Source organism: Rutidosis leptorrhynchoides, chromosome 3 (genome assembly GCF_046630445.1).
Source record: "Rutidosis leptorrhynchoides isolate AG116_Rl617_1_P2 chromosome 3, CSIRO_AGI_Rlap_v1, whole genome shotgun sequence".
Lineage (NCBI taxonomy): Eukaryota > Viridiplantae > Streptophyta > Magnoliopsida > Asterales > Asteraceae > Rutidosis > Rutidosis leptorrhynchoides.
This window is the reverse complement of record NC_092335.1, coordinates 197,407,076-197,479,164: the sequence shown is the minus strand read 5'-3', so window position 1 is coordinate 197,479,164 and position 72,089 is coordinate 197,407,076.

The following is a 72,089-nucleotide window of genomic DNA, read 5'->3' as shown; positions in this document are numbered from 1 at the left end:
CGAAGACAGGACATTGTGCCAGACCGAAAAATTATAGGGTGATCTTTACTATTGCTCCTACAAAGGATAGTAATTGCATCCGACACGTTTTTGACCATAATTATATGCATGTCATGGGACATTGCCTTAACAGTTACTTGTTCATCGCTTTCTTTTACAACCGGATGGTAGTTTACCGAAAGGTAATATACGGAGCAAGTATACTGGACGTGTGCTTTTCTAATACAAGTTTAGCAAGTGGGTAACACAAAACCATAAGTTTTGAGCTAAAATTTTAAAATCTGAAACCCACAAAACCCACAAAAACATTTTGCAAACACTGGTGAAGGGTTATTCCGGAAAACTTATCTAGGGTAAAATCTAGCTTAAATTTTCAAAAGATCAAATGTTTTCATAAAGATCCAATTTCCTTAAGGATCTAAATTTTCATAGTCACGTGGAACTTTAAACCGCCTTTCAAATGTGCATTTTGCTTTGGAAACCGAAAGTAAATTGACTATTTGATTGCAAGTGTCGTTGACCTGAACCCGATGCAACTGTGGATGGCACACCCACCTTTAACCATGGTTCTATCATTACTATCATTGTTTATACCGCCGTATCAAAATCACTGATGTATAAAGTGTGAAAATAAAAAAAGTGATTCGAGTGAAGTGTGATTTTATTTCAAGTTCTGTATTGCTTGAGGACAAGCAACGTTCAAGTGTGGGGATATTTGATAGTACTCCAAATTAACATATATTTAGTCACAATATCCTTCCAATATGTAAAGTTTTTAGTTGCAATTGTTCTATTTTCAAGTAATATTCGTTTAAATAAATAAGTGCGAAGACAAAAGAAAGAAAATGACAATTTGAAGAAGCAAATGACCAAAAAGCTCAAATGTACAAGTTACACTCCAAATGATACTATTTATTGATGATTAACGTCTAAATATTGATAAGAGTACAAGTCGCGGAACGCAAAGTACAAGATATCTAAGCATACGAAAAGACGTTCGAAAATCCGGAACCGAGACATGCAACAACTATCAAAGTACAACTCAATGGAGCTAAAATTACAAGTCAACTATGCACAAGAATATAATATAATATATAAATAACTATATATATTATATATTATAATATTCACAGCAGCCCACGTTTTGTTTAAGAAATGAGCAGGAATCAGGACCTCCACGATCGCGGAGCGGCAAAGGGTAAAACCTCCACGATCGCGGAGCAGTCAGTCTCAAGAATTGCCTATAAAAGCCAACAAATTCAGAAGATGAAATACACACCTTTTTCCAATCTCTCAATCTCTATATGTAATATATTTATATTTATATTATAATTATAATTTTAATTTAAGATTAATAATAAATTATGGTTTAGTTGGGTTATTGTAAGAAATGTTTTACGGGTTTTAAAGTCGGAACTCTGTCCGTGTAACGCTACGCGATAAATAATCACTGTAAGCTATGTTCTTGCTTTTTTAATTAATGTATCATAACTAAGTTATTATTATGCTTATTTGAGCCAAAGTAATCGTGATGTTGGGCTAAATATTAAGACGGGGTTATTGGATTTTGTACCATAATTCGGGTTTGGACAAAAGACCGACACTTGTGGACATTGGACTATGACTATTAATAGGTGGGGGTATTGTCTAATTGAATGACAACTCATTGGAATCTGTCGAACCTATCTTCAAATTAGTTAATCTAATAATTATTAAATGATTATGCATGTCCTATTTAGTGACGTTTATACGACATCTTTTATGATCATTTAATTAATCAATTGGGTTTGGGTAATTGATTATTCATTTTAGCCAAGTGGATAAATTAAAATATCATGGACTAATTAAAACAGGGGTGTATTACAAACAAGGGTAATTGGTGTAATTGTTAACAAAGTATTAAAACCTTAGATTACAAAAACCTTAGATTACACGCAGTCGATAACCTGGTGTAATTATTAATAAAGTATTAAAACCTTGTTACAGTTTGAATCCCTAATTAGTTGGAATATTTGACTTTGGGAATAAGGTTAATTTGTAGAGCATTTTATAATTATGACCGATGGACTATTATGGACAAAAACCAGATAGGTTTCAAATAAATCCAGGACAAAGGACAATTAACCCAGAGTAATGAATTAAAATCAAAACATCAAACATCATGGTTACGGAAGTTTAAATAAGCATAATACTTTTATTTCATATTTCATCGTACCTTTATTTACTGTTATTTTAATTACTGCAATTTACGTTATCGCAATTTAAATTCTGTCATTTATATTATTGTCATTTATCTTTACGCTTAAAATATAAAATCGACAAACCGGTCATTAAACGGTAAAACCCCCTTTTAAATATAATATTACTATATATAATTATATATATTTTATATAAATATATTTATTAAAAATATAGTACGTAATCACTAGCTCCCTGTGAAACGAACCGGACTTACTAAAAACTACACTACTCTACGATTAGGTACACTGCCTATAGTGTTGTAGCAAGGTTTAGGTATATCCCATTCTATAAATAAATAAATAACTTGTGTAAATTGTATCGTATTTAATAGTATTTCGTAATAAAATATAATCTATTTCGTACCCCTCCGCTTTAACATCAAGTTTTTGGCGCCGCTGCCGGGGACTCGGTGAGAAACGCTATATTTTTATCTCTAATTTTGTACAAATATTTCGTATTATTAATAAGTGATAAAAAAAATTAAAAATAATAAAAGAAAAAAATATATATATATTTTATGAATTTATCTATAAAAGTATTTTTATTAAGTTTTTAAAATATAAATTTATTTTTATTTTCTAACCATTATTTTATAAAACTAAAAAAATCAAATGAATATAATAAAAAAAAAATTCGAACTGGGCCAGTTAAATTTCAAAGCCCGATTCAGTCTTTAATTAAATTAAACTGGGCTGAGTCTGTTTTTAGCCCAACAGCCGAACCCAACACCATTAAACTCCGCAGTCGCGGAGCCATTTTGGCATAAACGAACCGCAGTCGCGGAGCCGTCTGACAGGCTGAACCTTGTACGCATTAATTACTGATTAGGGTTTTAATAAATTAATTATTATTATTAACCTAATTAGGTTTTGATTTATTTAATTAGTATTTAGTTTTAGTTTTATTTAGTAATATTAAGTTTATTAATTATAATTAAATATATAAAATTAATACTTTTATAAAATAATATAAAAATAATATTTTTATATAAAATAAGTAATTTTATCATTTCTTGTTTCTTTTTATAAATTGTATATTTTAATCATATAATTCGTAATTTGTTTATTTGTTGTTTGTAATTAGTTTTAAACTTAGTTTTTGCCGTAGTTATTTTATATTTCTAGATCTTTAAAGCTTTGCCGTAAAATCCCTTGAGTGTTTTTTCTTTAGATTAAGATTTAGGTGCTTTAGAATTTTGCGACGCCGTTTTAAGATTTAAGTGCTTAATTAAGTTATTGCCATTTTGAATATAGAATTCATTTTAAGCTTTAATACTTTTAGACGCAAGTTTTAATTTTTAGTTTTTAGACTTTTAAGTTTCGACGCTATACTTTCTTATTATTATTTTTCGGCGATTTATTTTTGACCTCATGTTTTTCGAGGCACTCTTTTTCTTTCTCGTTTCTACGCTCTAGTTTTTAGGACATAAAGTTTTCTTTATTTTCTTTAAATTTCGACGAAAAATTATTTTAAGCGGTTAAATTGATAGACATCCAAAATTTTCTGGTTCGTAGTAATAGTTGGATTTGTTAGTGGCGATTTGTGAGCTTCCGATTTAAAGGGTCCTGGCTACCCGCTGCATCTATTGGCTATTCGAAATGTGGGCAAAATCAGAAAAGTCTATTAATTTGATAACTTATATAATTTTTTTATTTTTATAACTAATAGGATATTCAGTGAATGCACCGAGCAAAACGTTCACCACCTTTCATACGTTCACCACCTGTAACTCGATCAAGACATCTAGCCAACATTGTCGCCGTTGATTTTTTCTTAGAATCATCTTCAAGTCGACCAAGTACTCCAATTCAATTTTTCGATAATCAATTTTTTGAACCCGACCTCACAATTGAGAACCCGGAGGATATTCAAGGACAATTCAGAGATCCTGAACCACTAATCGTTCCTCCTGAACCACAAATTACTCATCCAGAGATTGTCGAGGAAGAAACCATTAAATCAGAATTCCCTAGTGATTCAGATTCAACAAATTCAATCATGGAAAATCAGGAACCTCTAAGTATGGAAGATCGAATGAGAGCTACACGTACTGGCCAAGGTCATGCCATTACTCAACCGGATATTAATGCGCCAGATTATGAAATCAAAGGACAAATCCTACACATGGTAACTAATCAATGCCAATTTAGTGGTACGCCAAAAGAAGATCCAACCGAACATCTTCGAACCTTTAATAGGATCTGTACTCTATTCAAAATCAGAGAAGTTGAGGATGAATAGATCTATCTCATGTTGTTTCCCTGGACTTTAAAGGGAGAAGCTAAAGATTGGTTAGAATCGTTACCAGAAGGAGCGATTGACACATGGGATGTCTTAGTTGAAAAATTTCTTAAAAGATTCTTTTCGGCATTTAAAGTCGTGAGACTTCAAGGAGAAATTGTTACGTTCACACAAAAGCCAAATGAAACATTATATGAGGCGTGGACAAGATTAGGAAAGTTGTTGAGAGGATGTCCTCAGCACGGTTTAGACACTTATCAAATAGTGCAAATATTCTACCAAGGTGTCGACGTTGCTACACGAAAATACATCGATACAGCAGCTGGTGGTTCCATTATGAAGAAAACCGCAACTGAAGCTCACAAAATCATTGATAATACAGCTTCCCACTCACATGAGTGGCATCAGGAAAAAGATATTTTTCGTTCATCTAAAGCGGCTAGAGCCGATTCTAGCCATGACTTTGATTCCGTTTCCACAAAAATAGATGCTTTCGAAAGAAGAATGGAAAAGATGACTAAAGATATTCACGCAATAAGAATCAGTTGTGAGCAATTTGGTGGACCACACTTAACGAAAGATTGTCACATTGAGCAAACCATGGAACAATGAGAGAATGTTTCCTACATGAACCAAAGGCAGGGAAATAATTATCAAAATAATTATCAACCGCCAAGGCCAAATTTCAATCGAAATCAAAACATTCTTTACAATCCAAATGGACCCAACAATAACTCGTACAACCAACAAGGTCCGAATAACCAACCAACTCAAAACAAAACTTTCAATCAATAAAGACCTGGCTTATATAAACCACCACAACAAACCGAAGAGAAAAAGCCAAATCTGGAAGAAATGAAGACAAAGCTAATGGAATCTCAAACACAATTTATTAAATCTCAAACCCAAACAAATGAGAGGTTTGATCAGTCATTAAGAACTCAACAAGCTTCCATTCTGAATCTAGAAAAATACGTAGATACTCTTGCTAGCATGATGAGTAAGAGGGAACAAGGAAAGCTACTTAGTGATACTGAAGTAAATCCTCGGAATGAGAATGTTAATATGGTATCAACGAATTCTGAAAAACCAGCATCAGATGATGGGAAGGTTTTCGATGTGAGTAACAATGAAGAAGTTACAACACCACCACCATCACCCGAGTATGTAAAGCCAGTGGTGGCACCATACAGACCACCCATCTCGTTTCCAAGAAAAGGAGTTGAGTATGAGCAAGTAATAGGTAATAAAGTTTGTGATACCTTTGGAAAGAAGAAGAAAAATAAGAAAGTACAAGAAAAAAAAACCGTAAAAGTAAACCAGGTGAAGACAGTTCCACCGAAACCTTCACCCAGGTTGGGTGATCCGGGTCAATTTATTGTTCCTTGTCTACTTAGTGATTGTGTCATGTATGATGCACTAGCAGATGTAGGTGCGAGTGTGAGTGTTATGCCTTTTTCATTATATAAGAGATTATGAGTAGGTGAGTTAAGTCCAACAAAAATGAGTGTTAGACTCTTTGATCAAACCATTAAGCACCCAATTGGAATTGCTGACAACCTACCCGTTCAAGTAGGTAATTTAACCTTTCTAGTCGAATTTATTGTCATTGACATAGAAAAGGACTCAAACATTCCTATAATTTTAGGTCGACCATTCTTAGCGTCCACCGAGGCGTTCATTAATGTAAGAGAGGGTAGAATGACACTTAGTGATGGTGACAAATTGATCACCTTTGTGATTCAAAAGTCTAAATCTCCACCAACCAAAACCGTTGAACCAATAAAAACGATCGATAAGAACCATATTGTTTTACCAACTCCAACGGTAGTGCTTAACAATAATAAAATGCCTAAGTGTGGGGAAGATGAAGTAACAACTAATGATGCCCTGATAACAAACAACCCCGTTGTTGATGCGAAATTAAATGACCCCGTTATTAACAGTTCAATAAAGAAACTTATTAAACGGATTCACGATGCTAGAACCAAGGGGAACTTTAAGTTATGTGACCGGTTAATATCCAATCTATCGCCTAAAGAAAAGGCAAAACTAATTGAATTTGTGGATATTACACAGGAATCCGACCAATGGCTTAAAGCAAAAGTCACAGATATACAAGTTGATTATGGTCCAAGAGAAATTGATGATGAAGTTAATCACAATTTCGACACCACAGCTACCTAAGTGTGGGGAGATTCAAATGTTCTAAAAAGAAAATGCTGTCTAGAGTTAGTTGTTATGTTCTCGTGTAGTTCCGAGAATGGAATTCGATTGGTCTTGTCCACTAGCAGACACTAAAGAACTAGTTTTCTCCCTCCATTCTGATTTTTTTTTTGTTTTATAGGTTTTATATTAAATTAATATGCATTTTTTAAATTTATGTTTTGTGTGAATTTACAAAACAAAAATTTGCTTTATTTCATTAAGTTTTAAAAAAATAATTTCTAAAATTCGTCGTAAGTTAAAGACTAGGTCATGGAACCGAAATTTCTTTACCCGTGGGCGGGGCGAAAAATTTTGTTATCATTATTTTAATATTTATTGATTTAAAGTATGCCAAAAATATTATATGAATGTGGGGTTATATACCAAACTCCAAAAATATGTATATATACGTTTGTATTTTATGTAATATACAAAACAGGGTAAAACATCGCACTTTCAAAGACTGGCATTAAGTTCAGTAAAAGTTACTATTTTTCACGACAAGACGTAAAATAGCAAATGTGATATAAAACAATAGGTTTGCAAACTCGGTATTTTTAATCATTTTTCTACACTAATCACCCTCATGAATTTAAATTTTTACTGATTTCTTGCAAATGAGGGCATTGCAAGATCTCAAGTGTGGGGAAGAGTTATAAATTCTCTCAGGTTTACACTTAGTTTAATTGCCAAATTTTGTGAAAATTTGAAAAATTTTCAATTAAATGAATTCAAAATCATGTTTATACATATTTATGAACGATAAAACTAGGTGATAATACCGAAATTATTTTTACCTCGGAAAGGACATAAATTGAGAAACAACCCAAAACATTAGAATTCATTTAAAATGGAATAGAAGAGAATAAAATGGCAAAGAAAGAAACAAAATAAAAGCTAAGTGTCGGAAGAATGCACCAAGTTCTTTAAAACAGATATCACATATTTTTGTACAAGATTATTGCAGGTACTTTTGCTTTGGACTAAACTAATCAGTTTTACCCAATTTACTGTAATATATTTGAAAGAAAGATGGATCTACATGATGAATTCCATCATTAAAAGGAAGTAAAGTCTTCCGAAAAAGACACGCGCTTCTTGATTTACGTCAGGAAGTTGTCGTCCAGACTAGCTGTAGGTTGACGAAAAATCTAGAAAAGTCATCTCTAAAATCAGCAGGAAATCCACGGACCTCAGCATCAAACAGGGTCGCCAAGTGGTCAGACTTATCCTAACCATGAGAGGATCTGTCTCCTAAAATGGGGAGGGCACCGTGCAAATTAGCTTGATAAGACTAATGAATCAGACCTCCAGAAAGGATAATCTCCTTAAAGATTAAAAATTAGCTTTTAAGCATGATATTACTCATTCCTTGAGATTGACCTTAAAGATTGAGAATTACAAACTCATGGAATTCGATGATATCTAAACTCGAGCTTGAACGAGAAAATATTTTGATCAAATTAAAACCTATTTGTTTTCTGAAAACCTATTTTCAATGCGTTCATTACCATTGAGCGTAAAATAATGAAAATTCACCGGAATTCATTAGGTCACCTGAACCAAATCGGGTATCAACCGTAAGAACGGTGGTTGCATAGCATGGTCGAAGACAGGACCTTGTGCCAGACCAAAAAATTATAGGGTGATCTTTACTATTGCTCCTACAAAGGATAGTAATTGCATCCGACACGTTTTTGACCATAATTATATGCATGTCATGGGACATTGCCTTAACAGTTGCTTGTTCATCGCTTTCTTTTACAACCGGACGGTAGTTTACCGAAAGGTAATATACGGAGCAAGTATACTGGACGTGTGATTTCCTAATACAAGATTAGAAAGTGGGTAACACAAAACCATAAGTTTTTAGTTAAAATTTTAAAATCTGAAACCCACAAAACCCACAAAACCCACAAAAATATTTTGCAAACACCGGTGAAGGGTTATTCCGGAAAACTTATCTAGGGTGAAATCTAGCTTAAATTTTCAAAAGATCAAATGTTTTCACAAAGATCCAATTTCCTTATGGATCTAAATTTTCATAGTCACGTGGGACTTTAAACCGCCTTTCAAATGTGCACTTTGCTTTGGAAACCGAAAGTAAATTGGCTATTTGATTGCAAGTGTCGTTGACCTGAACCCGAGGTAACTGTGGATGGCACACCCACCTTTAACCATGGTTCTATCGTTACTATCATTGTTTATACCGCCGTATCAAAATCACTGATGTATAAAGTGTGAAAATAAAAAAAGTGATTCGAGTGAAGTGTGATTTTATTTCAAGTTCTGTATTGCTTGAGGACAAGCAACGTTCAAGTGTGGGGATATTTGATAGTGCTCCAAATGAACATATATTTAGTCGCAATATCCTTCCAATATGTAAAGCTTTTAGTTGCAATTGTTCTATTTTCAAGTAATATTCGTTTAAATAAATAAGTGCGAAGACAAAAGAAGAAAACGACGATTTGAAGAAGCAAATGACTAAAAAGCTCAAATGTACAAGTTACACTCCAAATGATACTATTTATTGATGATTAACGTCTAAATATTGATAAGAGTACAAGTCACGGAACGCAAAGTACAAGATATCTAAGCATACGAAAAAACGTTCGAACATCCGGAACTGAGACATGAAACAACTATCAAAGTACAACTCAATGGAGCTAAAATTACAAGTCAACTATGCACAAGAATATAATATATATATATATATATATATATATATATATATATATATATATATATATATATATTATATATTCTAATATTCACAGCAGCCCACGTTTTGTCTAAGAAATGAGCTGGAATCAGGACCTCCGCGATCGCGGAGCTGCAAAGGGTAAAACCTCCACGATCACGAAGCAGTCAGTCTCAAGAATTGCCTATAAAAGCCAACGAATTCAGAAGATGAAATACACACCTTTTTCCAATCTCTCAATCTCTATATGTAATATATTTATATTTATATTATAATTATAATTTTCATTTAAGATTAATAATAAATTATGGTTTAGTTGGGTTATTGTAAGAAATGTTTTACGGGTTTTAAACTCGGAACTCTATCTGTGTAACGCTACGCGATAAATAATCACTGTAAGCTATGTTCTTTCTTTTTCAATTAATGTATCATAACTAAGTGATTATTATTCTTATTTGAGCCTAAGTAATCATGATGTTGGGCTAAATATTAAGACGGGGTTATTGGATTTTGTACCATAATTCGGGTTTGGATAAAAGACCGACACTTGTGGACATTGGACTATGACTATTAATAGGTGGGGGGTATTGTCTAATTGAATGACAACTCATTGGAATCTGTTGAACCTATCTTCAAATTAGTTAATCTAATAATTATTAAATGATTATGCATGTCCTATTTAGTGACGTTTATACGATATCTTTTACGATCATTTAATTAGTCAATTGGGTTTGGGTAATTGATTATTCATTTTAGCTAAGTGGATAAATTAATATATCATGGACTAATTAAAACATGGGTGGATTACATACAAGGGTAATTGGTGTAATTGTTAACAAAGTATTAAAATCTTGGATTACACGCAGTCGATAACCTGGTGTAATTATTAACAAAGTATTAAAACCTTGTTACAGTTCGAATCCCTAATTAGTTGGATATTTGACTTTGGGAATAAGGTTAATTTGTCGAGCATTTTATAATTATGACCGATGTACTATTATGGACAAAAACTAGATAGGTTTCAAATAAATCCAGGACAAAGGACAATTAACCCAGAGTAATGAATTAAAATCAAAACGTCAAACATCATGGTTACGGAAGTTTAAATAAGCATAATACTTTTATTTCATATTTCATCGTACCTTTATTTACTGTCATTTTAATTACTGCAATTTACTTTATCGCAATTTAAATTCTATCATTTATATTATCGTCATTTATTTTTACGCTTAAAATATAAAATCAACAAACCGACCATTAAACGGTAAAACCCCCTTTTATATATAATATTACTATATATAATTATATAATTATATATATTTTATATAAATATAGTTATTAAAAATATAGTACGTAATCACTAGCTCCCTGTGGAACGAACCGGACTTACTATAAACTACACTACTCTACGATTAGGTACACTGCCTATAGTATTGTAACAAGGTTTAGGTGTGACGCCCCGTACTAAATCATCATGTACGGACCATCAACAACAGGATCATTACAAGGTTAAGTACTATATGCGTTTTCAAAACAGAGTTTGTATTCATTAATAAAAGTGACGTCATAACATACGTCAATTGTTTTACAAATCAAAGTATGCTTCACTAAGTAGAAGCATTAAATAAGTGTACGTGACCATAATGGTCGTTACATAACATAAATTCGTAAGCAAAAAGTTTGAATGCAACATAAGTAGTCATGCGATAACAACTCTAGGCAGCGGGTTCTACAGCACGACTAGTAAGATAGCGGAAGCGACTTCAAGCACCTGAGAAAATACATGCTTAAAAAGGTCAACACAAAGGTTGGTGAGCTATAGTTTAAGTATAACAGTAATGTAAGTAGGCCACGAGATTTCAGTGCTACAACGAGCGTTTCAAAAGTATGTAAAAGTATATGCTTAACCGTGGGCACCCGGTAACTAACTTAACGTTTAATGTACCCCCTTAAAGTGCACTTGGCAAGTGCGTATAACCTCGAAGTATTAAACACTCGTTAAATGCTAGCGCTACTAGCCCGAGTGGGGATGTCAAACCCTATGGATCCATATCTAAGATTCGCGTTCACGGTTCAAAAACCAATGATTAAACGTTACCGAGCTAAAGGGAATGTTTCTGCCGTTATATAACCCACACATATATAAAGTTTAAGTACTCGTGCCTAGTATGTAAAACATAAAATCCGCATGTATTCTCAGTTCCCAAAATAAGTTAAAGTAAAAAGGGAATGCTATAACTCACAATGATTAGTAGTAATGGTAAGGTAGTAGTCGGAAAGTGGTGTGCAAGTAACGGTCCAAACGTCCTCAACCTAAGTCAAATAGCACTAAGTCAATAAGTCGTCTCAAAAGGTTTACAAGTACGTAATTAAGGTCATAAGGGTCATCATCAATCATCATTAAACAAAAGGTAACAAGTAAGACTCGTTTATGAAAGTCGTTTAAAACAAAGGCTGACTTCGGTCAGTCACCACGGCCTCTACCCTTACTGAATTAAGGTGAGACCAGTGGCCATGGCTCCGTCTATGAGTCCCTTAAGTGTGGTAAAATTTACAGAAGCAAACTCGTCTTGGTTTGACCGTGGCGACGGTCTAAGTGCGAGTAGGTCAGAAATTTCTGCACAACGTTAAAGGACATGGTAACGATCGGAGGGCCATAAATCCTAAACCGTAACTCGGATTAAGACGAGTCCTATATGAAAAGTTATCTACTCGAAAAGTTCTATCTAAAAATCAAGGTTAGAACAGCCCAGGTCTACTGGTCTGTTCCAGAAGCAGTAGGTCAGAAACATTTGGACAGAAACAGTAAGTTTTGAAGAGTTCCGGTTGTCTCGGTGCTTGATGTTCATCACGGTTCTCATCCTTGATGCGTATAGCTTCAAGTGTACAACTCGTTGATGTGTTAACATCATTTTGACCAAGGTTTGTCCATCATAACTCAAGTGCAAGTGTTGTAAGTGTTTGATGAACCAAGGTTCCATGTAAGTTTATGAACAAGTTCATGAACACTAAGAAAGATCACAACCAAGTGTTGGATCCATGATACTTGCACCAAAGTGTAAGTTCTTGTTGGTTTCATGTTCTTGTTCAAATGTGTAGTAAGCAACTAACAATAAGAAATAAAGAAAATGAATGATAAACCTAAACCAACCATGAAGGTGGTATTCTAGTAACATACAACAAACAAGAACACAAGTAACAATTATAAAGATTATAAACTTTAAATCTTTTGAAACAAAATATGTAGAACATAACTAGATAGATTATGTTCTTGGATGTTCTTGATAATACAAGATATTATGAAGAATCAAAACTAAGAAGTTTGATCTTGTAACATGAAAGTAAGTAAGTAAACAACTTAGTATCTTACAAGTAATTTACTTTAAACAAGAACAAGTAACAAAAGTTTTAACAACAAAGATTGATGATGATTATGTGATGTAGAAATCAGTTTTTACCAACAAAGAAAAGAAGAAAAGAAGTTGTTACTTACAAGAAAGAAAGAAGAACTTTGAGAGAAAGATAAGAGAAAAGATGAAGCAAGTAAAGTGAGTGTGTTTGAGAAATGAGTGAGCAAGTAATATGTGAATGAAAAATGAAATTAAAATGCCCATCAAATGGCCTAAGGGCCACGAAATTCTGCAGCAAAAAGGAGGGAAGAAGAGGTCTTATGGTTACTTGTATGTAAAGCTTGAAAAAGTTGGGTAAAAGGGTGGTGTTCATGGGGATTATGTGCAACAAGATTCCAAATGGAAGTTAACTATCTAGTTCCATTCACAAGTAATACTTACAAGCTTAAGTGGGCTAATTAATCCACTTTAAAAGGTAGGGTGGGCTCTTAAGCCCAAGTTCAAAAGTCCATTACACTAATTAAGGTCCAAGTTGCAAGTAGTTAACTAGTAATCCAATAAAAGTCCAAGTTAAGCCCAAGTAACTAACTAATAGCTTAAGTTAATAAAAATGATTAATAATATTAATCATGGATGTAAATAATATCTTAAAATATTATTCGTGCAAGTTCCGGGTGTCACAAAGACGTTTCGGGCATTTAAAGTTCAAGTACGGGCAATTAAAGCAACATGTAAATGTAATAACATACATTCGTTTAATCAAGCGTATTAATAATAATAATTATTAATAAATAACGTTGGAAAAACCAGGGTCGTTACATTACCCACCTGTTAAAGAAAATTTCGTCCCGAAATTTAAGCTGAAGTAGACGAAGGAGTCGGGAAAAGATGAGGATATTTCCGCATCATTTGATCCTCTCGTTCCCAAGTAAACTCAGGTCCTCGTTTGGCATTCCATCGTACTCGTACAATCGGAATCTTGTTGCGTTTCAAAGTTTTGATCTCACGATCCATAATCTCAACAGGTTCCTCCACAAAGTGGAGTTTGTCATCAATAGTAAGTTCTTCCAAAGGTATGATGAGTTCGGGTGCAGCAAGACACTTCTTCAAGTTTGACACATGGAAGGTAGGATGAACTGAGCTCAATTGTGCTGGTAGATCCAAACGGTATGCAACTGGTCCAACACGTTCCAAGATCTCGAATGGACCAATGTATCGTGGGTTCAACTTTCCACGTTTTCCAAAACGGATCACACCTTTCCAAGGTGCAACCTTCAACATTACACGATCACCAACATTAAATTCAAAGTCTTTTCGTTTAAGATCGGCATAGCTCTTTTGGCGATCACGGGCAGTCTTAAGTCTAGCTTGGATCTGAGCAATCTTCTCCGTGGTTTCGTGAACTACCTCGGGTCCGGTGATTTGCTTTTCGCCTACTTCGGCCCAACAAATAGGAGATCGGCACTTACGACCATACAATGCTTCAAAAGGTGCAGCATTAATGCTTGAGTGATAACTGTTATTGTACGAGAATTCGGCGAGTGGCAAATGCCTTTCCCAGGCCTTTCCAAAATCAATGACACATGCACGCAGCATGTCCTCCAAGGTCTGAATCGTTCGTTCACTTTGCCCGTCAGTCTGAGGATGATAAGCAGTACTCATGTCAAGACGAGTTCCCATGGCTTCTTGCAAAGAACGCCAAAATCTGGAAGCAAAACGGGGATCGCGATCGGAGATGATTGATAAAGGTACACCATGACGAGATACAACCTCTTTGATGTACAGCTGAGCAAGTCTTTCCATTGTATCAGTTTCCTTCATCGCTAGGAAGTGTGCAGATTTGGTGAGGCGGTCAACAATAACCCAAATAGTATCGCATCCGCCCACCGTCTTCGGCAGCTTAGTAATGAAATCCATTGTGATCCTTTCCCACTTCCATTGTGGGATTTCCGGCTGTTGAAGTAACCCAGAAGGTCTCTGATGCTCGGCTTTAACCTTCGAGCAAGTCAAACACTTACCAACATAAGTCGCAACGTCCTTCTTAAGATTCGGCCACCAATACTGTTCTTTAAGGTCGTGGTACATCTTACATGCACCGGGGTGAATCGAATATCTCGATTTGTGTGCTTCATCAAGTATCAGGCTTCGTAGATCTCCATAGTAAGGTACCCAAATCCTTCCGGCATAACATCGGAGTCCAGACTCTCTAACCTCGAATCGAGAGACAAGTATGTTCAAATGCTCGTGAGATATGTTCTCCTCCTTGAGAGCCTCAACTTGGGCTACTCTGATCTGGTTGTTGAGGTTCGAATGGATGGTGATGTTCAGAGCCCTAACACGGAGAGGTGCCGTCCTCTCCTTTCGGCTTAAAGCGTCAGCTACAACATTGGCCTTGCCAGGGTGATAACGGAGTTCACAATCGTAGTCGTTGAGCGTCTCGATCCATCGACGCTGTCTCATATTCAATTGCTTCTGATCGAAGATGTGCTGGAGACTCTTGTGATCGGTGAAGATAGTGCTCTTAGTTCCATACAAATAATGTCTCCACAATTTGAGTGCAAAGACAACGGCTCCAAGTTCAAGATCATGTGTAGTGTAGTTCCGCTCGTGAATCTTCAATTGGCGGGAGGCATAGGCAATAACCTTTGATCGTTGCATCAGTACACAACCAAAACCACTCTTCGATGCATCGCAATAAACAACAAAGTCGTCACTGCCTTCAGGAAGTGATAGGATAGGTGCGGAGGTTAACTTCTTCTTCAAAGTTTGGAATGCTGATTCGTGTGTGGGTTCCCAAATGAACTTCTTGCCCTTGTGAGTCAGTGCGGTCAAAGGACGCGCAATCAGAGAAAATCCTTCGATAAACCTTCGATAATAACCGGCGAGACCTAGAAATTGGCGAATATGCGTTGGAGTAGTGGGGGTCTCCCACTTGCTGATGGCTTCAATCTTGGCGGGATCAACTTTGATACCCTGGTCGCTCACAACATGACCCAAAAACTGTACTTCCTTCAACCAAAATTCGCACTTGGAGAATTTGGCGTAAAGTTGCTCTTGTCTTAAGAGTTCAAGCACTAGCCGAAGGTGTTGCTCATGTTCTTCTTGCTCTTAGAGTAGATGAGGATATCATCTATGAAGACGATAACAAACTTATCCAAGTAAGGCTTGCAGACACGATTCATGAGATCCATGAACACGGCAGGTGCATTTGTCAAACCGAATGGCATCACGAGGAACTCATAATGACCATAACGGGTCCTGAATGCAGTTTTCATCACGTCACTTTCCTTCACCCTCAGCTGGTGATATCCGGATCGCAAATCGATCTTTGAATAAACGCTCGATCCTTGTAGTTGATCAAAAAGATCATCAATTCGTGGAAGAGGATATCGATTCTTGATAGTCAATTTGTTGAGTTCACGGTAGTCGATGCACATACGGAAGGATCCATCCTTCTTCTTTACAAACAACACAGGTGCGCCCCAAGGTGAGAAGCTTGGTTGGATAAACCCTCGATCTAATAGCTCTTGTAGTTGACTCTGTAATTCTTGCATCTCGGAAGGTGCGAGTCTATAAGGTGCGCGAGCTACAGGTGCAGCTCCTGGCACTAAGTCAATCTGAAACTCTACTGCTCTCTGCGGCGGTAATCCAGGAAATTCCTCTGGGAAGACATCAGAAAATTCATTCACAATTCGAACGTCGTTCACGCTCTTCACTTCAGTTTCTACCGCTTTCACATGTGCTAGGACAGCAAAGCGTCCCTTCTTCATAATCTTTTGCGCTTTCACGCAACTAATGAGGTTCAACTTCGAGGTACATCTCTCTCCATAGATAACCAGTGGTTCGCCATCTCCTTGTGGTATGCGAAGTGCTTTATCTCCACAGATAACATCGGCCTTTATCTTGCTCAACCAATCCATACCGACGATCGCGTCAAAACTTCCCAGTTTGATAGGTATCAAATCAATTTCGAAATCTGCACCAGCTATGTTGATAATAGCTCCACGACTAATATGGTCAACCTTTTCAAGTTTTCCATTGGCGACCTCGACAAGCATACTTTCCTTCAAAGGAACTAACGACCAATCTAACTTATCACAAAAATGTCTACACACATAGCTCCTATCGGCACCAGTATCAAATAGGACAGAAGCTAAAAGATTGTTGATCTTGAATATACCTGTCACCAAGTCGGGGTTGTCGCGAGCGTCTCTTGCATTAACATTGAAGGCTCTAGCACGTGGTGGTCCGCCATCCTTACGCTTGTTAGGACACTCGTTTCTGAAATGGCCCGTCTTTCCACATTCATAACACTTCTTGGGCCCATTGTTGTTGTGGTTTGGCTTCACATTCAAAGTGGTAACCTTGCAATCCTTGCCAACATGTCCAGATCGTTGGCACTTCTCACAGATAACATTGCAATACCCAGTGTGGTGCTTGTAGCACCTATTGCATTGTGGTAAGGTTCCTTTGTAGTTCGGATTGGTGCGGTTGTTGTTGTTGGGGTTGGTGTTGTTGTTGTGCATGTTGTTGTTTTGCCTAAACCCTTCTTGTCGCTTTGCCGGGTTTTGATCATAGTTCCTACCCCTGTTGTTGTTGTGGTTGTTGTCCCATTTCCTCTTTTCGCCACTAACAGTTTCAAACTTAGCCTTCTCCGGCTCGTCCAGGATGATTTGATTCAAGAGAGTATGCGCCATGCGCATTGCTTCGGGAACGCTTGGTGGCTTGGATGAGGTAACATTACCCTTGATGGACTTAGGAAGTCCCGAGAAGTATTTCTCCAAACGCTTAAATTCGGGGGTGACCATGGTTGGACACATAAGAGCCAATTCCAAAAACCTACGGTTGTAGCTGTTAAGGTCGTTTCCTACGGTTTTCAATTGCATAAATTCGATTTCCATCTTTTGAATCTCGGTTCTCGGACAGTATTCCTCGATCATAGCACATTTAAATTCTTCCCAAGGCGTAGCATACGCCTCATCAATTCCTTTCGCTTGGGCCATGGTATTCCACCATGTGAGCGCGCCATCAGACAGCGTGCAAGATGCAAATTTCGTTTTGTTAGCCTCAGAACAATTGCTAACCCTGAATACCGATTCCAACTTTTCGAACCATCTGGTGAGACCGACGGGTCCCTCAGTGCCACTGAAGTAGTGTGGCTTGCAGTTTTGAAATTCCTTGTAAGTACACCCATCTCGGACGACAGGTGGATTGACAGGCGGTGGTGGTGGAACTTGGGGTTGTCTTTCAGCTAGTGCAGCAGCGACACGTTCGTTAATCATGTCCTCAATCTGGGCGGCGGTAGGTGTGGTTCTTCCGTTGGCCATGACGTTCTATACAAACATTTTGACTCAAGTCAAAATCCATTATGCAAATAATAATAATATAGTATATAACAACCAACATGAAAACAGCACAACACATGTTGATTAAGTAATGCAAGCATATATAAGTACCACAAAACCATGATATGATAACGTGAATAGAACACTTGCGCACAAAGTAACAACACAAATTCCATTCATTAATGATAATAAGTTCATACATTACAATAAGTTCGTACATTGCATAAGTGAAATATGAAATTACAAAAGAGATTACAATACAGAATCTAGTACAAAGTCCTACGGCGATGGTGGGTACAAGATGTCCAAAACATGAGCCAACTGCTCCTCGAGCTCAGTAACTCGAGTCTGGAGAATCTCAATCTCCCGCCTCATTTCCTCATTAGAGGAAGATGATGGGGCAGGTGGTGCTGGCGGTGCAGGTGGAGCCGGTGGTGCTGAAGTGGATGGTCTGTCTCTGGGTGGAGACGGTAATATCAGTGGGTCGGCGGGGTACGGCACCAGCCGTTTACGAGCAGTGATCCTACGACGCCGACCATAAGCGTCAGTGACAGTACGACCAGGAATTATGCCAGCGAAGCGATACCGCTTCTTCGGCGGGGTAGAAGGTGCCTGAATCGGTCGGTCAGCGGGATCCTCCTCATCACTGGAGTCGTCAGATGAGGTGTCGTCTGAAGAAGCATCGGTGGAAGAACCGTCGTCTGAATCATGCGGTGGTGGTGCGGGTGGCTCAACATATCCGAAAGCGGCCAACATCTGTCGGTGTCGGCCTGGCGTGATCACGGCTAAGCGGCCGTCGGCAGTGCGTCGGCAAGGTGTGCCCCAGTGATTGCGGAAGGGACCTTCCCCGAACTCCGCGGGGATCTCCATGCCACCAATGCGAGCCAGTTGCCTCAGGGGTCTGGAAGAAGACGCCGGGATAGGCACACTGGAGCTAGCTCCAGAACTAGAGGCGCCGGGGTCGCCAGTGGGTGTCGGGGCCGGAATGTCAGCAGCAGCAGCAGCAGCAACAGGTGCAGCAGTGGGTGGAACAACGGGGCCTGAGCCGCTCGGGATATCAGTAGGTGGAACGTCCGACATCTGAACAAGGAAAAATAAATTTTCCATGTCAGTATGTCATAAAGCAAGCAAATAATAGGCCAACAGTTTATATCATGTATAACAATAAGTAGCATGGCAATATCAGTAATCGTATGAAACTAGCATGCAATCGAAGGCAAGTAATAGCATGCAGTAGTGAAATCATGTAGTAGCATACGGCATATAGCAGTAACAGTAAGCAGCAGCATGCAGTAAGTTCAGCGGAAACAAGTAAACTAACAAGTTGTAGATTAGCCCTATTAGTGAATCCTACTCGGGTCGGTCTTAGACTCACTAATGCATCCTAATTCCCTACAACCAATGCTCTGATACCAAATGTGACGCCCCGTACTAAATCATCATGTACGGACCATCAACAACAGGATCATTACAAGGTTAAGTACTATATGCGTTTTCAAAACAGAGTTTGTATTCATTAATAAAAGTGACGTCATAACATACGTCAATTGTTTTACAAATCAAAGTATGCTTCACTAAGTAGAAGCATTAAATAAGTGTACGTGACCATAATGGTCGTTACATAACATAAATTCGTAAGCAAAAAGTTTGAATGCAACATAAGTAGTCATGCGATAACAACTCTAGGCAGCGGGTTCTACAGCACGACTAGTAAGATAGCGGAAGCGACTTCAAGCACCTGAGAAAATACATGCTTAAAAAGGTCAACACAAAGGTTGGTGAGCTATAGTTTAAGTATAACAGTAATGTAAGTAGGCCACGAGATTTCAGTGCTACAACGAGCGTTTCAAAAGTATGTAAAAGTATATGCTTAACCGTGGGCACCCGGTAACTAACTTAACGTTTAATGTACCCCCTTAAAGTGCACTTGGCAAGTGCGTATAACCTCGAAGTATTAAACACTCGTTAAATGCTAGCGCTACTAGCCCGAGTGGGGATGTCAAACCCTATGGATCCATATCTAAGATTCGCGTTCACGGTTCAAAAACCAATGATTAAACGTTACCGAGCTAAAGGGAATGTTTCTGCCGTTATATAACCCACACATATATAAAGTTTAAGTACTCGTGCCTAGTATGTAAAACATAAAATCCGCATGTATTCTCAGTTCCCAAAATAAGTTAAAGTAAAAAGGGAATGCTATAACTCACAATGATTAGTAGTAATGGTAAGGTAGTAGTCGGAAAGTGGTGTGCAAGTAACGGTCCAAACGTCCTCAACCTAAGTCAAATAGCACTAAGTCAATAAGTCGTCTCAAAAGGTTTACAAGTACGTAATTAAGGTCATAAGGGTCATCATCAATCATCATTAAACAAAAGGTAACAAGTAAGACTCGTTTATGAAAGTCGTTTAAAACAAAGGCTGACTTCGGTCAGTCACCACGGCCTCTACCCTTACTGAATTAAGGTGAGACCAGTGGCCATGGCTCCGTCTATGAGTCCCTTAAGTGTGGTAAAATTTACAGAAGCAAACTCGTCTTGGTTTGACCGTGGCGACGGTCTAAGTGCGAGTAGGTCAGAAATTTCTGCACAACGTTAAAGGACATGGTAACGATCGGAGGGCCATAAATCCTAAACCGTAACTCGGATTAAGACGAGTCCTATATGAAAAGTTATCTACTCGAAAAGTTCTATCTAAAAATCAAGGTTAGAACAGCCCAGGTCTACTGGTCTGTTCCAGAAGCAGTAGGTCAGAAACATTTGGACAGAAACAGTAAGTTTTGAAGAGTTCCGGTTGTCTCGGTGCTTGATGTTCATCACGGTTCTCATCCTTGATGCGTATAGCTTCAAGTGTACAACTCGTTGATGTGTTAACATCATTTTGACCAAGGTTTGTCCATCATAACTCAAGTGCAAGTGTTGTAAGTGTTTGATGAACCAAGGTTCCATGTAAGTTTATGAACAAGTTCATGAACACTAAGAAAGATCACAACCAAGTGTTGGATCCATGATACTTGCACCAAAGTGTAAGTTCTTGTTGGTTTCATGTTCTTGTTCAAATGTGTAGTAAGCAACTAACAATAAGAAATAAAGAAAATGAATGATAAACCTAAACCAACCATGAAGGTGGTATTCTAGTAACATACAACAAACAAGAACACAAGTAACAATTATAAAGATTATAAACTTTAAATCTTTTGAAACAAAATATGTAGAACATAACTAGATAGATTATGTTCTTGGATGTTCTTGATAATACAAGATATTATGAAGAATCAAAACTAAGAAGTTTGATCTTGTAACATGAAAGTAAGTAAGTAAACAACTTAGTATCTTACAAGTAATTTACTTTAAACAAGAACAAGTAACAAAAGTTTTAACAACAAAGATTGATGATGATTATGTGATGTAGAAATCAGTTTTTACCAACAAAGAAAAGAAGAAAAGAAGTTGTTACTTACAAGAAAGAAAGAAGAACTTTGAGAGAAAGATAAGAGAAAAGATGAAGCAAGTAAAGTGAGTGTGTTTGAGAAATGAGTGAGCAAGTAATATGTGAATGAAAAATGAAATTAAAATGCCCATCAAATGGCCTAAGGGCCACGAAATTCTGCAGCAAAAAGGAGGGAAGAAGAGGTCTTATGGTTACTTGTATGTAAAGCTTGAAAAAGTTGGGTAAAAGGGTGGTGTTCATGGGGATTATGTGCAACAAGATTCCAAATGGAAGTTAACTATCTAGTTCCATTCACAAGTAATACTTACAAGCTTAAGTGGGCTAATTAATCCACTTTAAAAGGTAGGGTGGGCTCTTAAGCCCAAGTTCAAAAGTCCATTACACTAATTAAGGTCCAAGTTGCAAGTAGTTAACTAGTAATCCAATAAAAGTCCAAGTTAAGCCCAAGTAACTAACTAATAGCTTAAGTTAATAAAAATGATTAATAATATTAATCATGGATGTAAATAATATCTTAAAATATTATTCGTGCAAGTTCCGGGTGTCACAAAGACGTTTCGGGCATTTAAAGTTCAAGTACGGGCAATTAAAGCAACATGTAAATGTAATAACATACATTCGTTTAATCAAGCGTATTAATAATAATAATTATTAATAAATAACGTTGGAAAAACCAGGGTCGTTACATTAGGTATATCCCATTCTATAAATAAATAAATAACTTGTGTAAATTGTATCGTATTTAATAGTATTTCGTAATAAAATATAATCTATTTCGTACCCCTCCACTTTAACATCAAGTTTTTGGCGCCGCTGCCGGGGACTCGGTGAGAAACGCTATATTTTTATCTCTAATTTTGTAAAAATATTTTGTATTATTAATATGTGTTAAAAAAAATTTAAAAATAAGAAAAGAAAAAAATATATATTTTAAGAATTTATCTATAAAAGTATTTTTATTATGTTTTTAAAATATAAATTTATTTTTATTTTCTAACCATTATTTTGTAAAACTAGAAAAATTAAATAAATATAATAAAAAAAATTTCGAACTGGGCCAGTTAAATTTCAAAGCCCGATTCAGTTTTTAATTAAATTAAACTGGGCTGAGTTTGTTTTTGGCCCAACAGCCGAACCCAACACCATTAAACTCCGCAGTAGCGGAGCCATTTTGGTATAAACGAACCGCAGTCGCGGAGCCGTCTGACAGGCTGAACCTTGTACGCATTAATTACTTATTAGGGTTTTAATAAATTAATTATTATTATTAACCTAATTAGGTTTTGATTTATTTAATTATTATTTAGTTTTAGTTTTAGTTTTATTTAGTAATATTAAGTTTATTAATTATTATTAAATATATAAAATTAATACTTTTATAAAATAATATAAAAATAATATTTTTATATAAAATAAGTAATTTTATTATTTCTTGTTTCTTTTTATAAATTGTATATTTTAATCATATAATTCGTAATTTGTTTATTTGTCGTTTGTAATTAGTTTTAAACTTAGTTTTTACCGTAGTTATTTTATATTTCTAGATCTTTAAAGCTTTGCCGTAAAATCCATTAAGTGTTTTTTCTTTAGATTAAGATTTAGGTGCTTTAGAATTTTGCGACGCCGTTTTAAGATTTAAGTGCCTAATTAAGTTATTGCAGTTTTGGATATAGAATTCCTTTTAAGCTTTAATACTTTTAGACGCAAGTTTTAATTTTTAGTTTTTAGACTTTTAAGTTTCGACGCTCTATTATAAATAAATAAATAACTTGTGTAAATTGTATCATATTTAATAGTATTTCGTAATAAAATATAATCTATTTCGTACCCCTCCGCTTTAACATCACACTAGAAGATTTAGGAGTAAGTATCAACCTAATTCCCTATTCTCTCTACAAGAGATTAAAGCTAGGAGACTTATCACCGACCAAAATGACAATCCAACTTGCCAATCACACAATTCCATATCCTAAGGGCATAGTTGAGAACGTCTTGGTGAAAGTCAACAAATTCTTGTATCCTACAGATTTCGTAGTGATGGCATACATACGCCGAGAGTATTAGGAGGAACTTTCATGAACACGGCTATGACTGTCATTGATGTGTACAATCAAACCTTGATCTTTTGATCACATGGGGAGAGCGTTACCTTAAAAATTGACCGACCTACCGATCTTTCTGGACAGGCAGAGATGTTTGCTATTTCTACCGGAGGGATCACTTCCGATGATGAGTCCCCACCACCAGCCAATGATGGAAATGGGCATCGAATCACAGTCTGCTGACGACCCACAAATGGAAGAAGAGGATCCCAACGAAGAAATAGAGGAAGAGGAAGAATCTGAGGAGGAAGAAGAAATGGGAGACGTAGCAAAAACTGCGATAGTACCCTCTCTAAGCTTATAAGCAAATCACAATCGTCATGAATAATTAATGAGGCTAGAGACGCAGGATCACAGTTTAATTATTCAATTCAAAAAGAAACTGCTAAAGTTGAAGTTAAAGATATAGAGATTGACCCCCTCCAGTATTGAAGTGAAGCACCAGAATACTGAAGAAGCCCGTTCATCAAAAGAATCTACTGATGATGACGAGGAAGAAGAGCAAAATGAAGACATTCTAGATGATTCATATTCTCCACCCGCACTAGATCAAGAGGAGCTGGACTCTTCTTCAGATCACTAAGAGATACCGGTCATATCTAACCACACCGACATGATAACCTTCATCAATGACACCGATGGAATTTGAAGATATTCTCAAAGCCATCCGTAAATTAATAATTGTTTTCACACCTCATTTAAAGGAGCGGACCAAGGATATCGAAGATGAATACAACTTCTATCTACCATGAGAAGATGATAATGCTAAAATCTTAGAAGGGCGCATTCAAGACTTTATCAATACTCTTCAGGATCATATCTACCATGAAGAAAGGCAACGAGAGCATAATTAAGTGATTCGCACTATTCTAGAGACCAGATTTTGTCAAGATCAGAAGATCATTTACTCTAAGGTTTACAACGCCTTAGCTGGATCTGCACTTCCGTTCTCAGCAAACCAACGAGCACTACTGACTCTCATCCGGAAGCATATGGATCTTTCCACCAGACGTCCGACTTATCACTCTGACTCGGAAATAATCGAAGATATTCACAACCTCTTCGTTCTCTTGGAAATAGATAATTTCGAGAGCACACCAGACAGACTAGTGATTTACGTGACGATTGATCACTATGCTCATATGATTATCAAGGAATTACAAGATGTAGTAGCAGAAGAAGGAAGACGCAGAAATCTGTTCTCACATATGGAACCAAACCGAGTCAACATTGCCACCTTTGTTATGAAGCAGGTAGCACATATCTTCCACGAATCCACAGATCCTAGTTTCACATTCAAAGATGGATGTCAGGAGATATATTTCAAGACGGTGACATTAATGCTTGGGTCAGGATTGCTTTTCACTTCTTTCCATCTTCGCCTCTTAACAAATTTGTGCAAAGCTACAGACTCCTACTGTGGAGACCACCGTTCAGAAGATTTTGAGATACTGGAAATACAATTTTTGACACTATTCGAAGACCTCCGAAATGAACATCCCGTTAGAGAAATAATCACCACCAGCATGGCCTCGATGATTGACATTCATAGATCAATCAGCAAAGCCGTAGACCATGTTCTCATCGAACTTCAAGATTTGTCACGAGCTGAAACTGCACATTATCTCTCCTTCAGAAGATCCTCAAGAGAAATACCGAATCTTTTACCACTCTTGGTCCGGAATTTTCTCGGAATCTATCCACCAAGACTCTGTTCCCTCAAGAAAACTACGGTTACAACTACCAGAGGTGAATGTATGCTTTTTAAGCATTATTATCGTCGAGCCAACGACCCTAAGAAAAAGCACTTCTTGGGAGGCAACCCGTGCAATAAAGTAGAGTAGAAGAATAAAGGATGAAAATGAGCCGATCAATAAAGGGCGTAACTTCCAAGATTGCTGAAAAAACCTGTCTTCACAAGCCAGCCAGTTTCTTCACAAGCAACCACGATAATCCGCTGGGGAGTACTCGTTCCTTTCCAATCGTTACTAGCTCAAATTTAAATTATCCTAGCTTATCACTAAGTGTGGGATTCCAACCCAAATAAACAAATATTCCCAAAAATCTTTAACTAAAACTCCTAAGTGTGGGATACACTAGGAACATTAGGGATAATGTTCGTCTAAGTGTAAGATGTTTGTATAATCCTTTTTATGCCGTACTAAAATAACCTCATTACAAAGATTCCTAGTTCTTAAGCCCAATTTCAAAAAAAAAAAAATAATAACAAAAGAAAGTGTGATGACCCGTCCAAATTCATTTGGATGAATACATCATTCATCGATTTCACAGTGAGGTACTGACCTCTACATGATACGTTTTGTAAACATTGCATTCTTTTGAGAAGGCACACCATAAATGAATATCTAATTCTAAGGTTTTTGACATCTGATGATTTCTACATATAGACAATCACCGTAAATAATAGTTTACAATACTACATCCGTTGACAATGCAGTCAAAATAAGATACATGATGATGATTTTGTGAATGCAAAGTTTTCTCGAATAAAGCATGTATGACTTCATGCACATAGCTTGTATAACGTATAAGCAAACAACGGAAGACTTCTAGGAACCTGAGAATAAACATGCTTAAAAGTGTCAACACAAAGGTTGGTGAGTTCATAGTTTTAATGTTGCGCATAATCTGTATATAAAGGTGGATCACAAGATTTCAGTTATTTCATCCAGAAACGTTTATCAAAATATTCTACAAGATTGAGCAACCTGGTAACTAAACTTAACGTATATATAATAAGTACCCCTGTTTTAACATACATGCAACCAACATGTACAATACACGCAAACCAACGTCTACTAAATCAAATAGCATACGTTTGTTTTATAGTTCAGGCTAGGGTTTCTATACTGGAACAGACGGGGATGTCAAGCCCTATGGATCCATGTATAACTACTCGCGCCCACCAGTTCTTATAACCGGTAGTTTCTAGTTACCAAAGCTAAGGGATTTTCGGTTCAAACTCGGTGTAGAATTTAGTATGTACTTGTATCCATTTTGTTTAAAATAAAGTGCATGTATTCTCAGCCCAAAAATATAGATTGCAAAAGCAATTAAAAAGGGAGCAGATGAAACTCACCTTAGCAGCACATAAATTCATTCAACGAAATGTGACCGAAACTCGGAATGCAAAGTAACCATAGATCTCAACCTAGAGAACATATGTTGGTCAATAAATGTCTAACAAGCTAGGTCGGGTCATAGTGTATCATAATCCTAATGCTCGAGACCGACATGCAAAAGTTAACAAAAGTCATCTCAAAAGTCAATCTGACCCAATATGATCTTTAAATCTATACATGTTTATTATATTAACATAGTATAAGTCTTGATAATTGAACGAATTTATAATTTATCAAACTCAAAATCTTATTTATTTCAGGAGCTATATTATATTTGAATTATCATGGTAATCGAAAATATTTTATTATTTCACATAGTTTTCCAATACTTGTAAAATCAGATTATAGTGTTAATAAAGTTTTAAAACATGATAAGACGGTCAACTTTGACAATTGTTCAACAAAACGAGACGTGCCTTATATAGAAATTCATTTACTCGATTAGTAATATCTAAAAATCCAATTTATCAATCTCATAGACAAGTTGTTTAAATATTAATTTACAGTTTCAAACACAATTTCAATTAACGTCAAACATAATTCAGTTGACCATATCTTTTAATCCGTTTATTGAAATCACACTATTTATAAATGAAAAGTTATTAAATTTTCGATAGCTTTCCAACGACATGCATATCATATACTTTATATCAGTAGCATATGTATCAAATTCGTGATTCATCATAAACTATCTAACGAAAAAATTAAAGCATACAAGCATGCATAAACATATATACTCGAGCACTAGACATGGATACACTATTAATATATAAAAGATAAGATATGAATGCTCACATATCAATATTGTGATTCAATATTGCAGGAAAGTAGGTAGACGCAACGGAGATGATAAACACTAGGTTTGACTTGCGAACAATACCCACGAACATTACCCATAACCTCCATAGCTATAACCCATAATTTCCTTAGCTTTGACTTATTTGAAAACTCGGTTTGAAATCATTTGATCAGAACTTTGTCGTAGTATTTTATGTATAATACTACTAATAATAATACTCCTAACTATAACCCATAGTTACGTAGCTATAACCCATAGTTTACGTAGCTATAACTCATAGTTACGTTGTTGTACCTTGTGCTTTACAACTTGTACATCTTTGATTTAACTTTGTGTCTTCTTAAAAACTAAAAAAAATACATCATAAAAATAAAACGATTATATACGTAAACTTTTTAATTCGAAACTGCATCATTCAATAGTAAATTTTTATCATTTCGTATATAAATATTATTCGCATGTTTCCGTATATATATATATATATATATATATACACACACACAATTATATAATTATCATAAGTTACGATGTTCGTGAATCGTCGGACAAACAGGGTGGTCAACCGTTATATAAAAACTAATTTTCAAAAGTTTTAAAACTTGTCATAATTCATTACATATCATGTCGGAAACATTTATAGTTTTGGTTCAAAATAAGTTGAAATTTTCTGGGTAGTCACAGAAAGCCTTTCCGAAAAAGTACTTTCGAAAACCAAAAAAGTCTGTAAATAAAAAAGGCTTAAGTAAGGTAGAAATATCTAATAGAGCATTGCATGACTAGGCATTATCGAGCTAAATTGATTATGGTGAGACACCCAAATAAGACCATATAAGAATTCATATTTAATACTTCACTATTTTCCTTTGAGAGTGCCGATGTCTGTGCTCAGAATTAGAACTTGCTCTAGATCTGCTTTTTCGAGAAATGAAATGTGATATAGGTATAATCAGAAGAGCTAGCCATTTATCAAAGAAACCCTTCACACCTTACACCACCTCTTCCACATCAAACCATCATTCACATCATCTTTACTATCACCCGAAAAACCCAGAAAATGAGATTCCTTCCGTAAAACCGATGTTATAAACTTCTTAAATAACACGACAAAGGTCTTGCAAAAAGTTTACCGGCAGAAAGTTTCTCGAGATGAAATCTCCAAATATGTATGTATGTATGTATGTATGTATGTATATATATACACACACACACACACATATTGTTTCAAAGTTCTAAGAAAAGGAACAGAACTTATAAAGAAAAACGCCGAGAAAGAACTTGACCGAAGAAAGCCTACCAAAAGGAGAAAAGTTTGAAAGTGCTTCTAAAAAATATCGGCACTCCTATCTATCTTTCGTTCCCAAAATTCAGAATAAAAGTCTTTAAAAAGACTATTTCACCCCTGTTACACCCCTTAAAACAACTTCACCACCACTCCAAAATTCCTGCTCATCCTCCAAATTGAGAAATGAACTAGAAACTATGGTTATTACCGTTTTCACATTAGTGGCAAGGATTTGAGTATTTATAAAGCCTATGAAGATAGGTGCAATATGACTGGATATGAGTGAATTCATTTTTTAGATCTATAGGGAACCCTAAACACTTGTGTGATTTGAGTGACCCGTTAAAGCTAACCTAAGTCATGTAACCTCCCCGTATGCTTGCAGAGATAATTTCAACCCTAACATAGATGACTTACCTTATTTTTTGCTCTTATAATAAAAATCAAACCGCTTAGGCTAATAGAAAGGAAACTCTGAAAAGATTTCTTGAAGTTAAAAACGAGTGTTTGCTTGAGGACAAGCAAAGTCTAAGTGTGGTATATTTGATATCGGCTAAAAAGTCACATTTTCACCCCAGTATTAAAGCCGAAACACAATAAAGTTCCAAGCTTTATCACCAAAATACTCACTTTGTCAGTTAAAAATGAAGATCAAGCAATTACGAAGCTGGTGCAAAAAGAATCAAGAGAATCGGAGCTAAAACGAAGATTCTAGAGCGAAAACGATGAAAGACAAGTTACGATCCCAGAAACCAAGTTACGATCCCAGTAACAAGCAAAATGATCCAAGCAAAACAGCAAACCAGGTGGCCATACGGCCTGCCACATCACAAACGGCTTGCCATATAAACGGCCCAAGGAAACAGCTTGCCTGGTCAGACGGCCTGGCCATACGGCGTGCCAGCCGTATGCCAGCAAAAACCAAGTCTATTTAAAGGGCATTTGTCATACATTTTTACACACACTTCAATTTACTTCTCTCTCTCTCTCTCTCTCTCTCTCTCTTTCTACAATATGAGTCATACTTTCAAGGTCTTCGACTCCATGCGAGAAACCTAGTACCCGGAGAAGAATGCCAAAGATTGTATTAGGAGCGGTTTGGAGTTTGAAGTTGTCACTTTTGTATTCGGAACTCGTTTAATCTACTGTTACTTCTATCATTTGTCTTTATATAATGTCTTTCATTATTATGCTTTGTGAAATTGTTACCATGATTAGCGAGTAGTTATCTTTAGTGTATGCTATGATGTAGTTAGTTATAAGGCCGAAACAATGCTATGGTTGTGCATGTTGTTAAGATGCTTTCCGATTATGCTTTGAACTCAATTGCTTTTCCACCTAATAAAATGTAGTTATCGGCTCTGTTATTGGGAAGTCGCGAACCCTGATTCAGCGTACACTATCTGTGTCACCCCTTGGTAAGAGAAGTCTATCGGATACAACTAAGCTTGACTGAGGCACACCAGTTGTAGTAAGCACACCAGTTGTAGTGAAACATCTAACTAGGCCCATAGTACATTGTCGTTCCTAGACCATGCTAGTGTAGTCACCAAGCATATAAACTTTGTACGTGCACGCTGAAGCATAACAGTTGTTGTAAGCTGTACCTATGCTAAGTAAGGCCATGAAACCCGGTCAGTGCTGATTAGTACACTTCACCATAACGTGGTCTTAAGCATTGCACTCATCTTGAGGGATTCTTAGTTAATTAAGGAACTGTTTGATTAAACACATAAAGGATTGGACCGTTAGAATAACCGAACGTGTTCATGGAAGTCAAACTGACTTGGACATGGTGTTCTTTATGGTTGAACTCTGTCTAAGGGCCTAACTATCTTTTTAAACCCAATCATTAACGAAAGCATCGAAACACATCACGTCTCTCGGATATGGCATACCTTGTACTTCATTGTGCTTAAGAAAGTTTAGACCTTTGTGAAATGTTAATACGTCACCCAATTGAGTCGCTCAATTGGATGAGCCGTTTGAACATGTATGCCTGTAGTCAGACTGCACGGGCGTCAGGGGTAAGGGACGTTGCTGTATATTCAGAATCTTCAAGTCTAACGCATTACCTAGTGACATGTCTTATGACAGGGGTGGTAGGACCAGTGTAGTGAATACAAGGTCACTACGTATTCATGAGCTAACATTCCATAATCTCTAAAAAGTAACTAACGAAATCATAGTATGCACTTGCTTTAACCTTATTTGAATTACAAATTTTATCACATTTACTTTATTTTTTTTATTAGCTAGAAAACCCAATTTTAGGTAATACACAACTACTCCTTCACTTTAGGATTATCTTAAGTTATAATTATAGGTTTGATTCTCCGGATATCTTAAAAATTCGACCCTAGGTCATACTTCCCTTACTAATCATAATAAGGAGTAGTACGATTTAGGGCCCGCTAAATATAAATTTAAAACTATTGCTTCACCTCCTGATAGCTGATTCTAACGCCTTGCGGCCTAATGACACCACATAAATAAAACCCTCCGTTTCAGTCATATCAACCCTTGTCACAAACTGATCTTAACTAACCCGTCAATTAATTATAAACATATACTTAAAATAAAAGCACATATAATCAAAAATATAAACCTAAGGGGAAAAAGGTCATCTTACATCCAACTCAGGTTTGTGTCTGTTAAAAATCTACCCCTTTAAAGTAATTCGTCCTCGAAATCTGGTCTTGGTAAAACATGTGAGGATAACGAGTTTTCATAAACTCTCCTGTCTCCCATGTTAAATTTGATCCAAAATTGTGCTTCCACTCTATTAGCACCATAAGAATCTCTTTCTTTCTCAACTTGGTGATCTTAATGTCAACTATACGAATCGGTTCCTCTACTAACTTCTTATTCAATCCAACTTTTAAATTCCCTAACAGTACAATCATAATCTCATCTTTAACTTTGTATTTACGCATATAGCATAGATTGAACGTATTATAAATTCTAGCTATCTCGGGAGGAAGAACCAAAACCATAGTCTGATCATTCAAAATCTGACTAATTGGAAATAGTCCAATATATCTTCGTGCTAATTTGCCATGCTTAACCCCCTTCCGCGGAAGACTTTCAATTATACATGGTCTCCCACACTAAAGGTTACTGGACGTCTATGCAGATTTGTAGACATTTTCAATCTATCGCTTACGGCTTGTTATTTCTCACGAGCAATCACTACTTTCTCAGCAATTATCTGAATAATTTTGGGACCCGCAAACTGTTTCTCCTGAGCTTCTAACCAGCAAGTTGGAGTTATGCAATGACGGCCACATAACATCTAATAAGGTGGCATTCCAATACTAGAATGATACGAGTTATGATAAGCAAATTTAATCAACGACAGATGTGAATCCAATTACCCACCATATTCAAGCAAACAAGCCTTCAACATATCCTCTAAGTTCTTAATAGTTCTTTCACTCTGACCGTCCGTCTGATGATGATACGCCGTGCTGAGATTTATTTGAGTACTCGATTCTGCTGTAAACTCTACTAAAAGTTCGAAATGAATCTCGAATCTCTGTCTGAAATGATAGATACCGGAATTCCATGTTGCGCAACTATCTCATTAACATACAAATAGCTAATTTTGTCAACAAAGTTATTTCAATAGTAGCAATGCGCTCTTGGTCAATCTGTCAATATCACCCAGATCATGTCATGTCCTTTCTGGGTTAGGGGTAATTTAGTCACAAAATCCATCATTTTGTGTTTCCACTTCCATTTTGGAATTTCTTACCGACGTAGCAACCCGTAAGGTTTTTGATATTCTGCTTTAATTTGTGCACAAATATGACGTCTTTCCACTAAATGTTGAAATATTCATTGTTGCCCACCATTACACTGGTTTCAAATCATGATATATCTGATTACTTTTTGGATGTACTGTTAATCTGGACTTATGAGCTTTAGTCATGATTAAATCTCTCAATCCTTCAACCAAAGGCACCCAAATACGGTTATTAAAGGTCTTAAGTCCACAAGAATCATAAATTAGGTCAAATTTTCGTTTAGTCATCAATTTAGATTTAAGATGTTCATCCCTCAACGCATTGGCTTGAATAGTTTTCAAACGATCAATCAAATCTGAAGTTATGTCCAAATGAAGAAATTTCACATTCTCACTAGACCATTTACAACTCAGCGCATCTACAACCACATTTGCCTTACCCAAATGATATTTTAATTAAAAATCCTAGTCTTTTATCAGTTCCTATCATCGTCTATGGCGTATATTTAATTCTTTCTAATAGAAGATATTTTGCAAAGTCTTATGATCAATAAATATCACACAATGGTCCCATACAAATAATGTCTCCATAGTTCTAGGGCAAACGCTACGGCAACCACTTCTAGATCATGTAAACTATGATGTTATGTTAGTGAGTAGTTATCTTTAGTGTACGTTATGATGTAGTAGCTACCAATTAAAATATAAATGCAAACTCTGATTCTATCGAAATGCTTTCCGAGTATGTTTTTAACTCAATCGCTTTTCAAACTAATAAAACTTGGTTATTAGCTCTGTTATCAGGGTGTCACGAACCTTTATTCAAAGTACACTATATTTGTCAAAACCAGACTGATACACCATGCATTGGAAGGAGGCACAACAGTTGTAGTACATCCACTTACACTGTGGACTCTTCTAGATAGGGGTTTGCATGGTTCGGGTAGAACCGATAAAAATCGAGAACCGAAAAAGAACCGACCCAAAACCGAAATACCCGAACTTATTTGGTCCGGTCCTTGGTCCACAGTTTTCCATTTTTTCGGGTATTGGTCTTGTCCAGGCCAAACCCGATATACTCGAAGTTTTGGACCGAACCGGGTGAGGTTTATAGATGGGCGAGATTCATGTGAATAAATACTGTGTCTTTATTAACTATATTGATCCTACGTATACATATGATGAAATGTCCCGTTCATATTGATTATAAATGTTCCATATTAATTGATTTCATTGCGAGGTTTTGACCTATATATGAGATGTTTTTCAAAGACTGCATTCGTTTTTAAAACAAATCATAACCTTTATTTTATCGAAAAGGTTAAAAGGACACCACCTAGATTATCAGAAATGATAATCTAAAAATATCACACTTACACACTACCAATACATATTGGTTTACAATATTAATATGTTACAACAAAGTAAATCTCGAATGCAGTTTTAAACAATATTACACAAGCATGCTGACACCAAATCTTGTCCATATATTAGCATGCAACAGCGGAAGCTCTTAATAATCACCTGAGAATAAACATGCTTTAAATGTCAACAAAAATGTTGGTGAGTTATAGGTTTAACCTATATATCAAATTGTAATAATAGAACACAAGATTTCATCTTTCAATAACATGCAATCTGCATAAAAATCATTCGTATGGTTGAACATATATAAATATCGAAGTACTAAAGCAGTTCAAATTCTCCGACTGGGGCTTGTCAATGGCCCATAGATCTATCTTTAGGATTCACGTCAATTGGTGGCAATTATAATAAACACCAATTCTTAGGTTACCAAGTTCAACAAGGGCGATATCCGGTATAACGATTCAACATAGAATGTAGTTTCAATACTTGTGTCTATTTTGTAAATCATTTTTAAAACTGCATGTATTCTCATCCCAAAATATTAGATTTTTAAAAGTGGGACTATAACTCACTTTCACGGATTTTTACTTCGTCGGGAAGTAAGACTTGGCCACTGGTCGATTCACGAACCTATAACAAATATGTACATATATATCAAAGTATGTTCAAAATATATTTACAACATTTTTAATACGTTTTGTTTGTTTTAAGTTTATTAAGTCAGCTGTCTTCGTTAGTAACCTACAACTAGTTGTCCACAGTTAGATGTATAGAAAATAAAGCAATATATATTATCTCGAATCAATCCACGACCTTGTTTATACAAGCCTCAGGCTAGATCACAACTCAAAGTATATATAATATTTTGGAATCAACCTCAACCATGTATAGCTAACTCCAACATTACTGCATATAGAGTGTATATGGTTGTTCCGAAATATATATATAGATGGGTCGATATGATATGTCAAAACATTGTATTCGTGTCTATGGTATCCCAAGATTACATAATATATTAGAATACATGTATAATACAATATGAGTTAGCTAGGATATGATTAATATAGATTTGTTACCAATTTTCACGTAGCTACAACAAAAAAAATTATCCAATCTTGTTTGACCCATAACTTCTTCGTTTTAAATCCGTTTTGAGTGATTCAAGTTGCTATGGTTTCATATTGAACTTAAGTTTATGAATATAAACAGAAAAAGTATAAGTTTATAGTCAGAAATACAGATTACAAGTCGTTTTTGTAAAAGTAGTCATTTCAGTCGAAAGAACGACGCCTAGATGACCATTTTGGAAAACATACTTCCACTTTGAGTTTAACCATGATTTTTGGATATAGTTTCATGTTCATAAGAAAAATCATTTTCCCAGAAGAACAACTTTTAAATAAAAGTTTATCATAGTTTTTAATTAACTAACCCAAAACAGCCCGCGGTGTTACTACGACGGCGTATATCCGGTTTTACGGTGTTTTTCGTGTTTTCCGGTTTTAAATCATTAAGTTAGTATATCACATAGATATAGAACATGTGTTTAGTTGATATTAAAAGTCAAGTTAGAAGGATTAACTTTTGTTTGCGAACAAGTTTAGAATTAACTAAACTATGTTCTAGTGATTAAAAGTTTAAACCTTCGAATAAGGTAGTTTTATATATATGAATCGAATGATGTTATGAACATCATTACTACCTCAGGTTTTGTAGATAAACCTACTGGAAATGAGAAAAATAGATCTAGCTTCAAAGGATCCTTGGATGGCTTGAAAGTTCTTGAAGCAAAATCATGACACGAAAACAAGTTCAAGTAAGATTTTCACTCGAAATAAGATTGTTAAAGTTATAAAAATTGAATAAAAGTTTGAATATGAGTATTAAATTATATTATAAAGATATCTTACTATAAATAAGAAAGATTTCTTGAGGTTGGATGATCACTCTAAGTGGATTTGCAAGATTGGAAATAAGCTAGCAAAATTGGAAGTGTTATTGGTGTGTTCTTGAGTAGTTATTTTATAACTTGGTTTATGTATGGATTTATGAATTAGATTGAGCTAGATTTTGTTGAAGATGATGAAGAACACTTAGAACAAAGGAATAACACTTGAGAGAGAGAGTAATTTGATTCAAGAAAATTGCAATGTGAAAGTGTTTGTGAGCTCCCTCATTCACGTGAACTTAGCCTCTCCATATAGGCTCCATTAGTTTGTAATTTTGTGAGATATTTCATACTAGATGTTAAATGATGGTTCCCACATGGTTATGTGACTCACATGGATTGCTAAGAGCTGATAATTGGAGTGTATATACCAATAGTAAATACATTTAGAAGCTAGGTATTGTACGAGTACGAATACGGGTGCATACGAGTAGAATTGTTGATGAAAATGAATGAGGATGTAATTGTAAGCATATTTGTTAAATAGAAGTACTTTGATAAGTGTCTTGAAGTCTTTCAAAAGTGTATGAATGCATATTAAAACAATACATGTATATACATTTTAACTGAGTCGTTAAGTCATTGTTAGTCGTTACATGTAAGTGTTGTTTTGAAACCTTTAGGTTAACGATCTTGTTAAATGTTAACCTATTGTTTATTATATCAAAAGAGATGTTAAATTATTATATTATCATGATAATATGATGTATTAATATATCTTAATATGATATATATACAGTTAAATATTGTTACAACGATAAACGTTACATATATGTCTCGTTTCGAAATCATTAAGTTAGTAGTCTTGTTTTTACATATGTAGTTCATTGTTAATACACTTAATGACATGTTTAATTATCATTTATCATGATTAAACATAGTGTATCAATATCTTAATATGATTCATATGTATTTAGTAAGAAGTTGTTATAACGATAATCGTTATATATATCGTTTTCGAGTTTCTTAATTCAATAGTCTCATTTTTATGTATATAACTCATTGTTAAAATACCTAATGAGATACTTACTTATTATAATATCATGTTAACTATATATATAACCATATATATATCATCATATAGTTTTTACAAGTTTTAACGTGCGTGAATCACCGGTCAACTTGGGTGGTCAATTGTCTATATAAAACCTATTTCAATTAATCAAGTCTTAAAAAGTTTGATTGCTTAACATGTTGGAAACACTTAGTCATGTAAATATCAAATTCATTAAATATATATAAACATGGAAAAGTTCGGGTCACTACAGTACCTACTCGTTAAATAAATTTCATCCCGAAATTTTTAGCAGTTGGAGGTGTTGACGTATCTTCTGGAAATAAGTGCGGGTATTTCTTCTTCATCCGATCTTCTCGTTCCCAGGTGAACTCAGGTCCTCTACGAGCATTCCATCGAACCTTAACAATTGGTATCTTGTTTTGCTTAAGTCTTTTAACCTCACGATCCATTATTTCGACGGGTTCTTCGATGAATTGAAGTTTTTCGTTGATTTGGATTTCGTCTAACGGAATAGTGAGATCTTCTTTAGCAAAACATTTTTCAAATTTGAGACGTGGAAAGTTTTATGTACAGCCGTGAGTTGTTGAGGTAATTCAAGTCGGCAAGCAACTGGTCCGACACGATCAATAATCTTGAATGGTCCAATATACCTTGGATTTAATTTCCCCCGTTTACCAAATCGAACAACGCCTTTCCAAGGTGCAACTTTAAGCATGACCATCTCTCCAATTTCAAATTCTATATCTTTTCTTTTAATGTCAGCGTAGCTCTTTTGTCAAATTTGGAAGGTTTTCAATCGTTGTTGAATTTGGATGATCTTCTCGGTAGTTTCTTGTATTATCTCCGGACCCGTAATCTGTGTATCCCCCACTTCACTCCAAAAAATCAGAGACCTGCACTTTCTACCATAAAGTGCTTCAAACGGCGCCATCTCAATACTTGAATGGTAGCTGTTGTTGTAGGAAAATTCTGCTAACGGAAGGTGTCGATCCCAACTGTTTCCGAAATCAATAACACATGCTCTTAGCATGTCTTCAAGCGTTTGTATTGTCTTTTTGCTCTGCCCATCAGTTTGTGGATGATAAACAGTACTTATGTCTAGACGAGTTCCTAATGCCTGCTGTAATGTCTGCCAGAATCTTGAAATAAATCTGCCATCCCTATCTGAGATAATAGAGATTGGTATTCCATGTCTGGAGACGACTTCCTTCAAATACAGTCGTGCTAACTTCTCCATCTTGTCATCTTCTCTTATTGACAGGAAGTGTGCTGATTTGGTGAGACGATCAACTATTACCCAAATAGAATCAAACCCACTTGCAGTCCTTGGCAATTTAGTGATGAAATCCATGGTAATATTTTCCCATTTCCATTCCGGGATTTCAGGTTGTTGAAGTAGACCTGATGGTTTCTGATGCTCCGCTTTGACCTTAGAACACGTCAAACATTCCCCTACGTATTTAGAAACATCGGCTTTCATACCTGGCCACCAAAAATGTTTCTTGAGATCATTGTACATCTTCCTCGTTCCAGGATATATTGAGTATCTGGTTTTATGAGCTTCTCTAAGTACCATTTCTCTCATATCTCCAAATTTTGGTACCCAAATTCTTTCAGCCCTATACCGGGTTTCATCTTCCCGAATATTAAGGTGCTTCTCCGATCCTTTGGGTATTTCATTCTTTAAATTTCCCTCTTTTATAACTCCTTATTGCGCCTCCTTTATTTGAGTAGTAAGGTTATTGTGAATCATTATATTCATAGCTTTTACTCGAATGGGTTCTCTGTCCTTTCTGCTCAAGGCGTCGGCTACCACATTTGCCTTCCCCAGGTGGTAACGAATCTCAAAGTCGTAATCATTCAACAATTCAATCCACCTGCGCTGCCTCATGTTCAGTTATTTCTGATTAAATATGTGTTGAAGACTTTTGTGGTCGGTATACTTTTGACCCCATATAAATAGTGCCTCCAAGTCTTTAATGAAAATACAACTGCGCCTAATTCCAAATCATGTGTCATATAATTCTGCTCGTGAATCTTCAATTGTCTAGACGCATAAGCATTTACCTTCGTTTGTTGCATTAATAAACAACCGAGACCTTGCTTTGAGGCGTCACAATATATCACAAAATTATCATTCCCTTCAGGTAATGACAATATAGGTGCCGTAGTTAACTTTTTCTTCAACAATTGAAATGCTTTCTCTTGTTCATCCTTCCATTCAAATTTATTCCCTTTATGCGTTAATGCAGTTAAGGGTTTTGCTATTTTGGAAAAATCTTGGATGAATCTCCTGTAATAACCAGCCAGCCCTAAAAGTTGGCGTATGTGCTTTGGAGTTTTTGGGGTTTCCCACTTTTCAACGGTTTCAATCTTTGCTGGATCCACCTGAATACCTTCTTTGTTCACTATATGACCTAGGAATTGAACTTCTTCTAACCAAAATGCACACTTTGAAAACTTAGCGTACAGTTTTTCTTTCCTTAATAACTCTAGCACTTTTCTCAAATGTTCTTCGTGCTCTTAATCATTCTTCGAGTAAATAAGTATGTCATCGATGAAAACAATGACAAATTTGTCAAGATATGGCCCACACACTCGGTTCATGAGGTCCATGAACACAGCTGGTGCGTTAGTCAATCCAAACGGCATAACCATAAACTCGTAATGACCGTAACGCGTCCTAAAAGCAGTCTTTGGAATATCATCCTTCTTCACCCGCATTTGATGATACCCAGAACGTAAATCAATCTTCGAATAAACTGACGAGCCTTGTAGAATCAAATAAATCGTCGATTCTCGGTAGTCGGTAGCGGTTCTTGATGGTAAGTTTGTTCAACTCTCGGTAGTCGATACACAACCTAAATGTACCATCCTTCTTCTTAACAAACAAAACTGGAGCTCCCCACGGTGATGTACTTGGTCGAATGAAACCATGCTCTAAAAGTTCCTGTAACTGACTTTGTAATTCTTTCATTTTGCTGGGTGCGAGTCTGTATGGAGCACGAGCTATTGGTGCAGCTCCTGGTACAAGGTCTATTTGAAATTCAACGGATCGATGTGGGGGTAATCCCGGTAATTCTTTCGAAAATGCATCGGGAAATTCTTTTGCGACGGGAACATCACTGATGTTCTTTTCTTCAGGTTTAACTTCCTCGATGTGTGCTAGAATGACGTAACAACCTTTTCTTATTAGTTTTTGTGCCTTCATACTACTAATAAGATTTAATTTCACGTTATTCTTTTCTCCGTACACCATTAAAGGTTTTCCTTTTTCACGCACAATGCGAATCGCATTTTTGTAACAGATGACTTCTGCTCTCACCTTTTTCAATCAGTCCATGCCAACTATTATATCAAAACTCCCTAACTTGACTGGTATTAAATCAATATTAAATGTTTCGTCAACCAGTTTAATTTCTCTATCCCGACATACTTTATCCGCTGTAATTAGTTTACCGTTTGCTAATTCGAGTAAAAATTTACTATCTAAAGGCATCAATGGGCAACTTAATTTAGCATAAAAATCTCTACTTATATAGCTTCTATCCGCACCCGAATCAAATAAAACATAAGCAGATTTGTCGTCAATAAGAAACGTACCCGTAACAAGCTCCGGGTCTTCCTGCGCTTCTGCCGAATTAATGTTGAAGACTCGTCCACGGCCTTGCCCAATATTATTCCCTTGATTAGGGCATGCTTTTCTGAAATGGCCCGGCTTTCCGCATCCGTAACAAATAATGGAATTATTTGTTCTGTTATTTTTATATGCCTTTGGTTCATAGACATCACACTTCTTTACACTATGTCCGGTTCTATTACACTTGGTACACACTACTACACATAACTTATCTGGATGAAACCCTCCACACCTTAGACATTTATTGTTTTGATTGTTGTTGCCATTGTTGTTATTGATTTGGTTGTTGCTGGGATTGTTATTGTTGTTGGAACGGTTGTTGTAGTTGTTGTTGTTGTTGGGACGTTTGTTGTAGTTATTGTTAGGATTGCAGTTATTATTGTGATTGTTGTTGCGGTTGTTGGGATAGTTGTTGCGATTGTTATTGTTGTTGTACTGGCGATTCTTGTCACCGTTTTCCTCCCACTTCCTCTTGAGTTGTTTCATGTTGGCTTCATCGGCCGCATGTTCTTTAATTCTTCCCTCAATCTGATTTATGAGTTTATGAGCCATTCGACTTGCCTTTTGTATGGAAGCGGGCTCGTGTGAACTCACATCTTCTTGAATCCTTACTGGTAACCCTTTTATAAACGCGTCGATCTTCTCCTCTTCATCTTCAAACTTTCCTGGACATAATAGGCACAACTCTGTGAATCGTCGTTCATATGTGGTAATTTCGAACCCTTATGTTCGTAACTCTCTAAGCTCTACCTTGAGCTTATTGACTTCATTTCTAGGACGGTACTGCTCGTTCATCAGTTGCTTGAATGCCAACCACGGTAGTGCGTAAGCAGCATTTTGTCCTACCTGTTCAAGATAGGTGTTCCACCACGTTAACGCAGTACCTGTGAAGGTATGTGTAGCGTACTTAACTTTGTCCTCTTCAGTACACTTAGTTATGGCAAACACTGATTTGACTTTCTCAGTCCACCGTTTCAATCCAATTGGTCCTTCGGTTCCATCGAATTCCAAAGGTTTGCAGGCAGTGAATTCTTTGTAGGAGCATCCTACACGATTTCTTGTGGGATTAGTTCTACTACTAGAACCAGAGTTATTGTTGTTATTTTGCATTGCAGCCTGAACTGCGGCTATGTTCGCAGCAAGGAAAACACGGAAGTCTTCCTCGCTCATGTTCAAATTCTGACGAGTCGTCGGTGCCATTTCCTTCAAAAATAGCCCAAAAGAATTAAGTTAATCATAAAGAATTTTAAGAGTAGTTAATAGTATTTCGTAGCATAGTATGAACTCATTTATAAAAGCTTTTTCTTCATATTAGCATTTTATAGTTTTAATTCGGGTAGTACCTACCCGTTAAGTTCATACTTAGTAGCTAATATACAATTCAACTACTATAATTCTATATAAAAAAACTGATTATAATAAAATTTCGCGTTCAAATTTTATACAAAATTTTACAAACTTACAATACCGCTATTATACATATAGGATGAAATATAGCACATAATAACTTTGCTACTCGGTAGCTATAAAGGCAATTCTAGTTAATACGCAAGTTGTTAAGCAAAAGAAATAAAGACACGTAATTCATAAGTCCAGAAACAAGTCATGCATTCATGTTTTACTAAGACGACTTCCCATCCTTGATCTTGTAGAAAGTAACCGTTATGACCATTGCTAGGCAGCATGTTATCATGTCGTCAAAAGGACGAGGGTTTCGTAATGCCCAACAGCCTCGTAGCAATCTAAAAACCTTGTTTCTTACCCCAACTACTAAGTCCGTCACTTGTGGGAAGGTTTTATTTAAAAGTTGTAATCCGATGTTCTTTTTCTCATTTTGGTAAGAAGCGAACATCACTAACCCGCAAGTATAACATGCTTCTTTATGTTGCATGTTAGAAGCTCTTTCTAACTCACGAAATCCTATGTTGGGATATGTTGAGTCAAAATAGGTTCTTAACCCGTAGCGTAAAATTGCATTTGGTTTCTCCGCATTTAACGCTTTAAAGAAAACACGACGTAACTTACAGTCTCTCCAATGTGATATACCCCACCTATCAAAGAAAAGCCTTTTATAAACTAAGGCATTTCTGGAAAGTCTTTCAAATGTTTGACAAGTTAATTTCGCCATAACTAATTGTGCTAATGAATTCTGACCGACTCTAGACAAGATTTCCTCAATCATATCCTCTGGTAGGTCTTCTAAAATATTCGGTTGTCTACCCTTAACGTCCATTTTGTTTTTATACTGTAAAATAGACAAGGATTAGATTCGTAAAAAAAATAATTATCAAACAATACAAGCAATTTTTACATAGAACATAAAATGTGATGACCCAGAAATTTCGACTAAATTTAAACTTAATTTTTGTATGATTAACATTTCCAACACGATAATCAAAGTCTGTAAAACTGAATCTCAAAATTTTTGAATTACTTTTATATATTTAAATACCCTTCGGTTGTTTTCGACGATTCGCGAACAATTATATGTAAATAGATACATATATACTATAACATGAAAAGGTAACAATGTATTAATTGTCTGATACCGTACATTAAACTTATTGGTTTAAATATCTATTTGAATGTATATGATAAGTTGAAATATTTATTATTAAAATTTATTTATAAATAACTTCCAATGTGTATTTAAAAACTGATTTATGTATATTAAAAAGATATATACATATATATAATAAACGATAGTAACATTCGTTTATTGATTCAATTGATATTTAGATAAGTTAACTAAAGCGTTTAAGATGAACCAGTTAAACACTAATTTGTTACAGTGTTTTCAAATTGCCACATTACTCAAAATGCTACAGTGTTTTTGAAAATCACTATTTGCTACAGTGAAATTGACTTTGCTACAGTGAATTGCTACAGTAAAATTTGACTTTGCTACAGTAACTTTTGCTACAGTAAAACGCTATTATAAAAATGTATTTTAACAAATAGCGAGACGATGATTTATAGAAGTAAATGACCAAAACACTCGAAAGTTTAAGATACACTTTGAGTGATATAATTAAGGGATAATTTAAGGCTATTGATAAGGCTAAAAAGGAACATATATTTCATAGCATTATCCCCCAAGAAAGACAGGATTTTAGTTGTAATTGTTCCATATTCAAGTAATATTCGTTTATATTTAATAAGTGCGAAGACAAAAGGCGAAAACGAAGAATTGAAGACGGAAAGGTCCAAAATGCTCAAATGTACAAGATACAATTAAAAAGGTTCAAATTATTGATGAAGAACGTCTAAAAATGACAAGAGTACAAGTTGCGGAACGCAAAGTACACGATAAAAAATAGTACGCAAGGACGTCTGAAAATCTGGAACCGGGACCCGAGTCAAGAAGAAACGCCCGACGCAACGGACCAAAAATATCTAGTCTACTATGCACAAGAATAAAATATAATATATAAATAATTATACTAATTATTTATATATTTATTTTTATTTTATATTATGTCGACAAGCTAGGAGCCAAAACAATGTGAGCTGTCCCTGGTCCTCATGCGAGTCGCATGGCCAGAAGGCCATTTCCATGCGAGTCGCATGACTCCAGATTCCAGGCCAGGTACTATAAATTCAGGTGTTTTGCTCGAATGAAAAATCAAACACACATACACAAATATATATTACTCCGTATAATATTTATTATTATTATTATTATTATTAAGATTATTATTAATCTTATTAATCTTATTATTAGTATTATTATTTTTGCGATACAAAAATAATAATGTACATAAAATATTACGACGGAGTACTGTCCAAGTAATTTTCAAAACGAGTTTCCGAGAGAGCTAGAGCTAAGGAAAATATGCGTTATTGCCAAGGAGGTTATGGGTAATGTTCGGGGGTATTTTTGTGAATCAAACCTCGTGTTATTATCTCCGATGCGTCTACATGCTTTCCTACAATATTGTATAACAGTGAGTTTCATATGATCCCTTTTACTCTCTATATTTTTGGGCTGAGAATACATGCAAATGCTTTATTAACCGATATACAATATTTATATGCGTGAGTTTCATTTGCTTCCTTTTTAATTGCTTTTGCAATCTATATTTTTGGGCTGAGAATACATGCACTTTATTTTAAACGCAATGGATACAAGTACATACTAAATTCTACACTGAGTTTGAACCGAAAATCCCTTAGCTTTGGTAACTAGTAACTGCCAGTTATAAGAACTGGTGGGCGCGAGTAGTAGTATATGGATCCATAGGGCTTGATATCCCCGTCCGAGCTAGAGCACTAGCCTTTTAACGGACGTATGCTATTTGAGAAGCGTACACGTTAGTTTACGTGTATTATTAAGATGATTATACAAAGGGTACAAATTATATATACGTTAAAGTTTAGTTACCAGGGTGCTCAATTTTGTAGAACCGATTGATAAACGTTTCGGATGAAACAACTGAAATCTTGTGGTCCACCTTTTATTTAAAACATAATGATAAACGTTTTGAATGAAACAACTGAACTTTTGTAATCCACATTGATATACGGATTATGTGTAATATTAAAACTATGAACTCACCAACCTTTGTGTTGACACTTGAAGCATGTTTATTCTCAGGTTCCCTAGAAGTCTTCCGCTGTTTGCTTAGATGTTAGACAAGCTATGTGCATGGAGTCTTACATGACATATTTTCAAGGAAACGTTGCATTCACCAAATCATCACCATGTATCTTATTTTGACTGCATTGTCAACGGAAATATTGTTGTAAACTATTATTTATGGTGATTGTCTATATGTAAAAATCATCATATGTCGAAAACCTTTGATTTAAATATTCATTTATGGTGCGCCTTTTCAAAAGAATGCAATGTTTATAAAACGTATCATATAGAGGTCAAATACCTCGCAATGAAATCAATTAATGACGTGTTCGTCCATATAGATTTGGAGCGATCGTCACACTTGGTATCAGAGCGTTGGTCTTAGCGAACCAGAATTTGCATTAGTGTGTCTAACCGGTTATTGTTAGGATACATTAGTGAGTCTGGACTTCGACCATGTCTGCATGATAAAAGTTGTTGCTTATAATTTTTTTGTTAGAAATTACCTGCTTATCATTCCTTGTGTGGAAAATTACCTGCTTATCATTTGTAGTCTAGACACACCTTATTGCATGGATTGCATGACTAGTGTATAGACAAAATGAATATCTTAGCGTATCTGTTACTGTTACCTTTACTTGACAGTTTCCGAAAGTTTCTCCATAATTTACGGATCCTTTGTACTATATAAAGGTATTCTATGTAATTAAAATATCATCCGATATCCGAAAATCATTTCACATCGAAAATTATTTATCTAACCGTGTAAGATGAATTCTGCAAGTAATTCGAGTTCTTCGGATTCCGATATGAATTTCCACCTGAGTTCCGAAAGCAGTGTAACCGGAATGAATCAACCAATCAGTCATCACCAATTCTGGACGAATTGGGGATGGGTTCGTAATCAACTTAATCAATGGAGACAAGAGGAAGGCGATCCTTTCCACCAACCGAATTCACCTCTTGGTGAGGAACCTGAGGCACTTACCGGCGAACCCGTTCGAAACACTATCTTTACCCTCATTTCCAGGATATTTCGCAACGATTATATGATAACTAGAATTTTAAACTTTATTCATCCTCTCGTACCAACCGCCAATCATCCCGGAATAATAGAAGAAGTTAACGAGCTTCGCGCTCGAGTTGTGGCTTTGGAGAATATGATGCATAATTTGCAGGCATCACAGGCAGCACCGGTAGCACCACCAGAACCAGCAGCACAACCAACAACAGTACCAGTACCACCAACAACAACATCCGCACCGTAAACCTTAACCTCATAATCTGTCCCACGAGTATCAACCTCATACGCACCGTAGGCACCGAAGAATACTAATAACCATAAACGATGAAGTATTAATTCATAACTTCATTGGAGAAATATCCTGCGACGATTATGTAATCTTTAATATAGAAGAGATTATTCGTTTCTAGTTCCAACCGAAAACCAAATGAGTTTAATAACTCATTAAATCTATATTACATCTGAAGGAAATATACATACATATATTTTCATAAAGATTGTAATTGAAAATCCTTTTGTACAAACTGTTAATGATGAGAATATTTTAACGGGTAGGTAATACCCTAGAAATATATAAATTCCACATTAATATGTTACACTATACATTCTTCAATTCTGATTCAGCAATCATTAACTATACTGCTCAAACCTATAGATATACGTATCTGTTCATCGCAGAATAACCATTTTCATTCAATTTCATATTCTGATTTCGACAGATCAGAATCCAAGTCAAGATTAAACGAAAAACATCACTCTTAGATTCCTACATCTTTCAAAACCATGCTTCGAAACCCATGCTTTGAATTCAGAACAGTACTAGAACATCATATGATTATATTTTGCGTTCAAACCCATCGAAATTCTTGGAAACACTTCAACTAATGAACAAACGAGAAGACAAACCAACTACACGATATCTACGAGAAGAAAGATTTGTACTTATAATCATATATCTGGAAAGCTCTCGAAACCTAAGTAAAACTTTAACACGTATCTGTGATAAATCCTTCGGCATTATTATCACTGAAAATAACCTTGCAATTCCTTTTTAAAAGTATCCAGTATTATCACCCATTCAACTAGTCAACGACGACCTTTCAGACTTATAACTTTGGCATATACGTTTTTGTTACTGGGGAACCTTTTATGTTCCACCATATTAGCAGTAAATGTACCAGCGACTCCGTCACTCTGCTATTTGAAACTCTCCGGAAATCACTATATATACATTGAAACCCTATCATGTACTCATCCACATCTTGTAACAATAGTTGCCATTCCAACTATCGGGAATTTGCAATCAGTATTTTGAAATCTTGCAGCACGTCTACGCCAACAGTTATATGTGTACATATAACGTCTACCTCCTCGAATTACATACTTCGAATGTGAAGTTTTTGAAAAACACCCCAAACTATGAAACTAGTTCTCTGAAATTGGAACAATGCTGATGAAGCAGCAAAAACTGTAAACGACCTTAACAGTCAAAAGTTTGATGATAAAGAATAATATGGTGGTAAAGCTAAGAAAAAGAGAAGGTTTGAAACTGGAAAACGGATTGAGCAAAGTATGAAGGAGGGTTGTGGATAAATCACAAAGACTAAACCTGCCTTCAAAGAATACAAATGATTCAGTATCTGCTGAAGTCATTAACGAATACCTTGCTCCTGATACTAAACCCCTACGGACAATATTCTTCATCATCCTCTGATATTAGAAATTCTAAAATATCATCGTATCTTTCATTATAAATATCCTCCATATTTCTGGAGATAATTTCATAATCATTCGTATCGAAAATCAATTTTCTCCTTGCGATATCTGTGTTACATCATAAAAGAAACTATTTTAGTTTCTAAATTCTGAAACTTTCAAGTTTAAAATATGAATATTTTGGAAGTGGTGTTGGGAGCTGAAGCATGAGTTAGTATAATATAATGACACTTGATCAACGTGATTATATTACAGTAAGTCATGCTGAGTTTCTAATGGAACGTGATAAAGGTTCACAGATCCCACCCTCATCATGAACCATGTTACATAACTCATTCATTCTATATAATCTCTAAATATAACAAGAAAATATATTTCTTGATGATTCGGTCTTTTTCGAGGTATTCTGGTAATTTGACAAGTCAGATTGTACTATTACCATTTCTTTCTTAGAACATTATTTATGTTCATCTGAAACTTCATACCTACGAATTCTGGACCATTATCCGTTTAACTTAAGGTCGGGAAGAGAAAACAAAAGTATGAAGCTCCGAAATATAATGGAGAATATAAAGCCCGATAACAACCCCGAAATTACAAACCGTGTATATCAATGCGTATAGCAATATAAAGACACGGGAGAATGAAAAACACTATAACCCCAAGGTAATGGTAGAAGTAAGTAATTTCCTCTGGTGGTAGATGAAAAAGAAGAATGACAGATATGAAAGTTAGGAGTATATCAAGAATCAGAACTGGATGAAGCATTTCACAATTTGTTAGAAGTATGAAATAAGGAAGAAGATTATAGAAGTGGTGAAAATAAATGCAACGGAAGTGGTCAATTTATAGCAAAATATCGGACGCAGCAATAGAGGCAGATTACGCATTTAATCAAAGAAAATCCTAATTTCCGCAAATTCTGAAGAATCAAATCTTATTTAGATTATGAAGATTTTCTATTCCTTAAAATCCGGAAATCAATTGTTACTACATCAAGAGATAAGACGCATCTCTATTCTCCATTTCACTTGATTACGATAACTTCTCTCATACGCTTCGAGTAATTGGATTATTTTATCCATATTATTCAAACATAGATAAAACTCTATTATCAACTCATATTCGTCATTAAAACATTTTTATTGTTAGCCATGACGACCTCACTCAAATTTCGGGACGAAATTTCTTTAACGGGTAGGTACTGTGATGACCCAGAAATTTCGACTAAATTTAAACTTAATCTTTGTATGATTAACATTTCCAACACGATAATCAAAGTCTGTAAAACTGAATCTCAAAATTTTTGAATTACTTTTATATATTTAAATACCCTTCGGTTGTTTTCGACGATTCGCGAACAATTATATGTAAATAGATACATATATACTATAACATGAAAAGGTAACAATGTATTAATTGTCTGATACCGTACATTAAACTTATTGGTTTAAATATCTATTTGAATGTATATGATAAGTTGAAATATTTATTATTAAAATTTATTTATAAATAACTTCCAATGTGTATTTAAAAACTGATTTATGTATATTAAAAAGATATATACATATATATAATAAACGATAGTAACATTCGTTTATTGATTCAATTGATATTTAGATAAGTTAACTAAAGCGTTTAAGATGAACCAGTTAAACACTAATTTGTTACAGTGTTTTCAAATTGCCACATTACTCAAAATGCTACAGTGTTTTTGAAAATTACTATTTGCTACAGTGAAATTGACTTTGCTACAGTGAATTGCTACAGTAACTTTTGCTACAGTAAAACGCTATTATAAAAATGTATTTTAACAAATAGCGAGACGATGATTTATAGAAGTAAATGACCAAAACACTCAAAAGTTTAAGATACACTTTGAGTGATATAATTAAGGGATAATTTAAGGCTATTGATAAGGCTAAAAAGGAACATATATTTCATAGCATTATCCCCCAAGAAAGACAGGATTTTAGTTGTAATTGTTCCATATTCAAGTAATATTCGTTTATATTTAATAAGTGCGAAGACAAAAGGCGAAAACGAAGAATTGAAGACGGAAAGGTCCAAAATGCTCAAATGTACAAGATACAATTAAAAAGGTTCAAATTATTGATGAAGAACGTCTAAAAATGACAAGAGTACAAGTTGCGGAACGCAAAGTACACGATAAAAAATAGTACGCAAGGACGTCTGAAAATCCGGAACCGGGACCCGAGTCAAGAAGAAACGCCCGACGCAACGGACCAAAAATATCTAGTCTACTATGCACAAGAATAAAATATAATATATAAATAATTATATTAATTATTTATATATTTATTTTTATTTTATATTATGTCGACAAGCTAGGAGCCAAAACAATGTGAGCTGTCCCTGGTCCTCATGCGAGTCGCATGGCCAGAAGGCCATTTCCATGCGAGTCGCATGACTCCAGATTCCAGGCCAGGTACTATAAATTCAGGTGTTTTGCTCGAATGAAAAATCAAACACACATACACAAATATATATTACTCCGTATATAATTTATTATTATTATTATTATTATTATTATTATTATTATTATTATTATTATTAAGATTATTATTAATCTTATTAATCTTATTATTAGTATTATTATTTTTGCGATACAAAAATAATAATGTACATAAAATATTACGACGGAGTACTGTCCAAGTAATTTTCAAAACGAGTTTCCGAGAGAGCTAGAGCTAAGGAAAATATGGGTTATTGCCAAGGAGGTTATGGGTAATGTTCGGGGGTATTTTTGTGAATCAAACCTCGTGTTATTATCTCCGATGCGTCTACATGCTTTCCTACAATATTGTATAACAGTGAGTTTCATATGATCCCTTTTACTCTCTATATTTTTGGGCTGAGAATACATGCAAATGCTTTATTAACCGATATACAATATTTATATGCGTGAGTTTCATTTGCTCCCTTTTTAATTGCTTTTGCAATCTATATTTTTGGGCTGAGAATACATGCACTTTATTTTAAACGCAATGGATACAAGTACATACTAAATTCTACACTGAGTTTGAACCGAAAATCCCTTAGCTTTGGTAACTAGTAACTGCCAGTTATAAGAACTGGTGGGCGCGAGTAGTAGTATATGGATCCATAGGGCTTGATATCCCCGTCCGAGCTAGAGCACTAGCCTTTTAACGGACGTATGCTATTTGAGAAGCGTACACGTTGGTTTGCGTGTATTATTAAGATGATTATACAAAGGGTACAAATTATATATACGTTAAAGTTTAGTTACCAGGGTGCTCAATTTTGTAGAACCGATTGATAAACGTTTCGGATGAAACAACTGAAATCTTGTGGTCCACCTTTTATTTAAAACATAATGATAAACGTTTTGAATGAAACAACTGAACTTTTGTAATCCACATTGATATACGGATTATGTGTAATATTAAAACTATGAACTCACCAACCTTTGTGTTGACACTTGAAGCATGTTTATTCTCAGGTTCCCTAGAAGTCTTCCGCTGTTTGCTTAGATGTTAGACAAGCTATGTGCATGGAGTCTTACATGACATATTTTCAAGGAAACGTTGCATTCACCAAATCATCACCATGTATCTTATTTTGACTGCATTGTCAACGGAAATACTGTTGTAAACTATTATTTATGGTGATTGTCTATATGTAAAAATCATCATATATCGAAAACCTTTGATTTAAATATTCATTTATGGTGCGCCTTTTCAAAAGAATGCAATGTTTATAAAACGTATCATATAGAGGTCAAATACCTCGCAATGAAATCAATTAATGACGTGTTCGTCCATATGAATTTGGAGCGATCGTCACATAAAAGTAAAAGCACACTACAATACATATAATACACAACATGATTACAACCCTCTAATCTGAATCACTGGTTTCTTCTTCTTCGGACTTGGTTCGTTTTCTTAATTTTCTAGGGATATATGGTGTTCCTCTAATACGAGCCGTCATTTTTCACAATGGTTTAGAAAATCCTGGTGGTTTAGAGGTTCCCGGGTTATTGTTACATTTTAGGAAATACGGACGTTGTCGATACATATAAAGTTCATCGGGGTTGGAATCAGGTTTCTCTATTTTTATACCTTTTCCCTTATTATTTTCTTTTGCTTTATTAAATTGGGTCGAGGTAATTTCTATAACATCATTGGAATCCTCATCGGGATCCGATTCATCGGAAAATTGGTAATCTTCCCAATATTTTGCTTCCTTGGCGGAAACACCATTGACCATTTTTGACTTTGGTCCGTTGGTTGAGGATTTTCTTTTATTTAAATGATTTACTGTAGTTATCAATATTTCTTCCTCCAAAACCTCTTCTTCTTCCGGTTCTTGCTCTTCCGGTTCCTCCTCTTCTGGTTCCTCTTCTTCCGGTTCCTCCTCTTCTGGTTCCTCTTCGGTAATTTGTGAATCTTCCCAAAGTATATTCGATTCTTCATTATTATTAGGTGAGTCGATGGGATTTGTACTAGAGGTAGACATCTATCACACAATATCAAACACGTTAAGAGATTAATATATCACATAATATTTACATGTTAATAATATATAGTTTCCAACAAAAAATGTTAAGCAATCGTTTTTGAAGAAAAACACGGTCGAAGTCCAGACTCACTAATGCATCCTAACAAACTCGGTAAGACACACTAATGCAAAAATTCTGGTTCTCTAAGACCAACGCTCGGATGCCAACTGAAATATCCCGTTCATATTGATTATAAACGTTCCATATTAATTGATTTCGTTGCGAGGTTTTGACCTCTATATGAGACGTTTTTCAAAGACTGCATTCGTTTTTAAAACAAACCATAACCTTTATTTTATCGACAGGGTTAAAAGGACACCACCTAGATAATCAGAAATGATAATCTAAAAATATCAAACTTACACACTACCAATACATATTGGTTTACAATATTAATATGTTACAACAAAGTAAATCTCGAATGCAGTTTTAAACAATATTATACAAGCATGCTGACACCAAATCTTGTCCATATATTAGCATGCAACAGCGGAAGCTCTTAATAATCACCTGAGAATAAACATGCTTTAAACGTCAACTAAAATGTTGGTGAGTTATAGGTTTAACCTATATATCAAATTGTAATAATAGACCACAAGATTTCATCTTTCAATAACATGCAATCTGCATAAAAATCATTCGTATGGTTGAACACCTGGTAACCGCCATTAACAAATGCATCTAGAATATACCCATATATAAATATCGAAGTACTAAAGCAGTTCAAATTCTCTGACTGGGGCTTGTCAATGGCCCATAGATCTATCTTTAGGATTCGCGTCAATTGGTGGCAATTATCATAAACACCAATTCTTAGGTTACCAAGTTCAACAAGGGCGATATCCGGTATAATGATTCAACATAGAATGTAGTTTCAATACTTGTGTCTATTTTGTAAATCATTTTCAAAACTGCATGTATTCTCATCCCAAAATATTAGATTTTTAAAAGTGGGACTATAACTCACTTTCACAGATTTTTACTTCGTCGGGAAGTAAGACTTGGCCACTGGTCGATTCACGAACCTATAACAAATATGTACATATATATCAAAGTATGTTCAAAATATATTTACAACATTTTTAATACGTTTTGCTTGTTTTAAGTTAATTAAGTCAGCTGTCCTCGTTAGTAACCTACAACTAGTTGTCCACAGTTAGATGTACAGAAAATAAAGCAATATATATTATCTCGAATCAATCCACGACCTCGTGTATACAAGCCTCAGGCTAGATCACAACTCAAAGTATATATAATATTTTGGAATCAACCTCAACCATGTATAGCTAACTCCAACATTACTGCATATGGAGTGTCTATGGTTGTTCCGAAATATATATATATATATATATATATATATATATATATATATATATATATATATATATATATATATATATATATATATATATATATATATATATATATATATATATATATATATATAGATGGGTCGATATGATATGTCAAAACATTGTATTCATGTCTATGGTATCCCAAGATTACATAATATATTAAAATACATATATAATAAAATATGAGTTAGCTAGGATATGATTAATATAGATTTGTTACCAATTTTCACGTAGCTACAACAAGAAAAATTATTCAATCTTGTTTTACCCATAACTTCTTCGTTTTAAATCATTTTTGAGTGATTCAAGTTGCTATGGTTTCATATTAAACTTAAGTTTATGAATTTAAATAGAAAAAGTATAAGTTTATAGTCAGAAATAAATATTACAAGTCGTTTTTGTAAAAGTAGTCATTTCAGTCGAAAGAACGACGTCTAGATGACCATTTTGGAAAACATACTTCCACTTTGAGTTTAACCATGATTTTTGGATATAGTTTCATGTTCATAAGAAAAATCATTTTCCCAGAAGAACAACCTTTAAATCAAAGTTTATCATAGTTTTTAATTAACTAACCCAAAACAGCCCGCGGTGTTACTACGACGGCGTATATCCGGTTTTACGGTGTTTTTCGTGTTTTCAGGTTTTAAAACATTAAGTTAGCATATCATATAGATATATAACATGTGTTTAGTTGATTTTAAAAGTAAAGTTAGAAGGATTAACTTTTATTTGCGAACAATTTTAGAATTAACTAAACTATGTTCTACTGATTACAAGTTTAAACCTTCGAATAAGGTAGTTTTATATATATGAATTGATTGATGTTATGAACATCATTACTACCTCAGGTTTTGTGGATAAACCTACTGGAAATGAAAAAAATAGATCTAGCTTGAAAGGATCCTTGGATGGCTTGAAAGTTCTTGAAGCAAAATCATGACACGAAAATAAGTTCAAGTAAGATTTTCACTCGAAATAAGATTGTTAAAGTTATAGAAATTGAATCAAAGTTTGAATATAAGTATTACCTTATATTAGAAAGATATCTTACTGTAAATAAGAAAGATTTCTTGAGGTTGGATGATCACTCAAAGTGGATTTGCAAGATTGAAAGTAAGCTAGCAAACTTGGAAGTCTTGTTGGTGTGTTCTTGAGTAGTTGTTTTATAACTTGGTTTATGTATGGATTTATGAACTAGATTGAGCTAGATTTTGTTGAAGATGATGAAGAACACTTAGAATAAAGGAAGAACACTTGAGAGAGAGTAATTTGATTCAAGAAAATTGCAAAGTAAAAGTGTTTGTGAGCTCCCTCATTCACGTGAACTTAGCCTCTCCATATAGGCTCCATTAGTTTGTAATTTTGTGAGATATTTCATGCTAGATATTAAATGATGGTTTCCACATGGTTAGGTGACTCACATGGGCTGCTAAGAGCTGATCATTGGAGTGTATATACCAATAGTAAATACATTTAGAAGGTAGGTATTGTACGAGTACGAATACGGGTGCATACGAGTATAATTGTTGATGAAAATGAATGAGGATGTAATTGTAAGCATATTTGTTAAATAGAAGTACTTTGATAAGTGTCTTGAAGTCTTTCAAAAGTGTATGAATACATATTGAAACACTACATGTATATACATTTTAACTGAGTCGTTAAGTCATCGTTAGTCGTTACATGTAAGTGTTGTTTTGAAACCTTTAGGTTAACGATCTTGTTAAATGTTGTTAACCCATTGTTTATTATATCAAAAGAGATGTTAAATTATTATATTATCATGATAATATGATGTATTAATATATCTTAATATGATATATATATACAGTTAAATATTGTTACAACGATAATCGTTACATATATGTCTCGTTTCGAAATCATTAAGTTCGTAGTCTTGTTTTTACATATGTAGTTCATTGTTAATACACTTAATGACATGTTTACTTATCATTTATCATGATTAAACATAGTGTATCAATATCTTAATATGATTCATATGTATTTAGTAAGAAGTTGTTATAACGATAATCGTTATATATATCGTTTTCGAGTTTCTTAATTCAATAGTCTCATTTTTATGTATATAACTCATTGTTAAAATACCTAATGAGATACTTACTTATTATAATATCATGTTAACTATATATATAACTATATATATGTCATCATATAGTTTTTACAAGTTTTAACATTCGTGAATCACCGGTCAACTTGGGTGGTCAATTGTCTATATAAAACCTATTTCAATTAATCAAGTCTTAACAAGTTTGATTGCTTAACATGTTGGAAACACTTAATCATGTAAATATCAAATTCATTAAATATATATAAACATGGAAAAATTCGGGTCACTACATACGATATTATAGATAACTATGAAAAGTAATTTAAATTTCAAAAGTAGGTAATCAGATAAACTTTTTTAATAACATCTATCTTTAATCAAAAGAGACCTTTACGTAAATTAAGCATGCAAATAACTTATAGCCAAATAAGTATAATTGGTACATGATACAAAATTCCTAAGTTAGTGATAAGATCGATGGTTTAATTGTGTATATATACATGCTTTACGTTACATTGATATACATTGTGAAAGGGAGAGAATTGTGCACTAAATAGTTATTATTCAATTTGTGTTATTATTGATCATCATCTTCGTTTTTAAGCTTCAATAAGATAAATTCCATGGTTAGTATCTATCTTTTCTTTATTGTTTTATTTTTGTCGCTTATTTGTTTTCTTCAAGACGATTAGCATGTAGCATCTTTTTAAGCTTCAATAAGATTATTAATCTATTGTTGATGTATATTAAAGTTGATATACATTAAACTTAGAAATGAATGCATACAGGTTGGTCTGTTTAACAACTAGATTATATAATGTATTATATATTATGTCTCAATATGTTGATCAGAGTACCCAAAAAGCCAAGTTTTGTACTGCTTTAATCCGTAAATATGTAAATTGATGGTAAGAAATTGGGTTAAATATGTATATTATGTCTCAATATATTTTACTTATTTGATTTCTATTTAATTTTTATTTTCAAAAGAATGGAAGATACTATTATTAATAATTGTTACGAATGATACATGGGAGAGGGCTTCACTATTTGTAATGATTGATATTGATGATGATGTTGTAGTAATACTTGTTTTGGTGGTAGTTGTATGTGAACTCTTCAACTATATCACAGTTATAATCTTGATTCAATTAAAACGCATAATATATATATATATATATATATATATATATATATATATATATATATATATATATATATATATATATATATAAACTTAAATAACTTCATATGATAATCAAAATCTATCTATATCTATATGGTTAATAAAAAATGGGGTTGTAAATCAAGAAAACCCACAAATATGTGTGATTCGAGATATACAAATTTTGTCTAACTGGGGTGAGATTAGATGGTGGTTCATTAACAAATTAATGATGAAATATAACAAATTAAATATAACAAATTAACTAGCAAAAAGTAAACACAAACCCGCTAATAATCGATGTTGAGTGTGCATTCCTTCACGAAACTGATTAATTCTTATTGAAATCATATGTGTGTACTATGGTTTTATGTTATTATCAGCTTATTAGATTCCTTACCATGATTGTGTAATGTTTTGGATGGATAAAGAAAATTGAAATTTTATCGGGTAGTGAAGCAGACGAAGGAGAAAAGGAGGATGTCACTAAACTATTAAAGAAAAAACAAAAGACGGATGCGAGTGCATCCGAAAAAGGAAAAGGGAAAGTAAGGTCTGTCATGTGGAAACATTTTACACAGATTTATATTGATGGTATACAATACGGGCAGTGTAACTACTCTCCTGGAAAAATATATAAGGCGGACATAATTAGGAATGGAACTTCTTCAATGTTGAAACACATGATGAAATGCCCAAATCACCCAGAGAGACTCAATAATCAACAAACAATATACATTAAGAAATACAAAGATAGTGAAGGTGGCAACACACAAAATTGGAAGTTCAACAATGTTTTAATTCGAAATGCACTGATTAAGATGGTAATTGTGAATGAACTCCCATTTTCTTTTGTAGAAAAAGAAGGGTTCAAGGAATTCATGGAAGTGGCGTGTCCTCACTTTAAGATCCCATCACGTACGACTATATCTCGAGATGTGTTCGAACTTTTTCACAATAGAAAAGAAAAGTTAAAGACCATTTTTAGGAAAGGTAAATAGTGTGTGAGTCGAACGACCGACACATGGACATCCATACAGAGTGTGAATCGCATATATATATATATATATATATATATATATATATATATATATATATATATATATATATATATATATATATTTATATGGGAAATTTTAGATTGTTTGCATGATTGGGGGAATGACCACCTAATCACGATAACTGTAGATAATGTGTTTTCTAATGATATAACTTTGGCATTTTTGAGAAACAAGATGCATACAAAATTGATATCGGGCGGCGAATACATCCAGTTGAGACGTAACGCGCACATACTTAACTTGATTGTTAAGGATGGAATGAGCAGATATAATTCATCAGTTGAACGTGTACGTGCAGCTGTTAAGTATAGTTGGAATTCTACAGCTAGATGTGACATATTTAAAGTTTGTGTGGAAGAGTTAAAGTTGGAATCTAAAGCTATGTTACATCTTGATTGTCCAACTAGATGGAACTCAACGTATGACATGTTGGATATTGCTGAAAAGTTAAAAGAGGATTTTGATTTATACGAGAGTAAAGATCGTAGTTATGTGCATGATTTAGGTAGAGAAATCCCAACTTCAACTGACTGGCATTGCATTAAGAAGCTCATCCAAATTTTAGGGATTTTTAAACGAAGCACCGAAATAATTTCGGGAACATCTTTTGTTGTTGCTAATTCGTTCTTCAATGAGGTTGTCGATCTAAATTATCAACTAGATAAAATAAAGACAGATGGTGACATGGAGTACAGAGTGATGACAAGTGCCATGAAAGATAAGTTTAATAAGTACTGGGGTAGCTTTAAAAAGTTAAACATGTTGATGTATTTTGTCGTTGTGCTTGACACTCAAATGAAAATGTTGATTGTGAGATTTGGTTTTAAATGTGTATGTGATATGAAAACATACAAACGTATGGAAGAAGAATCGAAAGAAGAATTTCAGAAGCGGGTTGAGAATTTAAAGAGAAAAGACGTGAAAGATCATGTTAATTTTTTTGAGGATGCAATGAAAAATTTGTACGAGGAATATCGAATTATGTATGGAGAAGGAAGCTCAAATGTGAATTCTGGAAATTAAGGATATGTGAAGAATCTAATTGATCAAGAAAATAAATTTGTGGAAGCTTTTTTGAAGGAAACCGATAATAGTAATGTTGACTCAGCAACAGAGTTGGAAAAATATAAGGTTGAGCCCCGTGAAAAAATGGTAAAGGTAATTTACATCCTCGAATATTCAAGATAGTGTGCGCCATGCACAATTAGGGTGCGCGCCGTGCACTCTGGCAGACTGGCTGAATGGTGTAATAAATAAGGGATTTAAGGGCTAAAAGTGTAATTTTGAATTAAAGCTTATAACTGCGATTTTAGGGAAAATCTCTCATTCACACCAACACTTCTAGAAAAAATAGAGAGAGAGAGGGGGGATGGCGATGGTGATGACTTAGAATGAAAAAGTTCCAATTCTTGAAGAAGATTGTGCATGTTCATCATAGAGTGTAATCTTATCAAGAGTAAAAGGAATCCAAGCATCTTCCATCCCTAGTCACCTCCATTTCTCTATAATTGGTAAGAAACTTAATATATTTGTCTTGAAAGTGGGTCAGGTCAAAATACGTTTTAGTGCGAGCCGCACACAACGCCTTTCTAATTTTTTTAAGGGTCAAGGGCGTTTCAAGTTGGTATCAGAGCGGTGGCTCAAGGGACTTGGATAATCTACTTTAGGATTTTCTAGGCTTAAACTGTTAATTTTTGGACTTAATGTGTTTATTGAATGATTATTTTAATTACTTTCGGGTTTTTTTTTGCATATAAGTGATTGTGATAGAAATTTTAAGTGTGATAGCTAATCGGGTTGTTGTGCATGAGATAAAAGGGATAAGTCATACATACTGGACCTTGTTTGATGATATCGGGAAAGAAGTGTGAATTGACATAATATAACGACACTTGGCCAATGTGGTTATATTATGGTGATTCACATGAAAGTTTTGTGGTCTTCAAGTAAAGATAGGGAGTAAGTAGGGATGAGTTGTGTAGACTTGGTCCGTTTATAGGGAAACGTTTATAAGGTTAGGGGTAACCTAATTGTAGAGTATACACTAGAAGTCTGCTTAGTGATTTAGTCAATACGTCGATGATACACTCAGGTTAGTCAAGTTTTTACTTGTCGTTGGGCGTAAATTATTCTAAGGAGTATCTGGAAATAGTTTAATAAACTGTAAGGCTGAGGCCCAAATCTAACTATCACTCCTAATCCTAAAAGGTAGTAGTGGAAGTATGACCTAGGGTCGTACATTTAAAGAGAGAAATGCAGTGGAAAGTAAGTGTCTCCTCACAATTAGGGTTCTATCTTTGCGGGTTTCATTGGAGTGATTTGGGTTGTTCAACAATAGTAAAAGACGGGAATTAAAATAAGCACGTAAATAAATAGATGTAAATTCAGATCAAACAAATGGTTCTTATCATGATTTCATTAGTCAATGGTTAAGGGACGATTAGTGTCGATATGCTTTTTTTTAACTGAGTATCAGTGATTGGCACATGCGGATGTTTGACCTTAAACCCCTACTAATATCTTTGTATGTCACTGGTGGTTTGGGTTTGGGGATTCTGATTAAACGGTCTGGTATCTTACCCTCGACGTCTACCCAAGACTATAAGGTAAGGATACAAACGACTCTTAGCCAATTTTCTAGAAACCTGCTAGTCTAGTAACAGTCATGTCGGTTGAGCTATTGGAATGGATTACCAGCCTATATAATTTCAACCGTTCTTAACACTAGCAGAGGTAATCTAAAGTAATAACTTAACTAAAGCGTGATAATGAGATTTGCTTTCCTAAGTAAAGTTCTTTCTAGAAATCTAAGGGTGAAAGGCACTGGATACTAATGTATCTCTTAGTGGGTACTAAGGTGGTTGTTAATTCCACAGTTCTTTCGTCTTTGTTTAATGAAACTGGTTTTTGAAAGACTCAGTTACTATATAAGTTTACAAATCCACTTTATTATATCAGATCAAAGATACTCTAAAACTAGATCGAGGTACGATAACTGAGTACATCCCAAGTCCTAATTTTAAGACCATGTTTTATAAAATTGATCGATGGTATCATGTACTCTACTTGAGTTGACTATGGAACTTCTAAACTCATAATGTTACTGACACTACCTAAATCCTTCAATTTAAAAATTGACTTACGTCAACTTTTAAGGGTGTCAATATGGGCATGACCGTTTCCAGTAATCAACAAATCATCCACATACACTAATATGGTAGTTTATTGATCTTTATCCATCTTTGTAAATAATGAATAATATAATTTTCAATGACTGTAACCAAATGATATTAAAGCAGGAGATAACTTTGCAAACCATTATCTTTGTGCTTATTTTAGCCCATACATTGAATTTTTAAGTCTGCAAACTTTTGAATTTGCATATTTATTATTAACAACATTATAAATTGGCTACCCCATACCAACATAACTCAAGGGCATTTTCATATAAACTTCCTCCATTAGATCTCCCTACAAAAAGGCGTTAGACACATCAATTTGACAAATGTTCTAATTGTACATAGCAGCAACAACAAGTAAAGATCTCATTGTATCCATTTTAGCAACAGATGTAAAAGTTCCAACATAATCAATGCCTTTTCTTTTGCCTATTACCATCTACTACAAGTCTAGCTTTCATTCTATCAACAGTACCATATGCTTTTAACTTGGTATTGAAAATATGGTGAAACTCGATAGCCTTTTTACCTTTTGGTAAATCTGTAATCTCTCAAGTTTCATTCTTTTCTAAAGCATCTAAATCATCATCAATTGCTAAACACCAAGCAAGATCAACAACAGCTTATTTAAAATGAGTAGGATCAATAATAGTTATTAAGGCAGTCATATAAGATTGAAAAGCATATTCAAGACAAGGAAAAAAATTTGATTAGCCACAGGTGTATGACTTTGAACAACATGTATCTGTGTAATAAAATAGTCACTATGCCATTTTGGAGGTACAGAACACCTAGAATATCTTCTAAGTGGAACAATCAGAGTGAAATCGAAAGGATGACTATTATCTGAATTATAGTTATTTGATGCCACAAAATCAATAATAGGAAGATCATTACCAGATACATTTTTAGGATTACATAGAAGGTAAAACAGATGGAAGGGGATGCAAAAAAAATTGTAACAATTTGTTGAGAAATGAAAGATTTATAGAAAGCAACATCTCTGGTCACAATTGTTGAGTTGGTTAACAAATTATAGAATTTGTAATCTTTTTTATGTGAAGGATATCTTAAGAAAACACAAGGAACGTCCCTTTCACTAAATTTATCGACAATCCTGGAAGGATTGGTAGCCATTGCAAAGCAACCAAAAACTATTAAATGATCATATGTTTGTAGACTTATAAGAAGTACCTCATAATGGTGTTTTATTCTTCAAAATGAATGTAGGAAATCTGTTTATTAGATAACTATTGTAATTACGTAATCACCCCAAAGTTTGTAGTGGAAAGTTAGCTTGAAATCTCGATGCTCTTGCAATTTCCAGCATATGCCTATGCTTTCTTTCCACCCTACCATTTTGTTGAGGTCTATCTGGACATTAAGTTTGATCTTCAACACCCATGTGAGATAAATAACTCCATAACTGGCCTTTAACAAATTTCAAGGCATTATCTGATCTGACAACTTTTATAATCTTACCAAATCGACTTTGTCTAAAATTCATGGATGATTTGAACACTGATAAACAATTACTTTTGTTAACTAACAAATGCACCCAAGTTGATTTACTACAATCATCAAATATAGTTAAAAGCATCTAAATTTACCTTATGTTGAAACTTTGTAAGGTACCCAAGATCAATATGAACCAAATGAAAAATGATTTCATAATGAGAACTACTTAACTGATATGGAAGCTTAGCAAATTCATCATTCAAAAACAAATGATTCTAAAATAGTTGAGGATCTACTGAAATGATAATCCGGAAGCGAAATTGAACACAAGAACACATGAACTGTTCAAAATCAAATCAACAATACAATTCATAATAGATATGTTTGAATTAAGATTGCTTACAAACTCAATTTTATACGAACGCCATTATTAAACCTAACGCTTTGATACCTTGAGAATTTTAATCAATGGATAACACATACAGCTAGGAGCAATTACGTTTTAATTATTCACACTTGATCAACTTCTCAAACTATTACGAGGAGTATATACACTAATCAGGTCCTAACAAGCGTAGCAAACTATTAACAGAATAACTAGCTAAGTTATACTTTTAGTCCCCGATGATACATTAATTTCATAACACACATTGGACTTCATTTTGCACTTTTTACACAATACCCCTTGAACTTCATTTTGTTTTGTTTACTTGAGTTGACTTGTATAGTGGACTTACTTAAGGGTGACTCAAACTTACACTTGGATAAAAATAAGTTGAATGTACGTTCACGGTTTGTTAATGTTTACGTCAAGGATTCGAAATTTTGTACTAAGTTCGGTATCCGTCTAAATGAGCTTGGGTATTTGGCTTCTTAAAATGGTATTTCAACTTTACAAAGAATGATCATTGTAACATCCCGCCTTTTTCCGTTTACTTTCCGTTTGTTCATTTTAAAGTCCGTTATATGTTTAAAACATCTCCCGTTGATACGCGTTTTAAATTATCTCATTTAGGTAATTCACGCACCCGAACGAAAGTTGAGGGACTAAACTTGACAAGGGATCAAACCCTTGACTAGGTCAAAGGGTCAAACCCCTTTCATCCATTCATTTTCATCCTCATCTTTTACTACTTCCTTTTTTCTCTCAAAGAACACCAACAAGAATCATCATCCAAATCTGAGCTAGCGGGTGTTTTGCAAAACAAATTACATTTTTGGAATCCTTGCAACTTCCTCTTCAATTCCATACCAATTTCATTACATTTGGGTAACTTTCTAAAATCACTTGATTTTGTGTTCTTGATGTTTTTAACTTATAAAGTTGTTAGTTAGTGTCTATGGCTCAAGTCTAACATGGATATATGATTTATATGCTCGATCTCGTTGTTTTAGTGTAACTAGCATGAACATGAATAGTGTGTGTTTGATTTTGAGTTTTGGATGATTTAATGTTGTTGTTATGATAAAGTGCAAGTATTAAATGTGTTCCTAGTATCACTAGCTTCAATTTGATGTGTAGGTTGCTTTAGAAAACTTCATGAACTTGATTAGTGATTTTGGTGAAATTGGGTTAGGGTTTGATGAACGTGAAATGGACTTTTGATGCTTGGAATGACATGAAATGTTATTAGTAAGTATTAGGTTGTATTGTATGCTTGATTACCTTCGAGACGGCATATCATTCATGTAAATTGGTTGTCGAATCATTGATTTGCATTTATGAACTTGAATGCATTAAATGATTGAGCATTCAATGTGATTTTGGTTGTTGTAAAGGTAAATGTGATTGATGAAATGTGTTTAGATGTTTTCCTCGTCAAAATACCTTTCCGATGATATAAGATACATGTTTTGGTTGTTTGCGGATCATAAAATGTGTTAGTTTGGTTTTTGGTTCGTGCACTTAAAAGTTTTCTGCATCAGACTTGAATACCAATCTGGACGCCGTCCAGATCCTTGGACGCCGTCCCAGATTTCAAAGCTGGACGCCGTCCAGATATTTGGACGCCGTCCCAGCCTTCAAAGATGGACGTCGTCCAAACAATCTGGACGCCGTCCAGATACACTTGCAGGCTTCTGTCTTCGTTGGTCATTTTACTTAAAATGTTTGCTATGCTATGGACCTCCAATTCACATGTAACTTGTTCTAACATGCTCATATATGATTAAAAACCTCAGGAAAATAGTTCGGGACCCGACCCGAATGTGTTGACTTTTTCGTTGACTTTGACCCGACCTAAGTTGACTTTTAATCAAACTTAACCAAATGTTTGTGCAATCATTCTAACATGTTTTTATACTTGTACCTTGCATGAAACATGACAATTTGATTCACATGCTATTATGATCGAGTCTTAACGAGCCATAGGACTAATTGAACACTTTGACCTATCGTGTTTACCGATATTGATATAAACCTATTTGTTTAGGTTAAGACTAGCTTGTTCTTTGCACACATTACTTGTTGAAGTACTTAATACTCGTGCACACAAGGTGAGATCATAGTCCCACTTTTACTCTTTTGCACTTACATTTGGGATGAGAAAATATAAACGTTTCTTTTTACTAAGTGAACACAAGTACAGGAAAACAAACATTCTACATACGAGTTTGAACAAAAATCCTCAATTCGATTATCATTAGTTACACTTGCCGGGTGTAAGCGAGAACTTATGTTATATGGCCATATGGGTTTGACAAACCCTCATTCAAACGGTTCGCTACCGTTTACGAATGAAATATATTTTCGAGAAACAGTGTATGTTCTAACACTATTGTGATGGGGTTCTATGGAAGGAATGTTAAGCATTGATAATTGGGTGCTCGTGAAATAAACTTTTGGAATGTATTACTATTACATCATTGTTACAAATCTTGTGGTTCACTTGTACTTACTTACTTAAACCTATGATTTCACCAACGTTTTCGTTGATAGATTTCTATGTTTTTCTCAGGTCCTTGAACGTTTTGTGATACATGCTTCCGCTCATTACCTTGATACTTGCTTGGATGTCGAGTATACTTGCATACGTGGAGCGTCTTTTGGCTACTTTTAAATTGTGTCGCATATGTTTAAATTGTACTTTAAACTTTGTAATGTAACTAGTTGTCGAACTACCTTGTAAACCTTGAAACATCTTTACTTTTGAAATGAATGCGACATACTTTTGGTCAAACGTTGTTTTAAAGACTTATGACCACGTAACGGGACCTAAGTAGACGGCGCCATCAATGACGACTTTGTTCGGGTCGCTACAGATGGTATCAGAGCATTGGTTGTAGGGATTTAGAGTTCATTGGTGTCAACCCCGAGTCATAGGGTACATTAGTGAGTCTAGACTACAACCGGCATATAGACTTGAAGTAGGAATTACTTGACTACTTGTGCATCCATACTCGAACGTTTCTACTCATATCTACTTTTATTTCATCTTAATCTCACGTTGTTTAATTTGATTGACGCGCCACCTTGACTTAGTGAAGTAATGTCGAATGCACATATGAATTAGGGTAATATAATTTCCGGGATTATATTACGGTGACTCATATGAACGTTCCGACATTATGACACAAAGAATTTAAGGTGAGTCAAGAAAATTTTTCTCTATCTTTATTCCATATCATGATTAGTATTATTAAAAATACTAATCAACGGTATTCTTGTGTTTTGAAGGAAAAATGCCTCCTCGTCGTGTGCCACGCCATGAAACTCCCGAACAAGCTCTACAACGGATGATAGCCACCGCAGTGGATGCGGCCATGGCCGGTCACTCCTCCAACAACAACAATAACAACAACCACAACAACAACAATCAACGGGCAGGTAACTCAAGCGAGGGATGCTCCTATAAAGCTTTCATGGGGTGCAAACCTCATACTTTTGATGGTACCGGGGGACCGGTTACTCTCACTTGATGGTTCGAACAAACGGAGGCCGTCTTTAGCATAAACGGTTGTCGGGACCAAGATAAGGTCAAATACTCCACTCACACTTTCGCCGGTGTCGCCCTCATATGGTGGAACACCTATGTACAATCGGTGGGTACCGATGAAGCTCACGCCCTCTCTTGGGCCGACTTAAGGGAAAAGATGATTGTCGAATATTTCCCCCGTGAAGAAACCCGAAGGCTCGAACAAGAGTTAAGAACTTTAAAGGCGGTCGGAGATGATCTCAAGGCTTATAATCAACGATTTTCCGAACTAGCCTTGATGTGCCCAAATCTTGTGAACCCCGAAGCTTTAAGGGTTGAACTTTACATGGATGGTCTTCCAAAGAGCATCAAACACGGAGTAATGTCATCCAAACCCACTAATCATCAAGAAGCTTTGAACATGGCCCGCAAATTGATAGAAACGGTGGACGAAATTGTAGTGCCGGCACCTAAAGCCGAGGATAAGTCGGGTAACAACAAAAGAAAATGGGAAGCCCCCCAAACAAGCAACAACAACTTTACTAAGAAGCCTTACACCTCCGACGGCAATAAGGGTTATGCCGGGAACCTACCTCTTTGCAACAAATGCAACAAACATCACTTTGGTGAATGTGGCAAGTTAATTTGCCACCGGTGTCAAGGAGTTGGTCATAAGGCCAATGAGTGTAAAAGTGTTGCCCCCATCGCTCGAAAGGGGCCCAATGCACCAAAAACGGCACTTGTTATGAATGTGGCCAAACGGGCCATTATAGAAATGCATGCCCGAAGAGGAAAGATAACCCCAATACGCGCGGCCGAGCTTTCAACATCAACACCGAGGAAGCCCGAGATGACAATGACTTGGTCACGGGTACGTTTTTTCTCAACAACTCTTATGTTACTTGTTTTTTCGATTCGGGTGTCGATAAATGCTTTGTATCCAAGACTTTGACTCATTCTTTTAGCACTCCACCGTTTCCATTAGATACCACTTATACCATTGAAGTGGCCAACGGGAAACTATTGAGTGCCGACACATATTACCGGGGGTGCACATTAAACATTTTGGGTAATGAGTTTGAAATTGACTTGATACCCATGGAACTAGGAAGCTTCGATGTAATAATCGGTATGAATTGGTTAGCCAAGATGAAATCTCACATCCTTTGTGATCTTAACGCAATCCGAATTCCTATCGAGAATGGTGAACCTTTGATTGTTTATGGCGATAAGAGTTGCACCGGACTCAACCTCGTTTCGTGCCTTAAAGTTAGAAAACTACTCCATAAGGGTTATTTTGCGATCCTTGCCCGCGTTAGGAAAGTCGAGTCCGATGAGAAGCATATCGATGAGGTGCCAATTGTTAGTGACTTTTCCGATGTATTTCCTGACGAATTGCCGGGTCTTCCACCTCATCGACCGGTAGAATTCCAAATCGATCTTATTCCGGGAGCCGCACCCGTAGCACGTGCACCATATAGACTCGCTCCATCAGAAATGCAAGAATTGCAAAGTCAAATCCAAGAACTACTCGATTGTTATTTTATCCAACCTAGCCATTCACCGTGGGGCGCTCCGATTTTATTCATTAAGAAGAAAGATGGATCCCTACGAATGTGCATTGATTATCGTGAACTAAATAAATTGACGGTTAAGAACCGATATCCTCTTCCTCGCATCGATGACCTCTTTGATCAATTACAAGGGTCTTGTGTATATTCAAAAATTGATCTCCGTTCGGGTTATCATCAACTAAGGGTTAAGGAGGAAGACGTCTCCAAAACCACTTTCCAGACTCGTTATGGTAGTTATGAATTCCTTGTCATGCCATTTGGTCTCACTAATGCACCGGCAATGTTCATGGATCTTATGAACCGCGTGTGCAAACCGTACCTTGACAAATTCGTTATCGTGTTCATCGATGATATTTTGGTCTATTCTAAAAACGAAGAAGAACACGAGGAACATCTCCGACTTGTGCTTGAACTTTTAAGACAAGAACGACTCTATGCCAAATTCTCCAAGTGTGAATTTTGGTTGAAGGAAGTTCAGTTTCTTGGTCATGTTGTAAGTGATCAAGGTATTAAAGTCGATCCATCAAAAATCAAAGCCATTAGTAAATGGGAGACTCCTACTACTCCTACTCACATTCGTAAATTTTTGGGTCTCGCCGGATACTATCGTAGATTCATCAAGGATTTCTCTTTGGTTTCTCGTCCTCTAACCGCGTTAACTCACAAGGGAAAGAAATTCATTTGGGCAACCGAACAAGAATCCGCATTTCAAATCTTGAAAATGAAGCTAACCACTGCTCCTATCTTGTCACTTCCCGAAGGCAACGATGATTTTGTTGTGTATTGCGACGCCTCGAAACATGGTTTTGGGTGTGTGTTGATGCAACGAACGAAAGTCATTGCTTACGCTTCTCGACAACTCAAAATTAATGAACGAAACTATACGACACATGATCTCGAACTCAGAGCCGTTGTCTTCGCACTTAAAATGTGGAGACACTATCTTTATGGAACCAAAAGTACCATCTTCACCGATCACAAAATCCTTCAACACATCTTCGATCAAAAACAACTAAACATGAGACAACGACGGTGGATTGAAACTTTAAACGATTATGATTGTGAGCTTCGTTACCATCCCGGAAAGGCAAATGTAGTAGCCGATGCCTTAAGTCGAAAAGAAAGAGCGGTGCCTCTTCGTGTCTGAGCTTTAAACATCACCATCCACACCAACCTTAATAACCAAATTCGAGTAGCCCAAGACGAGGCTCTCATGGATGAAAACATCTCTTTCGAACACTTGAACGTCCTCAGCTCTCGATTCGAAGTTAAAGAAACCGGACTCCGATATTTCACCGGGAGGATTTGGGTGCCTAGTTATGGGGACCTACGAAGCCTTATTTTAGATGAAGCACATAAGTCACGATACTCAATTCACCCCGGTACCAATAAGATGTACCACAACCTTAAATAACAATATTGGTGGCCGAACATCAAAAGGGACGTAGCTACTTATGTTGCCAAGTGTTTGACATGTTCCAAAGTCAAAGCCGAACATCAAAGACCGTCCGGACTACTTCAACAACCCGAAATCCCGCAATGGAAGTGGGAAAGGATAACGATGGATTTTATCACCAAACTACCAAAGACGGTTGGCGGTTATGATACTATTTGGGTTATTGTTGACCGTCTCACCAAATCCGCGCACTTCCTAGCCATGAAGGAAACCGACAACATGGAGAAACTAGCACAACTTTATGTTAAAGAAATCGTAGCCCGACACGGTGTACCCTTATCGATTATCTCCAACCGAGATGGCCGATTTGTTTCTAGATTTTGGCGTACTTTACAAGAAGCGTTAGGAGCACGTTTTGACATGAGCACCGCATATCATCTACAAACCGACGGACAAAGCGAATGCACAATTCAAACCTTAGAAGACATGCTACGAGCTTGTGTTATCGATTTTGGAAAAGCTTGGGATAAGCACTTGCCTCTCGCCGAATTCTCCTATAACAATAGTTATCATGCGAGTATTAACGCCGCACCATTCGAAGCTTTATATGGTCGAAAATGTCGTTCACCTCTTTGTTGGGCCGAAGTAGGCGACACACAAATCACCGGACCCGAACTCATTCATGAAACAACCGAGAAAATCGTTCAAATCAGAGATAGGCTTAGGACGGCCCGAAGTCGTCAAAAGAGCTATACCGACAAACGACGCAACGATCTTATATTTCAAGTCGGTGATCGCGTAATGTTAAAAGTCGCACCTTGGAAAGGTGTAATCCGTTTCGGGAAACGCGGGAAGCTAAATCCGCGGTATATCGGTCCTTTCGAAATCTTGGAGCGTGTTGGAACTGTTGCTTATCGTTTAGATCTTCCGCCTCAATTGAGCTCCGTTCATCCTACTTTCCATGTATCCAACTTGAAAAAGTGCCTTGCCGAACCCGATATCGTCATTCCTCTCGAGGAGCTTACCATTGATGACAAACTTCATTTCGTGGAGGAACCGGTTGAAATTGTGGACACCTCCATCAAAACGTTAAAACAAAGGGGAATTCCAATTGTCAAAGTACGTTGGAACGCCAAAAGGGGACCCGAGTTTACTTGGGAAAGACAAGATCAAATGCAAAGGAAATATCCTCATCTATTCGCAAACTCGGAAATGCAAGGTCCAGAGGAAGAAACAACGACTGCTACGCCTACTTAAATTTCGGGACGAAATTTCTTTTAAGGAGTAGGTAATGTAACATCCCGCCTTTTTCCGTTTACTTTTCGTTTGTTCATTTTAAAGTCCGTTATATGTTTAAAACATCTCCCGTTGATACGCGTTTTAAATTATCTTGTTTAGGTAATTCACGCACCCGAACGAAAGTTGAGGGACTAAACTTGACAAGGGATCAAACCCTTGACTAGGTCAAAGGGTCAAACCCCTTTCATCCATTCATTTTCATCCTCATCTTTTACTACTTCCTTTTTCTCTCAAAGAACACCAACAAGAATCATCATCCAAATCCGAGCTAGCGGGTGTTTTGCAAAACAAATTACATTTTTGGAATCCTTGCAACTTCCTCTTCGATTCCATACCAATTTCATTACATTTGGGTAACTTTCTAAAATCACTATATTTTGTGTTCTTGATATTTTTAACTTATAAAGTTGTTAGTTAGTGTCTATGGCTCAAGTCTAACATGGATATATGATTTATATGCTCGATCTCGTTGTTTTAGTGTAACTAGCATGAACATGAATAGTGTGTGTTTGATTTTGAGTTTTGGATGATTTAATGTTGTTGTTATGATAAAGTGCAAGTATTAAATGTGTTCCTAGTATCACTAGCTTCAATTTGATGTGTAGGTTGCTTTAGAAAACTTCATGAACTTGATTAGTGATTTTAGTGAAATTGGGTTAGGGTTTGATGAACGTGAAATGGACTTTTGATGCTTGGAATGACATGAAATGTTATTAGTAAGTATTAGGTTGTATTGTATGCTTGATTACCTTCGAAACGGCATATCATTCATGTAAATTGGTTGCCGAATCATTGATTTGCATTTATGAACTTGAATGCATTAAATGATTGAGCATTCAATGTGATTTTGGTTGTTGTAAAGGTAAATGTGATTGATGAAATGTGTTTAGATGTTTTCCTCATCAAAATACCTTTCCGATGATATAAGATACATGTTTTGGTTGTTTGCGGATCATAAAATGTGTTAGTTTGGTTTTTGGTTCGTGCACCTAGAAGTTTTCTGCATCAGACTTGATTACCAATCTGGACGCCGTCCAGATCCTTGGACGCCATCCTAGATTTCAAAGCTGGACATCGTCCTGATATTTGGACGCCGTCCCAGCCTCCAAAGATGGACGCAGTCCAGACAATCTGGATGCCGTCCAGATACACTGGCAGGCTTCTG